Source organism: Schistocerca cancellata, chromosome 6 (genome assembly GCF_023864275.1).
Source record: "Schistocerca cancellata isolate TAMUIC-IGC-003103 chromosome 6, iqSchCanc2.1, whole genome shotgun sequence".
Lineage (NCBI taxonomy): Eukaryota > Metazoa > Arthropoda > Insecta > Orthoptera > Acrididae > Schistocerca > Schistocerca cancellata.
Window position 1 is genome coordinate 168,334,598 of NC_064631.1, and position 72,089 is coordinate 168,406,686.

Consider the following 72,089-nt stretch of genomic DNA (forward strand, 5'->3'; position numbering starts at 1 on the left):
AGGGATCTGACATTCCACGCTCCGATCCGTAGAACGCCAGTTTTCTTTCTCCTGATAACGACATCCTCTTGAGTAGTCCCCGCCCGGAGATCCGAATGGGGGACTGTTTTACCTCCGGAATATTTTACCCAAGAGGACGCCATCATCATTTAATCATACAGTAAAGCTGCATGCCCTCGGGAAAAATTACGGCCGTAGTTTCCCCTTGCTTTCAGCCGTTCGCAGTACCAGCCCAGCAAGGCCGTTTTGGTTATTGTTACAAGGCCAGATCAGTCAATCATCCAGACTGTTGCCCTAGCAACTACTGAAAAGGCTGCTGCCCCTCTTCAGGAACCACACGTTTGCCTGGCCTCTCAACAGATACCCCTCCGTTGTGGTTGTACCTACGGTACGGCTATCTGTATCGCTGAGGCACGCAAGCCTCCCCACCAACGGCAAGGTCCATGGTTCATGGGGGGGGGGGGGGGGGAGAGCAATAGTGCCAACCGCAATTTATGGGTGCCCGCTGAAATGTTTCGCATGATATCATGCAACCCCACATAACGTACCTGACATGCATATCCTTGCTCATGACATTCTCAGTCGCACACTGCAAGGGCAATGAGGACGCCGCTGCATATTTTTCGATAGGAAGCGTTTAATCATCAACGATATAGACCAGACTAGGCTTCTTCTGATGTTTATCTCTTCTCTCATGAACCTCTGACTATGAAGACAACATTTCGGCACAGATAACGAACTGCAGACCAGCACAGAGAAGTGGCTGAAAGCACATGCAGCTGCGTTCTGTGGCGAGGGTTTTGGACTGTTGGTACAACACTACGACTTAAGTCCAATATTGAGGGGAAACAATGTACAGAAGTAGCAGGAAGATGTAGCTAGTTGTCGCAATTAAAACCTATTTAATTTTCACTGTTATTTCCATTTCGCGGCCAATCGGAGCTTACTTTTCAAATAGCGCTCTTATTTAATCATTGACATGCCTGGTTAAAAGAAACATCTTTTCACACAAGCAAATGTTTCACCTATAATGTACAAAGAATCATCAGCCTATACATTTCTAGAGAGTCTCACGCCAAAAACCAAATAACCCACCGAGCAGTTCTAGGCGCTACAGTACGGAACCGCGCGACCGCTGCGGTCGCAGGTTTGAATCCTGCCTCGGGCATGGATGTGTGTGATATCCTTAGGTTAGTTAGGTTAAAGTTCTAACTTCTAGGCGACTGATGACCTTAGGAGTTAAGTCCCATAGTGCTCAGAGCCATTTGAACCAACCTTGTAATTCCAACTGTACGTCTCAAAATATAAGAGTGTCAAAACATACAAGGAATAATATAACTGCCTCATTACACAAAACCAAAAGCGGAATAAACAATTTGGAGAAGTTATTACTCAACTTTAAGTGGAAATGACCATAATTCAGCGGCTGGTGTTGCCAAGACAATAAGACAATATTTTCAAATGGGAAGAGCCCGTAAAATCAAACTGTAGACACTAGGTAACTTTTACATGAAACAACTTACAGATAATGTGTACAAAAATTTTGCTGCCTATCTTTGTCGCTAGCTGTTTAAGATTGTGGAGCAGTTATAAAATCGGGAAAATTAACCATTAATTAAACTGTATCATTTGTATTTGTCTACAGACCATTAGTATTTGTCTACAGACCTTCGAAAATTTAATTTACAGTGTCATTTTATATTAATTTGTTTATTTAAGGTAAAAACTCTTGAATGAGGTTTGCGGTAACGGTGGACTTTTGTGACAACTGAACTACATAGATTATAAAAACGAGGGGGTCCTTCCACCTTTAACAATATCTACTGAAATACTAATCTCAAGGTGTTTATTCCTGGAATAGCTTTACAGCCCTCATTAGCCATTACCGCTGGAATGGTGTAATTTTCATTATTAATTGTTTTTCTTGTTCATCTCTTTTCTCTCCCGTGGTGACTGTTGAGTGGGTTTCTTTCGTGAATGATAATATGTGGAAAGGAATTGTTTCCCTTTGTAAATATTCAGTGTGAATTCATTAATCCTTTCAAAGACATTACCAAATAGTCTAGTTTACTTCGGGTATTTTATAATGGTCGTGCTATATTTTGCTCGTTTCTTCTGTTAGGGTTGCGTAATTAGAACTGATGTTATTTTTGCTTTAATTTTTATGTACCTGCAACTGCATTTGCCTTTAACATCACTACCTTTGCCAATTAATGTCTCTTTCGTCTACGTCTTGTAGGGGTAGTTTTATTAAAGGATCAGATTTGAAAGTTAATTAACGTTCACCACTGTCAGTAATTATTAGGTCAAATCTGCTTGTGGCACATACAGTTGTTAATGGAATAAAAGAACTTCGATTACAGGCTACAGGAAAGCAACTAAACTTTAGTAAAATCCTGATGCTTTCGCTAAATGTTTTGTATTGGACCACAGTTACTTAATTTCAGTTACCCTTAGCAAAACGTGATTACTAAATAACACACAGATTTCCATAAATACGTTTAAAATAAGAAAACCATAATATTGCTGTATCGTACTCATTTACCCTCCACTTAGCTATCACTCTGGCAGAAATGGAACATTGACAGGTGGACTATGACAAGAGTGCTAAACTGCACGTCATTACCAGGTGGCCGGCCGGTGTGGCCGAGCGGTTCTAGGCGCTTCAGTCTGGAACCGCGCGTCCGCTATGGCCGCAAGTTCGAATCCTGCTTCGGGCACGGATGTGTGTGATGTCCTTAGGTTAGTTATGTTTAAGTAGTTCTTAGTTATAGGGGACTGATGACCTCAGATGTTAAGTCCCACAGTGCTCAGAGCTATTTGAACGATTACCAGGCGATTTCCGATGTACCGGTGGTACAGGCTTTCCACGATGTCCCTGCTTCGCCTTGGAATAGCCTCTGTGAATAGTGGCCATCGAGTATTGTTGCAGCTGCCAGGTTAGACCGGCACAGGCACCTACCAGATGGCAGGCCTAACACATGAACACAAAGTTTTGTGCGACATATCGGCAAACAAGTAGTGTCTTCATCTGGCACAACAGCTGAGCCTCTTACGAAGCCTCCCATCAAACTACAGTATATATTCTGATCGTGACAGTAAAGGGTTCCACACCAGGTCAGTTCTCCCCAAGCGTTGTGCACATTTTGTTAAGTTTGCCAAATCTGGGCATCTAAGTACACGTTATTCGCCTGTATAGGTACTCCATTTCACTCACCTCATTATCCGGTAAAATATCTTGTAACTGATCTTTCGTAACGTTCTTCTTTACCACGCTAAAGGACACCTGACTCGCGAAGCAAGTTCCTTTCTAAAAATGTCACATGATTACCTTCAGATAAGTTTAGTTTCTCAGATATCAGAAAGTTCGACTGAATTGTTCATTTATCAGCTCTCCTCAAGTAATGCCTTTATAGCGCAAATCTCTCCATATCTGTCGCAAGCCTGCAACACGGCTCGTGTAAGCTGTGTCTCGTCACGTCAGACAATAGGGTTTCGAAGACCTGCCGTGGCGACACTTCTCTCACGGTCAGGTCCCAGGCTCCAGGCAGCTGGAGGCTTCTCCTCGCACTCTCATTGGTCTGAACAATTGTCATTTTCTACGTAAACGATCGTGTTGCATAATCAGTGGCATAAATGGATGGATTGTGACAGCTGGGTTGCGTGCCCTGCGTACCGTTTGGTGGGGGCAAATTTTTTTGGCGCTAGGAAATGTATGAGTGTGAGTAGAGAGAAAAATGAGTGATGGTTAAATAGAAAGAGGAAGAAAAAGAAGAAGACAAAAAACGGACATGTACGAGTAGAACAAGCGCTTTGAGGGTTCCGTAAAAACTTAATTAAGAATTGAGATAGTAATAACTGTTTCGTGTGGCTCAATGGCTAGGTACAAGTCCTTCTATTGGACGCTACTTTGGAGACTTAAGTTTCCCTAACTTACCGCAATTAGCCAACCAGAGAACGGGAACTTATAATCCAACGTGGAATCCGAACCACGTGATGTTTCTGGCGACACCTCATCGTTGAGACGTGAACTATAGGTTCAGACGAAAACTGAAAAGCCCGTTGTCCAACCGAGATTCGATCCCGCAACCTCTCAGTTTTCAGGCATTAATTTAACCGCTAGACCATCAGGCCTGCTATAAATAGGAGTAGTTCCTCTCTAAGTTTTCAACAGTGAGTTTGTGAATATCAAAACGAGTGACCTTAATTGGCATATCTTTCGAGTGCATTGATTTGGATACTCAAATTATTTACACCGCAAAGGTAGCACAGTCCTTAATATTGGACATAAATTTGAACCTAATAATTTCAGCCGTTCTCGAAACAACGGTGCCTTACCAGTTGGACAGATAGACAGACAGAACGACGGATAACATAGAGATCCTAAAAGGGTTCCATTTTCACCGAATATGGTGCGGAACCAGATATATGGGAAGGGGCCGCATGTGTATGAAAGAGAACCATGGCAGTAACGAGATTGATCTGTACTTAGTAACATTTCCGTAAGACCTGCCTACTTGAAAAATGCCGAGACATGCGGGAATATTTCACTTCGATTACATCAGGCAGAAAAAGAAAGGCTCTGAGCACTATGGGACTTAACATCTGAGGTCATCAGTCTCCTAGAACTTAGAACTACTTAAACGTAACTAACCTAAGGATATCACATACATCCATGCCCGAGGCAGGATTCGAAGATATCCAGGGCAGAATAGACTCTGACATAAATTACTAATGATAAAGAGTATGATGAAACATAACAGACTACTCAGGAAGTACAGTATCAGTATCAGTGCACAAGTACGAAAGAATGAAGAAGTACTCTAGGGATATAGCTAGTGCGACAATGAATATCTCTAAAAAGGGCAATGGCAGAAATTGAAGGGGAAAACGTAGCTACCAGGAATATAAATGCGAAGAAATTATGATCAATAGAAGATCAGCTGATCGACGAAAGAATGAAGTATGAAAATGTTCTGGGAAATTCAGGAATACAGAAATACAAGACACGTAGAAATTAAATTAACAGGAAGTGCATGAGAGCTAAGGCGAAATGGCTGCATGAAAAATGTGAAGAAATCAAAACCGTAATGATTGTAGGAAGGTCTGACTCATCATAGAGAAAAGTCAAAACAACCTTCGGTGAAATTGAAATCAAGGGTGTTAGAATTAAGAGCTCAATGTAATTTTCAATGTTAAAAGCAGATGAGAGAGTCTATAGGTGGAAAGAGTGTACTGAGGACCTCAATAAGAGGGAGGAGTCAACTGACAATGTGACGGAAGATGGAACAGGAGTCGATAGGGAAGAAATAGGAGATCCAGTATTAGAATGAATCATTTATAAGGGCTCTGGAAGACTTAACTTCCAATAATACAGAAGAGATTGATATTATTCCGTCATACTCTCTAATATCATTGGCGAAGTGGCAAGAAAACGATTTGTCATGTTGGTGTGTAGTATGTACGAGATTAGCGATATACGCTCAGACTTTCAGAGAAACATCATCCACACAATTTGCAAGACTACAAGAGCAGAAAAATGCAATATTTATCGTGTAGTCACCTTAACAGCTCATACACCGAGGTTCTTGACGAGAGTAGTACGCAGAAGGATGGAAACGAAAATGAGGATCTGTTAGATGATGATTAGTGTGGCTTTAGGAAAGGTATAGGCACCAGGGAGGCAGTTCTAACTGATAATGAAAGCAAGGCTGGAAAAAAAAAATCAAAACACGTTCATTAGATCTGTCGACCCGGAAAAGACGTTTCACAATTTCAGGTGGTGCAAGATCTTCGACATCCTTAGAAGAAGAGGGGTAAGCTACAGGGAAAGAGGGGTGGTATACAAAATGTACGAGAACCAACAGGGAACAATTTTAGTGGAAAACAAAGAAAACGTGCAAGATTTAAAAGTAGTGTGCTGTGCAATATGTCTAAAAACCAATGACGGAAATAAATGAATGGTTCAAGAGTGATTTAAATTCAAGGTGTAAAGATATCAGTGTTAAGATTCGCTGATGACGTTGCTGTCCTCACTGAAAGTGAAATAGAATTACAGGATCTGTTGAATGGAATGAACAGTGTAATGAGTACAGAAAAAGGACAGAGAGTAAAGCGAAAAAAGACGAAAGTAATGAGAATTAGCAGGAATGAAAACATCGAGAAACGTAACATCTGAATCGATGTCCGAATTTTGCTAACAACATTTTCCCTTTATATACTATACATATATTTAAGTACCCTCAATATTAAAATTTGTAGAATAAATCTGTTTTTAGATATTACATACATATTTATGTGCTATATATATTGAAATTAAGTAGTCTATTTTTATCTCAATGTTTATTAGAGTATTGTGAAAAAATATGATTAAATCGAACACTTTGGGTAAGGCTTCACCGTCTCTGTTATTGACATTAAATGAAACAACAACTTTACTGTTACCAGTAGTAAAGCTGTTTCATTTAATGGTAAAATCGGTCCAGATCTTTTGTAGTATATGTCCGTCTAAATGTTTAATATAGTATCATATACAAATTTGAAGTAAATCGGTCAAGAACTTTTCAAGTTTTTTGGTAATTGCATTAAACTATGACTTGTTCTTGCGCAGTAGTGCATATTTGATAGATATAAATTTTTACACTACGTACTAAAAAGTATGAAACCTAAGTCTGTCTCAACGTTTATTGGAGTAATGTGTCAAAAGTTGAAGTAAACTGGTCAAATGAAAATTTCGAGGTTTTTGCTGTTGTGTAATATACTAATTTATATGTTAAATACATCAAAAAATTATGCCTTTCTTGAGTACAAATGTTTGTTGGAGTATCGTGTAATAATAAAAAGTAATTCAGAAGAATTTTTACCGAGAATGTTTCTCCTTATGTAGTGTATATTTACTGAATATACCATATATATTAAAGAATATGTAGCATACTTCTGTACATTTATTAGATTATCGTGTACAAATTTGTAATAAAGAAGAACTTTCCGAGAATTCTGTTGTGAATCTTTCTCATTCATATAATGTATACATACTCACATGCCACGGATACATTAAAACATTTGTAACGTATCTGTGTCTGAGCTTTTATAGAGAACTGTGTAAAAATTTGAAATAAGTTGGACGAAATTTTTCTAGATTGCTTTCATTAAATATATATAGACCACAATTCCGTAATTTAACAACACATTACACCAAGAAATGAGGGTAAACTCCTCGACACGCTTAAACAAACAATAATCTAAAAGTAATAGTGACTGTTCTGTGTTTCAATTCTCCTCAGATTTTGAGGGATCTGTGCTTTGATCAGTAAAAAACGAAACCCTTATAGAATCATTGTCCGTCTGTCTGTCCATCTGTTCAAAACCTTATTTCTCTGAAGTTGTTAGACGTATCAAATTTACGTCACATTTGAAGGTCTACGCTCCCTTGGCGGTATAGTACACATTAGCTTCTAAATTAGTGCACTCAAGAGATTGAGAAATTTATGTCACTTATTTTGATACTTGTAAACTCAGTCATCAAAATGTACAGGGTATATTTCCCATTGAACTAGATCATGGAATTTGGCAAGAAGTAAGGTTTCATCCTACAGCCAATCCGAAAACAGTTTGTGATTATATCACACAAAAATGGTCATTTTTTATCCTACCTAAAACTTCAAATCAAAACATTCTCGAAAGTCTTTGAATCGCCGGAACTGGTGTCTTACCAGCATCAGTGATGTTAACAGACAAATCGTCATGATCCTTGATTTGATGAACTGTCAACATACATAATTAAGTTTGCACGGAACTCCCAGTGAGTAAATCCTATCCACAACTGGCCCATTTATTTTCACAGACTTTATTTACTACAGACTTCATTTTGTAAAATCATTCCTTTGCGACTTAATACATGTGTTTCACAGTAGTGTCTAAAAATTTACCAGGCTCAAATTTCCCTCCTTAAGTGTGGTATTTAATTTACAAAAGATTTTAGTTCAGAACTGCCAAGGTACGCTGATGAAATAATCGTTTATTAACTCCTAGTTGATATCATCTAATCTTCAGGTATATGACTTCCTTTCAAATACGTACTTAGCTGTGAGGCACCTCCAAAAATATATATTTATGTATTTTGTTTGCTTCAATTGATCTGAGATGCATGGCTGTTCCATGGAAAGCCTAGTTGAATGTTGTCCGCCAGCTGTTTGGGAATGAGCAAGAGCTGAATCACATAGTTTAGTCTGCTTGTAGTTAGGATATTTACAATTGTTATCGTTTTAGTAGTGACAGTTATCTGACAGAATGTATTTGCAAAACTTCTCTTATATCGTTTACTTTCTTCTTCTTTATAAGTTACTAGTCTTTACATTTTCAATAATAGCGTTATGGTGTAACGCGAGTGAGTTACGTAAAATATCAACTTTGCAACGGTCCATGTTGCAGAGTTTTATTTTACATAGTCTCCCATACCTAGCAGAATCACCGGGTTTATATTCATCGTCGCCCGTTGTCGTGGGAGAACATCTAGAAATATGCAGTGCCCGTATGAGGTCTTCAGGAGACAAGATATTTTCAAAAATACCGCCTGCGAATGTCATTCCTGTCATCCTGGTAAGGGCTTGGACAAAGTCATCAAAGATATGTTACTCGAGAGGATGTGTTTCCAGAGAACTTTGTACGCCGCGGCACCGCAGCCAAGTCTCTGTTGAATTTCCCTGTCCCTCCCGCGGATAACGAAACGACCGCCCGGTCCTCCTCTCGCTTGTTACCCTAACAGCCCCCTTCTGCCTCCTTCCGGCCCTTTGTCCTGCTTTCTGTAGAGTTTTCTTCTGCCGTCAGCTGAGCCGTAATTTCCGAACTGCGTAGGCAGTTTTCAATAAAGGCAAGTTTGTAGCTGCTTTATTACTATTAATTACGCCCGTACTCCATACTTCGTTTGTGCGTGTCCTTTCACGTTGACGTAGATGAAATGGATCCGCATCTCACGGGAGATCCAAGTTTCCAGCCCATTCAGTTGGTAGTTTCATGGTGGTTAGTTTCAGACATACATACATTTACGTCATAGTTTAAATGTGTGTGTAATTATTCAGTAACAAACTATTTAGACAACGAAGAATTCGAGTGGATTCGTGAAAATACAGACGTAACGTACAGAGTTATTTTGATCACGACATCTTGAAGGCTTAAATAGATTCTAAAAATATGTACGAAGATAGTAACTGTTCTCGAAAGAACAGATAATATTGATGACCGTACAGCTTCTCTAGAATAAATGATAATTAATTGAAATCCTCAGCTGCTGACAGGTATTGTTGATATAACTCGATGGGAACTGCTGTAATGTGTGCCCCGACCGGGACTCGAACCCGGGATCTCCTGCTTACATGGCAGACGCTCTATCCGTCTGAGCCATTCATCTGTGTTCTCGGTGGCTCAGATGGATAGACCGTCTGCCATGTAAGCAGGAGATCCAGGGTTCGAGGACACAGATGAATAGCGCTGTTCGTCTGTGTCCTCGGTGGTTCAGTTGAATAGAACGTCTGCCATGTAAGCAGGAGATCCCGGGTTCGAGTCCCGGTCAGGGCACACATTTTCAGCTGTTCCCATCGAGGTATATCAACAACACCTGTCGGCAGCTGAGGGTTTCAGTTAATTATCATTTACTCTAGAGAAGCTGTACGGTCATCAATATTACCTGTTCTTTCGAGAACAGTTACTATCTTCGTATATATATAGTTAAAGGCTACCCAACCATTGACCTTCGTCTGTGCGAATGCGCACATGTTGCCCGAACACTTACGGGAATCGTCATCTTAGTGTGCGCGAGTAATGAGTGAATGGGCAAATATCTATTAGGTACATTACGTATGTAGATTGTGGACAGTTGGGAATGTGGGTCTCACGGGAAGCGACGTCGGTGGCTCAGATGGATAGAGCGTCTGCCATCTAAGCAGGAGATTCCGGGTTCGAGTCCCTGGCGGGGTACACATTTTCAGCTGTCCCCATCAAGGTATATCAACAACATCTGTCGGCAGCTGAGGATTTCAATTAATTATGATACATTCTAAAAACAGCAACCGAGGCTCCATGCAAGACAAAGGAATTATCCGAACTGGGCGGATATCGGTAGATATGATGTGCAAGTACAGACAAACAAATGACTACAATTACAGAGAAATTTGTTCAAGAGACAGAGCTTCACAAACTGAGCAAATTTTTTCTTAGATGTCCCCTAGAGGCATAGCAAATTCTGTCCAACTGGTGCGTTAGACCGTCAAAATGACGAGCTGGCTGGAGGGCCCGGCAAATAATTCTCAATACGCTCCCAATTTGGGAGGGATCCAGCGACCTTACAGGCCAAGGTAGGGTTTTGCAAGCACCAAGACAAGCAGCTGAAACAATTTCCGTATACGGCTGGGCATTATCTTGCTGAAATGTAAACCCAGAATGGCTTGCCATGTAGGGCAACTAAGCGGTGCGTACCGCATTTCTGCTGAGGTGACGCGGATGACAATCAAAGGGTTCCTGATATGAAAAAAAAGGCACCCCAGCTGTGACTTCTGGTTGTTGGGCTATATGGTGGCTGACAATCAGGTTAGTGAGCCACTGCTGTCTCTGGTGTCTCCAGACACGTCTTAGCTGGTATCGGGGCTCTTTTCGAAGAGTTAAGACAGTTCTACATAGGACAATGGGAGTACAGGCGAAAGAAGTGCTTAGAGGCACCATGAGAACGGTGGAATACCAACTAGACAATCGCCTGCTATACGGCCCGACAGCCATGTGTCATAGCCGCGGGTGCTGTTTCTTTTCATAGCAGGACCCCTGTAGTTGCCATCCGCATTACTCTTACAGCATAACAATACGTCTACAGTTTCCGTCTCATTGCCCTTCATGGCAAACCATCGAGGCCTTACACTTCAGCAACATAATGCCTACCCGCCCGCGAGTGTTTCTGCAGGTAGTCTTCAAGCTTGCCAAACCATACCTTGGCCAGCAAGGCCGTCGGATCTTTCGCATATTCATAACGTTCGAAGCATTGTGGGTAAGGCCCTCCAACCAGTTCGTGATTTTGACAATCTGACTCGCGAATTGAACAGAATTTGTCACGATATCCTTCAGGAAGACATCCAACAACTTTAACAGTCACTGTTAAGCCGCATAACTACTCGCACAAGAAAGAGAGGTGAACTAACGAGTTATTCACCTGCTCAATTTGTGAAGCACTTTCTCTTAAATAAATCATAAATTTTTCTGAAATTGTAATCATATGTTTGTGCGTACATATAGCTCACATCCGTCGATTTCCAACCCATTCGGATAGTTCCTTCGTGGTGCGTCCATTTTGTTTTCTTAGTGTCCGTAAATAATCTTATCGGCACCGTGGCCTAACATTAACTCTGCACAATATTATGATCACTTGAGTTACATTCTATGAATCGTATCGGAGTACTGACTGACATTTTTTCCTTTGAGTACAGAAAGTCGAAATCACACATAATCTGCCTTCAGTAGAGAATCTTAGCCCACAACTAAACATTCTGGAGATCCTCTTCTAACTAACGATGCAGGAGCTAACCACCTTCAGTAAAGTTACACGATAAACAGGTACTGCGAAAGGGAACGGAAAAGTTTTTTGCCCTTCTCCACGCCAACCAATAGTTATATAGGTACTGTCACTTTCCTGGGTCATCACTAATTTGACACCGAATTATTTTGGCCCGGCACGACATCACATTCAGTACCAACCACTTCATCTCAGAGTAGCACTTAATTTCAACGTCATACACTATTTGGAGAATTTATTACAATCTCTACCTTCCCCAACAATCCTACCCGTTGCAGCTACCGCTATTACAGTGGAAGTTATCCTCTGATATCTTAAAACTTGTCCTACCACCCAGTCCAATTTTCTTGTCAACGTTTTCCACATGGTTCATTACTCGACGTTTCTTTGCAGAACCGCCTCATTTCTTATCACTCTACAGAATTTGCCACATCCTTCTGTAGCACCACATCTCATACGCTTGGAATGTATTCTTCTCCGGTTCCATCACAGTCCATGATAAAAAGCCATATAAATTCAGATGTACAATCTCAGAAATTTCTTCCTCAAATTATGATACCTGTTTGTTTTGTAGACTTCTTTTATGCAGGAAAGCGTATCTGCCTGCTCTAGTTTGGTGCTTATGACCTCCTTGCTTCGTCTTTCATACGTCACTTCAAATAACTTACGGGTTTGTTGACGGGTGACGTCGTCGACCACCGCTGATGGTTATAGTGAGAGGCAGATCAAACGTGCGTTACGTTATCAGCCTTCCGTGCAACGGGTGAGTGGCGATAGCAACGAAGTGGCACCTATGTCTACGGCCTTTTTGCCTTATTCAGGAAGCATTTCCAACAGGATTGGCCGTATTTTGCGGAAATATGGTGTGAAATGTGTTTTTCGACCATCTTCTAAGATTAAGGCCCTGTTGGCTTCCGTAAAAGATTATCTTGGTTCGCGTAGGGCTGGTGTCTACCGTATTCCTTGCAGTTGTGGCATGTCATATATTGGTCAGACAATCAGGACTGTGGAAGACCGGTGTATTGAACAAAAGCGTCACACACGCTTACAAAAGCCGAGCAAATCCGCTATTGCAGAACATTGCCTTGACACCGGTCATCCTATGGAATACAACAACACGGAGATTCTGCACTTGCATGTCCAGCTATTGCGATAGTGTTATTAAGGAAGCTGTTGAAATCAAACTATCAAGCAACCTTATAAACAGAGATTGTGGATTTTGTTTAAATGTTGCTTGGAATCCGGTCTGTCTCTCATCAAAAAACAGAGGGACAGAATTAGTGCTACCTCAACTTTTGACTAATAGTCACTATCGATATTTCTGATGTTGGTTATCTTTGTTTGTGTTGACACTTGTTCTGTGTGTGGCATCTTCCTTGTTTCTCCTCTGTGAACCGAGGTATTACATTTCCTTGCACTGTTCTTCCTCCTTGCATTTGTGCCTTGAGAATGGTAGGATGTACACCTATCGAAATATCGGCGGTGGTCGACGACGTCACCCGGCAGCAAACCCGTAAGCTACTTGAACATTCAATTCACCGGGAAAAGTTAAGGTCTCACATCTGTCACTTCGTTTAGTTCCTTGTCGACTATTTTGATATCAAGTCACTAACCTCATTCCTGCCGCTCCTCATTACTGACCTCTTCCTTCAGTTACTCCCAGTATGTTCTGGGCTCAGTGCGCTGTTCATTCCAATCAACATGTCCTGTAATTCTTCCTCGCTTTTACTGAGGAAAGAAATATGAGTGAATCCTATTGTTGATATCCTTCCATCATGAATACGAAACCTAGTGAGTGTATCTTTCATTTTCATCACTGTTTCTTCGATGTATGGATTTAACAGCACACATGAGGCTGCATGTCTGCCTTACATTCTTTTTAATTCGATTCTTGGTCTTTCATTCATTCTGTTCCTTCATGTTTCGTATAAATATTCTCTAGTACCCATTTTTCCCTATACAATCACATCAGTTTTTATTTAGGCATCCCTGCCTGTTCCAATTTCAAGTAGAGTGCAGCTTATCGTTCTATCTGTTCTAAGGACATGGAACATTTCTTTTCCTTCATGTGTATGTGTACGCGGCTGGGAAAAAATTAGTACACCCTTTTAGAAGTTTCCAATTCACTCAAGATTTATTTTTGCAACAGCGCATATGGGGTACATGAAAAAATGTTGAATTGTATGTGAAATCTTATGGTACTCAACTGCTAAGGTCATCAGTCCCTAAGCTTACGCACTACTTAACCTACAGTATCCTAAGGACAAATACACACACCCATGCCCGAGGAAGGACTTGAAACTCCGCCGGGACCAGCCGCACAGTCCATGACTGCAGCGCCCTAGACCGCTTGGCTAATCCCGCGCGGCAGTACATGAAATGATTGCATTTACAGATCAATAGCACAGGTGGTTATGAGATGTAGCCCCAGAGCCAGCAATGCAGACGCTCTCTCTGGCATCGAGTTGATCGTACAGATGGTGAAGACAGGCCTGGAATAAGTTACGCCACGCCTCCTCGGCCTATTCACGCAGTCATGTAAAAGTTGTTCGTTGACTATTCGTACGAGTCACTTCTCGTCCCGTCAGATCCCACAAGTGCTCGATTGGAGACAAAGCTGGAGATCATGCTGGCCAGGGAAGTTGTTGCACCTCTTGCATAGCAAGTCGAGTTTTATAGGTAGTGTGTGGGCGAGCATTATCGTTGGAAGAACACATCACCATCCTGTTGCAAGAATCGAAACAGAACACTTCTAACTAGCAGAGCAGTCGTTAGCGTCCCCTTCTGAAACACGAAAGGTGAACGAGTGTTGTAGCTTATCGCACCCCATACTATAACGCCAGTAGTGGAACCAGTGTGTCGTGGAAGAGTGTGCTCACTAGGTCTACATAGTACGCACAAACGACCATTACCTGCCTGCAGGCAGAATCTGCTTTCATCGTAGAACTTAGGTTCCATACTTTTTAGTACGCAGTAAAAAAAATTATATCTATCAAAGATGTACTACTGCGCAAGAACAAGTCATAGTTTAACGCTATTACCAAAAATCTTGAAAGGTTCTTGACCGACTTACTTCAAATTTGAATATGATACTATATTAAACGTTTAGACAGACATATACTACAAAAGATCTGGAACGATTTTATCATTAAATGAAACAGCTTTACTACTGGTAACAGTAAAGTTGTTGTTTCATTTAATGTCAATAACAGAGACGATGAAGCCTTACCCAAAGTGTTCGATTTAATCATATTTTTTCACAATACTCTAATAAACATTGAGATAAAAATAGACTACTTAATTTCAATATATATAGCACATAAATATGTATGTAATATCTAAAAACAGACTTATTCTACAAATTTTAATATTGAGGGTACTTAAATATATGTATAGTATATAAAGGGAAAATGTTGTTAGCAAAATTCGGACATCGATTCAGATGTTACGTTTCTCGCTGTTGTCATTCCTGCTACTTCTCATTACTTTCGTCTTTCTTCGCTTTACTCTCTGTCCATTTTCTGTACTCATTACACTGTTCATTACATTCAACAGATCCTGTAAATCAATTTCACTTTCAGTGAGGACAGCAACGTCATCAGCGAATCTTAACACTGATATCTTTACACCTCGAATTTAAATCACTCTTCAACCATTCATTTATTTCCGTCATTAGTTTTTAGACATATTGCACAGCACACTACTTTTAAATCTTGCACGTTGTTCTTCGTTTTCCACTCTTATTGCTCCCTGTTGGTTCTCGTACATTATGTATACCACCGCTCTTTCCCTGTAGCTTACCCCTCTTCTTCTAAGGATGTCGAAGATCTTGCACCACCTGAAATTGTGAAACGTTGCTTTCATCGTAGAAGGTCACGCACGACGCGTTACTCCAGGCTATGATCTGATGGTACGAGGCGAGCCGTTCGTGCACGTCGATGATGTGGCGTCATGGAAGACAGGCTACAGGTATGCGTGCCCATAACCCCACCGCTACTAATCGATTCGAAACAGTTTGCTTTGGCACGTCTGCGCTCACCAACAGCTGTCGTAGCTGTGCGATCTGCCACTGCTGCCCTTGCGATACGACGATCCTGTCGGACGTCTGTTCTGCGTGAATGTCCAGAACTTCGTCTACAAGTGTGGGAATGTTCACTTGATCACTGATACCAGCATCACTGTACAACTGACGAAGCACGTACAACGTACGTGGCTGTTCTCCGAAAGGACCATCCCGCCACTCGGAAGACCACAATTTGACCTCTTACAAAGTCGATCACTAGGCTCTAGGAAGAACTCCGTGCCGTAGTTTCTTGCTGGCTTCACACGTTTGCACCGTACTGAGCCTTCTTGCTGTGAGCATTCCCTATTAAGGGGGAGACATAGATGGTTCTCTGAGCTATGACACTATGTTGTCGGATGTCGCTGAAATCATTATTAGTACGTCTAATACCCCCGGTGACACAAGACATCGGATAAAAATAGATGTCGTCTTTCCCGGTGTGCTAATTTTTTTTCCGGATATGTATATTAATTTCGGCAATCGTTCACTTTATATCCTTTGAATGTTTTCATACCATTTCTTTCTCTATTGTCCGCATCTCGTGGTCATGCGGTAGCTTTCTCGCTTCCCACGCCCGGGTTCCCCGGTTCGATTCCCGGCGGGGTGAGGGATTTTCTCTGCCTCGTGATGACTGGGTGTTGTGTGCTGTCCTTAGGTTAGTTAGGTTTAAGTAGTTCTAAGTTCTAGGGGACTGATGACCATAGATGTTAAGTCCCACAGTGCTCAGAGCCACTTGAACCATTTTTTGAACCTTTCTCTATTTCTCTACTTTTGAAGTATCTTTGTGATACTCAGATCATTTCAATATCACCAGAGTATGCGTTTTTATTCATCTTGCTGTCTTACTAATCTCATCTCTGCTTCGATCTTCCTCCAGTGACTGGCGCTTAAAGCTCAAGCACTCTCTAATCCATATATTATAACTGGTTCTGCCACCACATTATGAAATTTTAGCATTCCTTGTTAGCCAATTTTTCGGGGAAATTATAGCACCTGGTCAGGTATCGATCTGTGGCCGCAAGGACCCAAAACAGAACGGGTATACTTACAGGCGTACTCCACTTCGCGGCGTTGTTTCGAACGAGAAACATCATGTAATAAAGCACAGTGAAGTGGGAGCATTTTAAGATACCAATGACCACAATATCATCACCTGTATGACTAACATCCTGTATACAACTTTATTATGATGTTTTCAGTGATGCACTTCTGCCATGGCATTACAGCGTTGTTACTGTATACATCAAGGAAGTGGGTGATAGAGGACACTCTTGTCGCAACCCTTCAGAGAAGGTTCACAAAAACTTTCTCGATGTAGTTGTAGTACATACAACGTTCTTCGGAAAACGGCAGAGACTGATTATTTTGTTGACGGATACGCGATATCAGAGCAATAACTACTGTAGCAGTTTTAACTAGCAACAGATGTGCATTCGACCAGTCAGTTGTGAGCAGGCGACTTATGTAGTGGACGTGCGACCGTAGTGCGTAAACGTTACTGTGTCAAATCGCAAGATGGCAACATATTTACATATTACTGCTATGTTCTGTACAGTTATAATTTTGTAGAATCGATGCACATACAGCTTTTTGTTCTTTTGTATCAGATGTTACTACTGATTGGTTAAAACCCAAAAACCGGTTTTGCAAATGAAAGATTTCAAGAGTGGCTCATTTTGTACAGAAGATGTCTTTCAATAAATAAGTAAATGTTGTAGAGCACCATTCATTCAAAATTTTTACACTTTTAAATCAAGTGCTCAAACCTTCTCCAGATCGCATGGGCGGTTCGTTTCTGGAGAAACTCATCACAACTTATGAGACTTGGTCTTATCAGAACGAACTTACCACGAAACAACGATGTGCTGAAAACTCTTTGACGACAAAAGCCACATTTAAACCAACGTGGAGCACGAGTTGAACAACATCGCAAAGAAAAAAAGGCTGTAAAAATGTTTTGTGTCCGGTACTCTTGACGTAATACATCTGAAGCAGGAAAACCCTTATCTTATCGTATATTTTACTATTAATGTAGCCTCGAAACTTTTCAGGTTGACGGGGTACATTGAATTACACGTATCGGATGCTGACGACAGCTTACACCTATTTTCCTGAGAATGTCGAACATCTTGCACCATTTTACACTATTGAACACTTTTTCTTTGTCAGAAAATATGATGAAGATGTCTTCATATTTTTTTTCCTTAAGTCTTGTTTCCACAATCAAATGCTTTGTCGCAATTGCCTCTTTGACCCTTTTACCTTTCGTAATGCCAAACCAGTCGTCGTCTAACAAGTCCTCAATTTTCTTCTCCATTCTGACGCATATTATTCTCATCACTGATCTTGATACTCGAATATAGTAATTTACAAAGTTTTCACACTTATCTTTCCTTGTTGTCCTTCAAATTACGTACTATGGAGATATATCTAAACTATGTAGATATATCTAAAGTCTCACAGATCGTACAGATCAATCGGCATAATTGTTTGGTTGCCACTTCCCCTACTGATTTTTGAAATTCCAAAGAAATATCATCTGTCATAAACAATTTACTCACTTTTTTTCCATCTGCCTCCTATTCATTTGATTGCCCGTTTTACTATCAGTCAACGGAGATCTCCTATCCCTCGTAAAGACTTTCCATATACTCTTTCCACCTATCTAGTTTTTCGTCTGCGTTTACGAGAAGAATTAATTTTGCTTTCTTAATATTGCCGCTTTTATTTTTAGCTTCACTTAAGGTTGTTTTGAATTTTCGTATACTGAATCTTTCCTTCGGGACCCTTCGTTTTTCGATTTCTTCACATTCTCCCTGGAGCTGTTTCGCCTGCACTTGCTATTTATAACAATATTCTCAAGGGACGAATATTACTTTACTTGTTTCTTTTCCTGAACATTTTTGTACTTCTTCCTTTTCACCACTAACTAAATACGCAGAACTCGTCTGGGGTTTCGTGCCAGAGTTGGACGTGGGTCAGCACTACCGAGTCCAGAATTGGCTCTGAAGTTGGCGCCGCACCTTCCTCTAGCCTACCAAACATAGTTACTTCATCCGTTGGCAGTGGGAACGCTACAGTATGTTGTCACGAACCTTCTTTGTTAAAACTGAAGACTTACAGAACAGGTGCTTCCGGGCTCTAGGACGTAACCACCACCACCACCAACGTGCCAATAACATCGTAAGTTGCATCTTGTAGTACAAGGCAGAAGAAGAAAGCAAAGAGAAACACAATGACAGTGATAAAGTCAAGTGGACGACGATCCTATGAATGGAGGACAAATCAATACGGTTACCATCCATAAAACACCGGGACTCGGAAAGTCAGCGATGATCACTTCACTGGCTACATGCTACGCTTCCGTACGCATCGAAAAGTGGACACGTTAGACTTACAACACGCAGCTGCTCCTAATGAAAGTGATGCGACGTGGCACGAGACTTTGAACCTACAACACGCAACTGCTCCAAACAGAAGTGACGTAAGAAGCGCCTCACGTTGTGCATGCGCAAAACCTATTCTCGCCTTCACTTCTTGAACAGTTAAATATTTCGGACTACGAAAAATATACATGTCATTGGAGTTTATTTCACACGCGGCAGTTCAAGTTGTCCTTCCTAACCACACACTCGGAATCGCCACACAAGTGCCAAATATTAGTTTCATTCTTCATTTTCTAATCGAACGGAAGTATAAATACTATCGAGTATTTCAGAACATACTTTTAGTATAATCACAATGAAGTCCCAGAATGTTTAACGATGTTGTTGTTGTTGTGGTCTTCAGTCGTGAGACTGGTTTGATGCAGCTCTCCATGCTACTCTATCCTGTGTAAGTTTCTTGATCTCCCAGTACTTACTGCAACCTACATCCTTCTGAATCTGCTTAGTGTATTCATCTCTTGGTCTCCCTCTACGATTTTTTTCCCTCCACGCTGCCCTCCAATACTAAATTTGTAATCCCCTGATGCCTCAGAATATGTCCTACCAACCGCTCCCTTCTTCAAGCCAAGTTGTGCCACAAACACCTCTTCTCCCCAATTCTATTCAATTCCTCCTCATTAGTTATGTGATCTACTCATCTAATCTTCAGCATTCTTCTGTAGCACCACATTTCCAAAGCTTCTATTCTCTTCTTGTCCAAACTATTTATCGTCCATGTTTCACATCCATACATGTTTACACTGCATACAAATTCTTTCAGAAACGACTTCCTGACACTTAAATCTATACTCGATGTTAACTAATTTCTCTTCTTGAGAAACGCTTTCCTTGCCATTGCTAGTCTACATTTTATATCCTCTCTACTTCGACCATCATCAGTTATTTTGCTCCACAAATAGCAAAACTCCTTTACTACTTTAAGTGTCTCATTTCCTAATCTAATTCCCTCAGCATCACCCGACTTAATTCGACTACATTCCATTATCCTCGATTTGCTTTTGTTGATGTTCATCCTGTATCCTCCTTTCAAGACACTGTCCATTCCGTTCAACTGCTCTTCCAAGTCCTTTGCTGTCTCTGACAGAATTACAATGTCATCGGCGAACCTCAACGTTTTTATTTCTTCTCCATGGTTTTTAATGCCTACACCAAATTTTTCCTTTGCTTCCTTTACTGCTTGCTCAATATACAGCTTGAATAACATCTGGGAGAGGCTACAACCTTGTCTCACTCCCTTCCCAACCACTGCTTCCCTTTCGTGCCCCTCGACTCTTATAACTGCCATCTGGTTTCTGTACAAATTGTAAATAGCATTTCGCTCCCTGTATTTTCCCCCTGCACCTCTAGAATTTGAAAGAGAGTATTCCAGTCAACATTGTCAAAAGCTTTCTCTAAGGCTACAAATGATAGAAACGTAGGTTTTCCTTTCCTTAATCTTTCTTCTAAGATAAGTCGTAAGGTCAGTATTGCCTCACGTGTTCCAACATTTCTACGGAATCCAAATGATCTTCCCCGAGGTCGGGCTCTACCAGTTTTTCCATTCGTCTGTAAGGAATTCGCGTTTGTATTTTGCAGCTGTGACTTATTAAACTGATACTTCGATAATTTTTACATCTGTCAACACCTGCTTTCTTTGGGATTGGAATTACTAGATTCTTCTAGAAGTCTGAGGGTATTTCGCCTGTCTCATACATCTTGCTCACCAAATGGTAGAGTTTTGTCAGGACTGGCTCTCCCAAGGCCGTCAGTAGTTCTAATGGAATGTTGTCTACTCCCGGGGCCTTGTTTCGACTCAGGTCTTTCAGTGCTCTGTCAAACTCTTCACGCAGTATCGTATCTCCCATTTCATCTTCATCCACCTCCTCTTCCATTTCTATAATATTGTCCTCAAGTACATCGCCCTTGTATAGACCCTCTATATACTCCTTCCACCTTTCTGCTTTTCCTTCTTCGCTGGGTTTCCATCTGAGCTCTTGATATTCATACAAGTGGCTCTCTTTTCCCCAAAGGTCTCTTTAATTTTCCCGTAGGCAGTATCTATCTTGCCCCTAGTGAGATAAGCCTCTATATCCTTACATTTGTCCTCTAGCCATCCCCGCTTAGTAATTTAGCATTTCCAGTCGATCTCATTTTTGAGACGTTTGTATTCCTTTTTGCCTGTTTCATTTACTGCATTTTTATATTTTCTCCTTTCATCAATTAAATTCAATATTTCTTCTGTTACCCAAGGATTTCTACTAGCCCTCGTCTTTCTACCCACTAGATCCTCTGCTGCCTTCACTACTTCATCCCTCAGAGCTACCCATTCTTCTTCTACTGTATTTCTTTCCCCCATACCTGTCAAATGTTCCCTTATGCTCTCCCTGTAACTCTGTACAACCTCTGGTTTAGTCAGTTTATCCAGGTCCCATCTCCTTAAATTCCCACCTTTTTGCTGTTTCTTTAAAAGGGCAAGGCCTACTTCCTTCTTCATCCTTCCCTAATCCGATGGGACCGATGACCTCGCTGTTTGCTCCCCTTTTCCGAATCAACCAAGCAGCCAAGCAATAGCTCAGGAACGTGAAAAGTTGTCTACTGTCAGAAAAGAATATCTAATGTTCCTTTCTGCTATTACCGTTCCACAAAGTGGTGCGATATGGTGACTAAATATAACATGCTTTCTTAACTGTCTTAAAATACTATAAAAACGTATTTCACTTACTGTTCAACGATACTCTACTCCGTTTTGACGCCGTTAACTCTTCGCTCCGGGAAGAAGGCTCCTTTAGCTCTATGTACCTCGATAGAAGATAGTACAGGATTGGTTTACGATATACTAGCGTCCGTGTTGTTAAAAAAGGTATAAATTCATGTTAGAATAGAGTTAGTGATATGTTTTGTCCATGCCAAAAGGATGCAAGTGTCAATCTTGTAGAGACACCACAACTGCTATTGCTGAGAGATAGATTTCTACACAAGACTTTACGGCCGTGTCACGTCACTTCTATTTGGATCAGATGCGTGTTGCAGGTTTAACGTCTTCACGATGCAACCGATATAACATTTATTTGACCGTATTGAGTTGTTCGTTATTATAAACTCCAGGATGCAGTTTCAGGATAAGGGTGTATTGAATATTTATCACAAACACGTCCCCCTTATAACTAAGTGTCAGTTAATGAGGCATCAACGATATAAGCCTTCAACAAACACTAAGACAGAAGACCGATATCATACGACTACGTGCTGGGTAATGTTGCAGATTAAAGTTCAAGTATGTAGGGTCGTGATTTAGCGCCCGTTGGATGCTTTTATATATATTTTTTTTCATCGGATCGTGAAACAGAAGCGAGTTACGGACATCATGAAAAACCTAAATCTAGATGAACGGAAGCGGGTATGAACCGTCGTTCTCTCGAAACCGAGTCCAGTGTGCTAACCACTCCGTCACCTCGCTCGATGAACTTTTGCTGTAAATTACTTTGCATTCCTTCCAGATTGAGTTATACGTCTACTATACCCAATTTACTGTCTTTCATTACTATTAATGTATCGTAATGATTGTATGTGATTTTATCTATTGTGAGCAAAACATTCTTCATTTACTGTATATTCATAGCTACACAGCATTCATACAATGCAGTCGTGTGTCTTTGACAAAAGTTTCAGCAAATAAAATACGTGAACGAGCGGAAACTTTCCTGTCATCAGGTATTTTCACGTCCAACGCAGTAACCACGTAATATTTTTCGAAATGTTACAAGTTGGGGGCGGGGGGCTTCTTTGGATAAACGGCGAAGGTAAACCCTAGAAAATTTTGCTTATAACTTCCGTAAATATTCATGTGAAAACTTTCTTACCTCGTCTCTTCAAAATCTATCTCGATGTACCCATCGAATTTCTTCTCCGTACGCTACGGCTCGTAACATGCAATGTCGAAGTTGCTTTCGGGGATATTACTATGAACCCAGTGCGTGATATACCACGTCAATTATTAATTAAAAACAAAATAAATTTTCACAATCAACCCCATCTGATGGCCAGTCTAAAATTATTAGTCACATTAACAATTGTAGAGTCTAATTATAACCTTTCGAGCACCGTGACAGTCACGAAAGACTACACGGTATTATAGTAATGGATGTCGATGGAGTGGGGTTTCGGATGGATGTTGTGGAGATGTGGAGCTCAGTATAATAATTATTTATTTAGAATCAACATTTTCAATTACGAGAACCTAAATAACTTACAACAAAACAAATATAAATTTCTGTAGCTCTAAATAAATTACGTAAGACTAAAATAAGCAAGTTGAACTATACTCTGACAACAATAGAATGAAGTCAAATATAGAACAAAATCAGTCAGGCCATATAATGTTCATTTTAAAATTCCATGAACTCTAACAGACCCAGATTGAAAACAGAAAACGTACGATGCAGGAGAGTAAGTTGCTGTTGTTTTTGGGGTGTACAGGCGCTCAACGGCGATGTTGTCAGTGCCCGGCAAGGAATATTTAATTTATTTAGGATCAGTAACATAGTTTTTAACTACACCTTTTTGTACTACTCCAACGATTGGCGTTGAAAAAGTAATGCACCACATTCTTTTTGCTCGGTCATTTTGGGTTGAAAAAATTCCGACTTCGATGTGGACATCGTGGAACATTCCCACTTCAGCCTCTATAGTTTCGTGAAGTAGCGATAGATCGGCGGCCTTCGAAATGGCGTCTGTAACGGCTGTGCGTTCCAAGCAGAGACCTGTCATAGAGGTTTCTTTGGCGGAAAACCAGAGCTTCGCAGATATTCATAGGCGCTTGCAAAATGGCTGTAGAAACCTTGCAGAGAAAATCACGATTAGTCGTCGCCCTAGGCGTCAGTCATCATCGCAAAAAATTCGCTCCGACATTTCCTGTCTTCCGCTTGCTGGCTCGCCACAGACAGCTGTGACTCCTGCAATTTTAAGACTTGCGAACTCTCTAATTCGAAGTGATCGTCGGATCACAATCAAACACTTTTGTGCACAGCTGGGCGTTTCTGTCTCCAGCGCTGACACACTCTTCCCAAAGATGTGTGTTCACGGGGCTCCTTTCCGCTTTCCGCCTGACAGAATAACGTAAACAGCAGTAGAGAGCTATCCTTGCGGAATTTCCTGTGAGGCTGACCGTGACAATTCTTTGTCGAATATTGTTTCAGGCGATTAAATATGGGTCCATCACTTCCAACCGAAAACGTAACGGCAATCCATGGAGTGATGCCACATCACTTCTCCACCGAAGAAATACACTCATGCTCATATATTAACGGTAATACTGATACACGGTGAACACTCTGGTGGGCGGTTTGTGGTTTCAGATCATCTCGGGGTATGACCATGCGGTGCTTTTGACCCGCGGTCGTCGCGCGGTGGCGCTGACAGCAGTGGTGTGTTGGTTCATGTCAGAGTACGGTGCAGCGAGTAAGTGTGCAGACGTTTTCAGATATGCTAGTGGTGACTGTGTCTTGAAAATGGCTCAAACAACACGTATTGATGACGTTATGAGGGGTAGAATACTAGGGCGACTGGAGGCTGGTCAAACACAGCAGGTCGTAGCACGGGCCCTGCGTGTGCCACAAAGGGTGGTCTCAATATAGTGGAAACGATTCCAGCTGACAGTAAACGTGTCCGGGCGCTACAGTACGGGACGCCCAAATTGTACACCACCACCAGAAGACCGATGTCTCACCATGTGCCCGCAGACGGCCACGGAGTATTGCAGGTAGCCTTGCTCGGGACCTTACCGCAGCTACTGGAATAGTTGTCTCCAGACACAAAGTGTACAGGCGACTGAACAGACATGGTTTATTCTCCCGGAGACCTTCAAGGTGCATTCCGCTGACTCCTGGCTACAGGAGAGCCCGTAAAGTTTGGTATCAAGGCCACAGTACATGGTTATTGGACAGTGGTCCCAGGTTATGTTCACGGTCGAGTCCAGGTATAGTCTGAATAGTGATTCCCGCCGGGTTTTCATCTGGCGTAATCCAGGAACCAGATACTAACCCCTTAATGTCTTTGAAAGGGAGCTGAATGGAGGTCGTGGTTTGATGGTGTGGGGTGGGATTATGATTGGTGCTCGTAGACCCCTGCATGTCTTTGACAGAGGAACTCTAACAGATCTTTAACATAATGCAGCGCGTCAGCAACCGTGAACTGTACAGAAAATAAACAATTTTTTTTCTGCCTTCAGTTGCAAGGTAATTTTTACTCTTTTACCTAGGTTTCGATTCCAGTAATGGAATCTTCTTCAGAACAAAAATAAAAAAAATTGTTTATTTTCTGTATTTATTGTCTGAACTGTAGTAGGTCAGGTGCATCGGGACGTGCTTTCGTACCAGTATGTCCGCCTTTTCAGGGATGCAGTGGGTCCCAACTTCCTCCTGAAGGATGATTACGCACGGCCCCACCGAGCCGCCATCGGGGAGGAGTACCTTGAAACAGAAGCTACCAGGCAAATGGAGTGGCCTGCCTGTTCTCCAGACCTAAACCCCATCGAGCACGTCTGGGATGCTCTCGGTCGACCTATCGCTGCAGGTCTTCAAACCCCTACTGCACTTCAGGAGCTCCGAAAGGCACTGGTGCAAGAATGGGCGGCTATACCCCAGCTGCTGCTCGACCACCTGACTCAGAGTATACCAACCCGTTGTGCGGCCTGTGTACATGTGCATGGTGATCATATCCCATATTTATGTCACGTTACATGCGCAGGAAACAGTGGCGTTTTGTAGCACATGTGTTTCGAGACGGTTTTCTCAACTTGTCGCCAATACCGTGAACTTACAGATCTGTGTCGAGTGTGTTTCCTATGTGCCTATGCTATTAGCGCCAGTTTTGTGTAGTGCCACTTTGTGTGGCACCGTATTCTGCCATTATCCTTGATTTGTGGACATGAGTGTAGTTGAAAGTCGCACCCTAAGCCAGTAAAGTCATGGAGACAGTCTCCGGGAGTTTTGTTTGATATGCTCCGTCATGGTGCAACGATCAACTCTGAAGTGTATTTTGCTACTCTGAGGAAATCTAGAAAACCACTTCATTGTGATCGTCGCTGCAGAAATGCAAGCGAAATTCTCCTTCTCCTTGGAAAGGTCTCACACTAGGTTGCACACACGAGAGAAGCTCACAAAGCTTCATTGGACTGTTCTTACTCATCCGAAGCCTGGATCTACCACATTCCGATTTCCACCTGTTTTGGTCCAACGATGGATGCACTGTGCGGTTAGCAGTACGTGAATGATGGGAAGGTTATTGATTCATCAAGACACTGGCTACAACACTGACCAGCAGCGAGATACGATGCAGGCATACCGGTGCTAACAGTAACGTGACGTAAAGCCGTCACAATGGACAGAGATTATGTTGCAAAACAGGGTGATTTAGCCTAAAGAGTGGGAACAGTATGGTGTATTTGAAGCCTGAATATAACCAACCTGCTTTCAGAAGAAAGATGAGTTGCACTACTTATTGAATGCTACTCGTAACAACATCTGATAACTAGGACGCACTATCAACAACTCTACCAAGTTTTCCACGCTTATGTCTGAATAACTTCTTATACAATTCTTATATGACAGTTCATGATACAGATGACAATTCATTCCCATAAGACAATATCAAAGAGAAATCTTCATGCCCAGGAGTAAACTATTAGTTCAATCACAGCAATTCAATACACAATCAGCTCTTAAAACTGCTGAATAAACAACAGATTCACGCTTGTAGTGACCACAATCGATTCGATTTCATTTCTTGTACTGACACAATTATGCCTGCTTTTTATAACAACACACCCTACCGAATGCCCTGTATACCATAAGACAAACAAGCCATCTCTGCACATTTGCAGCTTTCCGTTCAGAAGTTGTTTTCCAAGTGGCTACCCTCAAAGCACTTTTGCACATATCACAGTACCGATCCTCCCATTCAGTCACAAATCCATCATCAGGCTATCACCATCATTTGCGAAATCATCTTGATAGCGCTCATTATGACCAAGAGAAGCTGTTCCTTCGCATCCTTCCATAACCTATAGCGAATCATGAGCGTTCCCGTTTCTTTGTGGTTGTCAAGAAAGAAAGCATGCAGTAAGTAATATGACTTCGTGATTTTTCTTTCCTCCCGATTGGCTAGCAGAGCCAGTACGCCAGCTCTCCTGTAAAAATGTCACACGCCGCTCCTAGAGGCAGAGGAGAAACAGAGCTTCTAAATAGAGTCGTGCAGCATTCTTCGGAATGCCATCAGTGACCTATGCCACTGTTAAACTTGACAGTATCAGCACTTTCACGCTCTGTTATTAATTAATTACGTCCCTTTTGATAATGTTTGTGTGTGAAGATTAATTAACTTACGAGCAGTGTTAGACCTTGTTTTCGGGCCTTCTTCCATTATGGACAAATGTCAATGTGGTGATACCGCGTTTATTTGTGACAACTTTTACGTGTCGTGCCTTGCATTTGTCGTTCAGTTGTGTTTCATTTGGCGGAACTTAAGCTAAGTGATGTTCTTGATTGGAGAGACAACTAAACAGTAGAATAAACTTGTAAGTTTTAATGACCGCCAGTCCCACGCGTGTCCCTTGCAGTTTTGGTTTCCGTTTATTACTTTTTGTTCTGTCGCCTTCAGCCAGTTCTTTTCGAGGTCTTTCTAGCATGTGTGCCAGACTGGTTTTCTCCAGTAACGTAACTTTTATACTTTTATTACGCTCACGTCCCTCCTCGAGCGTGGTGTTCAAACCCACGTGGCGACCACGTTTTGCTCATCGGTTTACGGACTTTTACACTAGATAGAGCTCGATCTCTATCTTACGACGAATACCGACATTGGCAGACTGCAATTTCAGTGTATTCTACAAAAGTTCACCTACCTCCCCTCTGGGAGATGTCCTCCTCTCTGTGAAACATTTTTGCCGTATCAACTTTAACGGTATTATCCCAGTTACTAAGGACAGAACAATAACAGAATTAGTAGCGGACGGAGCGTCATTGGGATGCTTAACTCAGTCTTATGGAGCAGGAATGTAATGAACAGAACTAAAAAATTAATATACAAATCCATATTGGAGAGTGTGGTTCTGTATGGAACGGAGACCTGGACAATTAACATGACGCACATTAAAAAGTTACAAGCTCTAGAGATGGACTTTTGGAGAAGATCGGCAAGAATCTCCAGGAAAGAAAAGATAAAGAACACCGAAGTAATAAGGAGAATGGAAATAAAAGAAAGAATGTATGACGTAATGGATAGGAAGAAATGACAGTGGTACGGGCATGTACGACGAATGGAGAAAACCAGAACACCAAAATTGATACTGGAGTGGGAACCAGAGGGGAGGAGAAGAAGAGTACGACCTGTGACCACCTGGCTCCAAAATGTACAGCGCACAATGAGGAGAATGGGCGCAGAGGAAGAGGACACGCAAGATCGAAACACCTGGAGGAATATTTTGAGAATATAGTTTAAGAACGTTGATTGTTTGTATTGTAATTTCCAAGTAAATTATTATGTTGGAGATAAGCCTCTGTAATGAGTAAAAGCTCAAAATAATAATAAATAAACTAAGAACAGAAGAATGTGTGAGTGGCGGTTCCTTTCTAACTTCTGGCTACGTAACCAATTTTTAACGGTCAAGCTCGACTCGTGCAATTCTTTCTTCTGGTGTAATTGATTATTTTATCCTGTGTCATACTGAGGGACACTATTGCTTGAGTTTCATTTGATCTTGTTTCATCCTCATTCTATTTGTGGAACCGTAAATAGTCTGATTATTACATGTAATGTTGAAGTCATTGTCCGTGTGTTGAATGAAGTTTCGTGTAATAAACGATTGGTTCTATGGAATTTAGTTGGCCATTTGAATGCTTCCCTCACAAAGACAAAGCAAATGCTGGATCTGCATGAGGGTGACTGTTGGAGAGATAAGTTATGAGATTTAACTAGTGTTGTTCAACCCTCCATGGTCGTGCCGGATCAACGGCGTTTCCATCGCTTCTTCTTTTTATTCAGTAAAGATCAAATTCCAGGGCTTAAATTTTCTCATTCCCTTAAGATTCAGCACGGTCCTCGCACGGCGCGATGGGCGACTTCGCTGTATAAAGTTAGCAGCACAATAAAAAGAATTTCTCTTATCAAAATATATTAATTCTGTTATTTCGTCAGTCTGGGCGAAACTAAAGTACACTCACTGAGATGAAACGTAGATGTAAGACTCCCAGGGAAGACGGCAGTCGCCGGCCGCGGTGGCCGTGTGGTTCTAGGCGCTTCAGTCCGGAACCGCGCGACTGCTACGGTCGCAGGTTCGAATCCTGCCTCGGGCATGGATGTCTGTGACGTCCTTAGGTTAGTTAGGTTTAAGTAGTTCTAAGTTCTAGGGGACTGATGACCACAAATGTTACGTCCCATAGTGCTCAGAGCCATTTGAACCATTTTTGAAGACGGCAGTCATATTCTGTGTTTGCCTAAACCTAACTCAGATATGATTTCCCAGTCAGTGATGGAAGAGTAGCCATAGACAGGAATCATGTTATGCCAACTAGGACTGATGTTTACGTCTTGCCGAGCACAAATACTGGAATTGTTCTGTTTACAATACGCAGCAGGCGTCTGTGATGTCACTATTCTGCCACAAGGTCCTTTAATCAAAACCCGTTAACCTATTTTAGCTGGACGAACGACAGCTGGTGAACCTCTCTTCTGCAAAGGGAAGCCGCACCAATGGTTTCGTGGTGTTCCAGAAGCCATTTCACTATGTGCAGGGTCGCACGTTCAAAAGGAATTATGGTAAGGATAAACTAAAATTTTTAAAATTCTTATCATCTGCCTTTCAACTCCAGTTAATGTGGAAGCCCTGCTCGAAGCTACATTGCCCTGGAGGCGCTGTCCCCTGATGCATGATGAACAAAGGTTAAGACGAGGAACTGTACCAGCAAATCAGTCAAAACTAAAAAACAGATGTGAGATAAACGCAGCTACTCCTGCTCAACGACCAAGAATTCACACCATGGTCCTAGCACCAGCAGATAGAGGAAGAGTAGCAACCAAAACAATCCCACAGTCAACAGTGCGAGGCTAAAGGGGATGGAAAATGCTTCCTCACCACCTGTTGCGCCAGCTGCGCAAGGAAGTGGTAGAACAGGTAGGCTACCCACCTACTGCCCAAGCGAACTGTAATGCAAACCAAGGAGTAGGAAATGTTTGATCAAAACCGAGTGCAAGGGTATAAAGTCAAAGCGGATGAGTTATAGTGAGACAAATGAACATCGTGCATTATTCTATTTTCTCCCGTAGTCTACTGACAACAACAGTACCAGAGGACCGTACGTGCACACAATGACATTGTTGAAGAACATTTAAGAATGAGATCACAGCCTGTTATGTAGGGCACGTAGCGTCTTAAGAACTGCATGCATCCCATATTTAACCGCAAGCAGAGATCAACAGAATACATCAGATTTAATCCCACACCTACGTTCAATGTGCTGCAGACAATTTCATACTTACTACACATCTCAGTTCGAGAGTCCTCGTTACTTAGCTCTCTACATGCCTGGAGAGGTATTAATATTACGACTGCAGGTTATTTTTCAGCTTGAGCTCCAAAACAAAGAAACCAAGGTAAATTCCGTATTGCCGAAGAACACACGACACATGAAAAATGGTTCAAATGGCTCTGAGCACTAGGGGACTTAACATCGGAAGTCATCAGTCCCCTAGAACTTAGAACTACTTAAACCTAACTAACCTAAGGACATCACACACATCCATGCCAGAGGCAGGATTCGAACATGTGAGCGTAGCAGTCTCGCAGTTCCGGACTGAAGCGCCTAGAGCCGCACGGCCACCACGGCCGGCCACGACACATCTATAGAACTAAGGCGAAGACGGCAAATAATCCCATAAATGCAAATGCACATCAATCCCGAATTCTTACGAGAAGCTACATCTACGTCAACATCTACGTGATTACTCTGCTATTCCCCATAAAGTGCCTGGAAGAGGGTTCAATGAAGCACCTTCAAGCTGTCTCTCTACCGTTCCACTCTCGAACGGTGCGCGGGAAATTGGGAACTTAAATTTTCCTGTGCGAGGCCTTTTCTCTTATATTATCGTGATGATCATTTCTCCCTGTGTAGGTGGCTGCCAACAGAATGTTTTCACAATCGGAGGAGGAAACTGGTGATTGAAATTACATGAGAAGATCGCGTCGCAGCGAAAAACGCCTTTCTTCTAATGATTGCTACTCCAATTCACGTACCATGTCTGTGGCACTATGTCCCCTATTTCGCTATAATACAAAACGAGCTGCCCTTCTTTGAGCTTTTTCGACGTCATCCGTCAGTCCCACGTGATGCGGGTCCCACACTGCACAGCAATACTTCAGGATAGGGTGGACGACCGTGGTGTAAGCAGTCTCTTTAGTGGACCTGTTGCATCTTCTAAGTGTTCTACCAATGAATCGCAGTCTTTTGTTTGCTGAAACCACAATATTATCTTTGAGATAGTTCCAATTTAGGTTATTTGTTATTGTAATCCCTATGTATTCAGTTTGAATTTACAGCATTCAGATTTCTATGACATCGCGTAATCGAAATTTAGTCGATTTCTTTTAGTAATCGTGTGAATAACTTCACACTTTTCTTTATTCAGGGTCAACTGCCACTTTTCGCACCATAGAGATATCTAAATCATTTTGCAATTCGTTTCACTCATCTGATGACTTTACAAGACAGGAAATGACAGTATCATCCGTAAACAGTCTAAGACGGCTACCCAGATTATCTCCTATGACTTTAATATAGATCGAGAACAATAGAGGGCCTATAACACTTGCTTGGGGAACGCCGATTATTACTTCTGTTCTGTTCGACGACTTTCCGTCTATTACTACGAACTGTGACCTTTCTGACAGGAAATCACGAATACAGTTGCACAACTGAAGCACGCAGTTTGGTTAGAAGTCCCTTGTGAGAATAAGCGAGCTGCCGCGAGTAATGAGGCTAATACGCAGGGACACTACATAATTAGTGTGTAGTATAAGCTGAGAACTTGGGTCTTCCAGTACGCAGGATTCGAATTCCACTCCAGCATAAATTTTCAGCTTTCCCTATTGATATAAATCACTGCCCACTGCCAGTTAATGTCTTTTATTCCTTCATGTCTTAATTCACATTGGCTGCAGGATCAAAAAGGTTTCTGTTTTCGGACATGTCCGAAAGAAAAGACACAACATATATATAATTAAGAGGAAGGCTGCAGGTTAACCCTCTAGTGCAGATGAACACCAAGCTCGAACTCATACAGGAATCTGCTGGATCCGCAAGTAAAAAGGCTGATGAGCAGAGGTACTATATAATTAGTATGTGGCATAACCTCAGAATTTGGGTCTGCCAGGAGGCTTGCAAGAGTAGTCCATCCAGCTGTGGTAACCATTGTGTCCGGATGACTGAGTTCCAGTCCCAGTCTGGAGTAAATTTTCAACATACCTCAATGATATAAATCAAAACTCACTGGCAGCTAATGTCTTTAATACTTTCGCGTCTTGACTCATAGTGGCCGCGGGATAAAAGTAGTATTTGTGCTTTCAGACATGTCTGAAGCAACAGACACCACATATATTTTTAAGGTGAAGATGGGCAATAATCCCTTCAGTGCAGATCCATGCAAAACTCGAATTATTATGGGAATCAGCGATATGCCGTGAGAAATGAGGCAAATGAGCTGGGATACTACATCAGTAGTGTGTGGTATAAATTGAGATTTTGGGTCTGGATTGCTAGGGTGGTCCGTGCAGCTGTGGTGCCCACTGTGACCAGATGTGTGTCAGCCTAATAAGCAAGAGACTCAGGTGCACATCCTGGTGTGGCACAAATTTTCCACTTGCCCCACTGATATAAAGCTAGGCCACTGGTAGTTAATGTCTTCAATTGCTTTGTGTCTCTAACGTCTTTGCTATAGGCGCTCTAAAACATCCTGCTGGACTATCGCTGAAGGAAAGACCTGTCAGCGTGATTAGAGAAGCTTATGACGTTGTTTCTTCCGCAAAATTAACTAATAATACAACTACTGATGCTACTGCCGAATTACTGAGTAAAACATCTGTGTGACAGTTGTAAAATGTTAGAATCTCCAGGCAGACAAGTGTTTTGCTGCCGTACTTCGAAGGCGAGGTCTTCCCCCTCCCTTCCACTCTCTTTCCTTGAGTATCTCGTGTGTTACCGCATATCTTCTGCCTGCGTTCCCGTCTTTTGCCCTCTCTCCCCTGCAAGATAACACAATTTGGAGCCGACGCTTGCCTCTCCTTCCGTGTCTCTCCCCTCTCCACCACTCCCAGCCGTGGTGCCACTGTGACGTCAGATCCCTGAGTACGACGAATAGGTTTTCGTAAAGTTGTATTCGCGCTGGAGTTTGCTGCTAGTATGACAGGTAGAGTGGTCGTCGTGGACTGGTGTGCTAGCCGCTAAACACTGAATGATCTACGCACCCATCATTAGTAAGCACACACGTGATAAACTGACAATTTCCAATTGCGTGCACTGAATTACGAACTGCCATACAAAACCAGTGCGTTGCGAGTTGTTTTGGAGTTACAGCCACTATATCGTCTAACCTTTCCTTTCGTTTTTCCTCTCTACCGAGCCATCTGTATTCTTCCACATTCATAACTTGCATGTGAATGCCACGCTACGCGTCATGCTACATGCGGCAATCTTCTTAAGTACCAAATGCGTACAGCGAGACAATGTGACGCGTGTATTTTACAAGCACGTTGCAAGACGCCTTTATTCAAAACCTGCCCTCTTCCCCCTTCCCCCTCCCTCCAAACGAGCTGTGTATACATGCGTATGGATAGATACACCACTAACAGTTTATAGCCGTTAATGGTAATGCTCAGTCAAAGCAAATGCTTTACGCACCATTTCTGTTTTGACAAAAAACGCCAAGCCCAACTTTCGCTCAAGCTCCGTGTGGACCACTATTGTGAACATGACATTGTGCTGCCCACTGGCCGCTTATTTGGTGTCTAAAGGATGCCGCGTTCTCGGAATGTTACACAACAATTCAAGCAAATAACATTAGTAGTTTTGTTTACATAAAGCAGCTTGACAATACTTAACTTCGCAGTTACATCGATGTCGATAGTGACATGCAAACAGTAATAGTCTGGAGAATGAGATTTTCACTCTGCAGCGGAGTGTGCGCTGATGTGAAACTTCCTGGCAGATTAAAACTGTGTGCCGGACCGAGACTCGAACTCGGGACCTTTGCCTTTCGCGGGCAAATGCTCTACCAACTGAGCTACCCAAGCACGACTCCCGCCCCGTCCTCTCAGCTTTACTTCCGCCAGTATCTCGTCTCCTACCTTCCACACAAGAGCGTCTGTAAAGTTTGGAAGATAGGAGACGAGGCACTGGCGGAAGTAAATCTGTGAGGACGGGGCGGGAGTCGTGCTTGGGTAGCTCAGTTGGTAGAGCACCTGCCCGCGAAAGGCAAAGTTCCCGAGTTCGAGTCCAGGTCCGGCACACAGTTTTAATCTGCCAGGAAATTTCAGTAATAGTCTTCTTTATAGTCCGAGTCCAGACAACTAAGTAGCAAGTTCCGCAAATACTTTCCACTAATGTCAGTACACTAAGCCGGTCTGAGCGGCAGAGGCTGACAGGAGCGGCGCTTATATTCACTTGTTGCAGGGGGCGATCCTGGTGCGGCTCGGCCCTTGTCAGCAAGCCACTGGCTGACGTTTCCTCACCGCCTTCTCTGGTTTTCCGTTCTTCGTCTTCCTTCCTTCGCTTGTGGTTACGCCAGAAGACATAGTAAACACACTCTCACCTTAGATTCTCTTACCCTGTGCCTTTAATACACCGGTAGCTTATGACGGCTGATGTTTATTCTGTTCGTGCTACATTTAGCCACGTAGCCGCAGGACACTTCCACATACAACGAGTATTACTTACATAATAAATAACCGTGACTTCTATAACAGCAATAGCGTTACACCCGATCTGATACGGAAGTAACTTTTCAAAAGTCAGTCCCAATATGGCTAGTATTCCCGGTTCACACAATTTCCAGGTAAAAAAAACAACTAAGGTAAGTTTAATCCGGCATGGAATCACAACGCCGCTGAATGTCTACAACCTGTCTCCGAGACCATCACCATCTTCAAGCGTCACCATTAGCCGAAGGAAACGACGATTTTAAGAGAAGCTAGGATATAGCTGTTGCGAAAATTGTGTACAAGAGTACGTGGTTTGGGGATGGGGAGATAAACTTCTGACACCAATGTTAATGTATAAAATGACAAGGAAGGGGAAAGAAGGTTGCTAAATATGCCTCGTGATGACAGGGTGCAGGAAGCCGAGCGGTCAGGACTGGGGAGTGGGCATCCAGGGCTGCTGTTAATTAAGTGCAATAAAGAGGATATATTTCAATATACGGCGCGTCTAGGGTCAAAATTCAGCAGGTTTAGGCCAGTCTAGGGGCAACGAAAGGGGAAGCGGTTCATATTAACTTACGTTGGTGGCCAGTCGTGAAATGCAGAGCCAGAGGCTCTGCCTCCCAAAAAGATGTCTGTTCTGCTCGAGAGGGAAGCAACTGTGTTCTGCACCGCAGAACAACCCAGCATCCACACACCTGATCGGTATCCCGCGCACGCTGTTTGCTAAAATCAATGGCGTGAATTCGCTAGCAGTTTCAGTAGAGGGCTCAGGGCGTCTCTTGTCAGCAGCTTTAACTGGACAGAACCGCCTCGCTTTTGGCAGACAAACGACTTGTGCTGCGTAGACACGGCGTGAATTACTCTGGGAGGAAACTTGTAAAGATTGCAGTAGGCCTTTGAAATATATATTTTTTAAGCTAATTCCCTAAAATATTCCTTTAGTGGCTGCCATAGAATTTAGAAAAGAACTGCTACTCTTTAATCTTTTGGAGTCCCCCATGTCTACATGAACCTGATTAGGAAAACCCTGATTACCTTTACACAATATTACTTATTTCATCAAATTTGATGAGGCAATTCCCCGGATCGGCTATCTACGTATACACAGATTTGCAACACGTAATGTGTAAATGGAAACAGTCTCTCAGATATCGTGAAGTGTTTCAATAGTAGCGAGTGAAATTATAATGGTTCGGACACTTGCTGCAGTATAGGTGTTGGGGTCATTAACTCACATCTCGATGGATATGGCTTCTCCTATATACCTGGAATAGGCATAAAAAGAAAATTATAAAAATTCTCTCGCTTCGACAAAGGATCGCGATAAGCGTAATCGGAGTGGTAGGTTACTAAGCTTGGGAATGGTGTTTTAGACACAAGGTAAGCACGCAGTTTCATCTCCACTTCACGATATCTGAGAGACTGTTTCCATTTACACATTACGTGTTGCAAATCTGTGTATACGTAGATAGCCGATCCGGGGAATTGCCTCATCAAATTTCAGTGACACAAATCAGTAAACTAGGGATTCGCTCTAGAAATTTTCACACATTCATCGTAGTCGCGCTACCCCTCCGTCCCCGTCCGGCGACAGGAAGCTAGAAATATGACTTGCGTTCCCTGTACTGGAAACCTCGCCCTCTGCATCCTCGCTCAGAAGCGGGACTCACTGCTTCCAAACAGCAACGAGAATTTTTCATTCCTTCACTACATTACATAATAAAATTCACCTCGTCAATCCGTACACTGTTATAAAGTAATAAACTAACAGTTCACCTCACGCTAGTGACTTAGTTGAGAATTCTTTTATCAATGTGATTTTTGCTATATTACACCACTATTAATAAACCAAATTCACGAACCTGACTTTCCATGGAGTTCAATCACTTATAAACAAACCTGCAGAACGGACACATTACATTTGACTCCGAAATTATATAACCACCTTCACACCAGCGAGCAGTAATGTTTCTGCCGTCCTCACCAATATTAAAAACCGTTCAGCCAGAAGTGAAATGCGCTTATCGACAACAAATACCTTTGCCACACAAAGAATAATTTGCCCTAATAAAATATGGAGGGATAAAAACACGATACTACTGTTTCGCCTACTCGCTGCCTATGCCCCAATGTCATTACTTTGCCGCTGTCAAACCTACTGTCATCACTGACCGCCATACTTTACTGCAGAGACTTAATCAGACAGTAGAGAGGAGTCGCGTAAAGTCCTTAAGTCAGAATGAGGCTCGCATCCTACAGCTGACGTCACAGAAACTTATGAATGATTTTTGTGTTCACATATATCTTCTTGTTGAATTGAATTGAATTCATATGCTGCAATGAATTTTGCTGCCATCTTAAAACTATTTGTCCCCTTCCCTGCTACCAATAACAGTAATTTGTGTTTTAAGTCTTTTTAAAATACATATTGTCCATACCTAGATGTTTCATCGATATTCCTGCATCTTCGCGCCCAAGAATTCTGATTTAGTTACCTAGTCTGCCAGATTGCAAATTTACACATATCAAAAAAAGTTTTGCGTCACTTCGGATCCGAGAGTTCCGGAACCTGTACAGAAAATTGGGATAAGATCAACATAAACATCATTTCCGCCTTTTTGTTGTTCATGAAAACGACACATTTCATGTTGTACCACCAAACAGCGAGACCTTTAGAGGTGGTGGTGTAGATCACTGTGCACACTAGTACCTCTAATCCCCAGTAGCACGTCCTCTTGCATAGATTCATGGCGGTATTCGTCGTGGTATACTGTCCACAAGTTCATCAAGGCAGTGGTGGCCCAGATTGTCACACTCCTCAACGGAGATTCGGCGTAGATCCCTCAGAGTGATTGGTGGGTCACGTCTTCCATCAACAGCCCTTTTCAATATACCTCACTCATGTTCCATAGGGTTCATGTCTGGAGAACATTCTGGCCACTCTAGTCGAGTGATGTCATTATCCTGAAGGAAGTCATTCAAAAGATGTGCATGTTGGGGAGGGGGGGGGGGGCGCAAATTCTCGTCCATGAAGACGAATGCCTAACCAATATGCTACCGATATGGTTGCACTAACGGTCGGAGGATGGCATTCACTTATCGTACAGCCGTTACGGCGTCTTCCATGACAACCAGCGGCGTACCTCAGCCCCAGATAATGCCATCTTAAAACAGCAGGGAACCTCCACCTTGCTGCACTTGCTGGACAGTGTGTCTAAGGTGTTCAGCCTGACCGGGTTGTCTCCAAAAACGTCTCCGACGATTGTCTGGTTGAAGGCATATGTGACACTCATCGGTGAAGAGAACGTGATGCCAATCCAGAGCGGTCCATTCGGCATGTTGTTGGCCCCATCTGTACCCCACTACATGGTGCCGTGGCTGCAAAATGGACCTCGCCATGAACGCCGAGAATGAAGCTGCGCATGATGCAATCAGTTTGAGTCGCAACACGACGTCCTGTGGCTGCACGAAAAGTATTATTCAACATGGTGGCGTTGTTGTCAGGGTCCGTCCGAGCCATAGTCCGTAGCTAGTGGTCATCCACTGCAGTAGTAGTCCTTGGGCGGCCTGAGCGAGGCATGTCATCGACAGTTCCTGTCTCTCTGTATCTCCTCCATGTCCGAACAACATCGCTTTGGTTCACTACGAGACGCCTGGACACTTCCCTTGTTGAGAGCCCTTCCTGGCACAAAGTAACAATGCGGACGCGATCGAACCTTGGTACTGACCGTCTAGGCAGAGTTGAACTACAGACAACACGAGCCGTGTACCCCCTTCCTGGTGGAATGACTGGAAGTGATCGGCTATCGGACCACCTCCGTCTAATAGGTGCTACTCATGCATGGTTGTTTACATATTTGGACGGTTTTAGTGACATCTCTGAACATTCAAAGGGATTCTCTCTGTGATACAATACCCACAGTCATCGTCTATCTTCAGGAGTTCTGGGAACCTGGGTGATGCAAAACTTTTTTTGATGTGTGTATATCCTCCTCATTAGGCATTTCCTGTGGGCAAAGAAATCCTCAAAAACTACTAATATCGCAACTGCCGTAATTTTCATCATCTAATTTCGGACTGAGCAAACAAGCCTCCGCAGTTTGCAATGTGAAGGGTGCTCTGGAAGTCGCCGATTGGAGATGAAACTGCGTGCTTACCTTGTGTCTAAAACACCCTTCCCAAGCTTAGTAACCAACCACACTGATTACGCTTATCGCGATCCTTTGTCGAAGCGAGAGAATTTTTATATTTTTCTTTTTATGCCTATTCCAGGTATATAGGAGAAGCCATATCCATCGAGATGTGAGTTAATTACCCCAACACCTATATTGCAGCAAGTGTCCGCACCATTATAATTTCACTCGCTACTATTGAAACACTTCACGATATCTGAGAGACTGTTTCCATTTACACATTACGTGTTGCAAATCTGTGTATACGTAGCTAGCCGATCCGGGGAGTTAAATATTTCGTGTAAGCTTTGTTCCTCATTCCTGTCCGGGTAAGTCTTTCCCAAAAACTAGGAACTCCATGTTGTTGCTCAATGCCGAATCCTGACCAGTTGAAAGTTAACGAACGACGGTATGTACAGGCTGAGGAATAAAAATTTGTACTAAGGCCAGGGATTTTATTCGTTACTTCAATCTGCATATATACATCATAGGTGTTTGAGACTCGAAAAGATTTCTGGAAGCATATAGATTCATTTAACTAACGAAAGTATGTTGACTGTCGTTACGCCCGCTAAACCTGCCAAATAAGGTGGCTGTCAGTTTCACTTCAAAATTGTAATTTAATAACATATTTAAACTTAAACGGCACATAGCCGAACCTTTGCAACTACGTGTTAAAAATACAATTCTTTCACGGTTGAAGGCCTCCAAACCATAAATCTTAAAAATCAACAAGATAAATTTGAAGTGACTGAAAACACGTAGTTAAAATGGCAAATTATATATATATATATATATATATATATATAAAAGAAGTGACTGAAAACACGCAGTTAAATTGGCAAATTATATATATCACAGCTAGGCTGTGTCTCAAGGCAAAAGTGGATAGAACAAACATATACAAGGCGCAATATAAAAGGCTGAAGGCAACAATAAAATTTCTAAATTTTAAAATATATTACCATAACCTTTTAAGGCAGAAGGCCTCACTGTTTTCGCTTAAGGGGAAATTTTGAGAATAAGACTTTAAGCGGCTGAAGGCTCACAGTTGATTTTCCAAAAATTCAAAATACCTTAACCTTTAAGTTTTAAGTAGCCGAAAGCACACTAAATGAAAAAGCAACACAACGACAATAATTAAATTTAAGAATAGGGTTTTAAGCGGCTGAAGGCCCACAATTTATTTTACAAAAATTCAAAATACCTTAAACTTTTAAGTTTAAAGTGGCTGACAGCGCACTAAATGAAGAGATAGCACAAGAACAGTAACTTTCAGCAAAATATCCACTTCCCAGAATTCAAACTTACTTATACGGGTTGAAGGCCCTTGATTTACATAAAACACAATTAAAATTTTTTTCTTTTAAAGCATTGGCTATAATAGATTACCGACAGACCATTAAACACCCATGAAAATGGCAGTATTGACAACGGCACTCAGTGATCTCCAGGGAGGGGTGGGGGGCTGCCCTCGAAACATTAACGATCACTTAGATGAGACAGGTGGTGGACCAGACTACACTTGATCCGTCCGTAACCCAACCAAGAGACAGTCACGGATCGGCCGACCAAACGACTTGCTAGCCAACAATCAGTACATGAACTCAAGGACCAAATTGTTACAGACGTGATTATCCACAATGAAATATGTATTAAGTTATCAAAACTACACACCGTGTTGGACAGCGACAACAGATGAGTAAAGGATACTGCCTCAAATTACGTTAGTGGCCGGGACAGGTAACCGGAACACTAACGGCCACAAAGGAGAAAATTCCGCCGGTACACTTGAATTTGAAATAAGGTAATATAATTAACGACACCAGAAAAGAACACTGCCTGAATTTACATCCGTTGCCAGGGCAGATAACCAGAACACTAACGGCCACGAGGCAGAAAATTCCGCTCTTCACTTGAACTGTAGTGAATGAATATAGTTAATTCCACCGCATGGCGACTCGATTTCACCACTACAAACACTCGCTGTTGCTCACAGGAAAAGCTCCCCAATAGCGAACCACCGAAACGAATGACACAAAATGAACGGACGAGCCTTGTGTACTTAAGACTTTGACGTCTTGGGTAGGTGAGCCATGAAGCTCGTAGCGATCGGACAGCTCCACACACGCTCCGACACTCCGTAGAGAAAGGACGACGGTTCAATCCCGCTTCCGGCCATCCTGATTTAGGTTTTCCGTGATTTCCCTAAATCTCTCCAGGCAAATGACGGGATGGTTCCTATGAAAGGGCACGGCCGACTTCCTTCCCCATCCTTCCCTAATCCGATGAGACCGATGACCACGCTGTCTGGTCTCCTTCCCCAAACCAACCAACCAATCAACTCCGCAGAGACCGTCAGCGGACACAGGCGGACGCGCCGCACATAGATATCCTTCCTGGTCCGCACCAATCGACCGACTGCCCGCACACACCCTGGCCGGAAACTATATATACAAGACCAAAGATGGTACACGGTGGAAATATCGATAGACATCGCTGTTGCCACACGTAGAAGAAGGAAGAACCACGGCATAACCGCAACAACGGCGGGAACCAAACCCAGATAGACCGCCAAGTTCAAGGAAACGCATAGTTCGAAGTGAGCACGGCTCAACTGTCTTCTACCATCATCTCTGTCATCAAACCGGCCTGCCAAGCAATACCTATAAACGTTACCTTGCCATCGTGGTTACATAAAGAAATTTAGGTTGGTCGTAGAAAGAACTTTAGAACCATTCACTCAGTATTAGATGCCGCTAGTGTTTTTCCTTGCATTTTTTCCGTGACTAATTACATCCACGTGAGTAAGTAACACTGATAGCCGTGGTGACTTAACACGAACCAGTGATATTCAAAATACGCAGTACAGTTACCTATTACCGCCCAACATGTCAGTCTGAATTTTACCAACTTTATCCTTTTGTGTGACTTTGACAAGTAGCCACTTTTTAGCCGTACGGGTACGCTTTTAACAGTTGCATCTATGCTAAGAATTACTTTATGTACTGACGAACGTTTGAGATCAGAATATTTAGTAGCAGAAACCGCCAAACACTTTGCACTCGAGTGGTGTCAGTACCTGGCCAGCCTTCGCGGGTAGGAGTCAGATACTCGTATATTCAGTGTCATAACCCTAGATGACTGTCACTCTACCAAATTCTTGCATCGCTCCTGCGAAACGCAACTCGCCCTTTTTCCACGTGATATCTTGCGAACGATGGATGAAATCAGACGAATGCCATATTCCTTGACTTCCGGAAAGCGTTTGACTCGGTGCCCCACTGCAGACTCCTAACTAAGGTACGAGCATATGGGATTGCTTCCCAAGTATGTGAGTGGCTCGAAGACTTCTTAAGTAATAGAACGCAGTACGTTGTCCTCAATGGTGAGTGTTCATCGGAGGTGAGGGTATCATCTGGAGTGCCCCATGGAAGTGTGGTAGGTCCGCTGTTGTTTTCTATCTACATAAATGATCTTTTGGATAGGGTGGATAGCTATGTGCGGCTGTTTGCTGATGATGCTGTGGTGTACGGGAAGGTGTCGTCGTTGAGTGACTGTAGGAGGATATAAGATGACTTGGACAGGATTTGTGATTGGTGTAAAGAATGACAGCTAGCTCTAAATATAGATAAATGTAAATTAATACAGATGAATAGGAAAAAGAATCCTGTGATGTTTGAATACTCCATTAGAAGTGTAGCACTTGATACAGTCACGTCGATTAAATGTTTAGGCGTAACACTGCAGAGCGATATGAAGTGGGACAAGCATGTAATGGAAGTTGTGGGAAAGGCGGATAGTCGTCTTCGGTTCATTGGTAGAAGTTTGGGAAGATGTGGTTCATCAGTAAAGGAGACCGCTTCTAAAACACTAATACAACCTATTCTTGAGTACTGCTCGAGCGTTTGGGATCCCTATCAGGTCGGATTGAGGGAGGACATAGAAGCTGCTAGATTTGTTACTGGGAGGTTTGATCATCACGCGAGTGTCACGGAAATGCTTCAGGAACTCGGGGGGAGTCTCTGGAGGAAAAGAGGCGTTCTTTCGTGAATCACTACTGAGGGAATTTAGAGAACCAGCATTTGATGCTGAATGCAGTACAATCTTACTGCCGCAATCTTACATTTCGCGGAAAGACCACAAAGATAAGATAAGAGAGATTAGGGCTCGTACAGAGGCATATAGGCAGTCATTTTTCTCTCGTTCTGTCTGGGAGTGGAACAGGGAGAGAAGATGCTAGTTGTGGTACGAGGATTGCTCAGTATGTATGTATATGTAGATGAACACCTAATTTACCTATTTAAAGAGAACTCAGGTTAGGAGCTCAGCCATGTAGAAAATTTTGTACACTCTATTTTACATCTACATCTACATTCATACTCCGCAAGCCACCTGACGGTGTGTGGCGGAGGGTACCTTGAGTACCTCTATCGGTTCTCCCTTCTATTCCAGTCTCGTATTGTTCGTGGAAAGTAGGATTGTCGGTATGCTTCTGTGTGGGCTCTAATCTCTCTGATTTTATCCTCATGGTCTCTTCGCGAGATATACGTAGGAGGGCGCAATATCCTGCTTGACTCTTCAAATGGTTCAAATGGCTCTGAGCACTATGGGACTCAACGGCTGTGGCCATAAGTCCCCTAGAACTTAGAACTACTTAAACCTAACTAACCTAAGAACATCACCCACATCCATGCCTGAGGCAGGATTCGAACCTGCGACCGTAGCGGTCGTGCGGTTCCAGACTGTAGCGCCTTTAACCGATCGGCCACTCCGGCCAGCGCTTGACTCTTCGGTGAAGGTATGTTCTCGAAACTTTGAAAAAAGCCCGTACCGAGCTACTGAGCGTCTCTCTCCTGCAGAGTCTTCCACTGGAGTTTATCTATCATCTCCGTAACGCTTTCGCGATTACTAATTGATCCTGTAACGAAGCGCGCTGCTCTCCGTTGGATCTTCTCTATCTCGACTATCAACCCTATCTGTTTCGGATCAGTGGGTGAACAAGCGTACTGTAACCTAATTCCTTTGTTTTCGGATTGCATTTCCTTTTTTTTTTTTTTGTCATCAGGCTACTGACTGGTTTGATGCGGCCCGCCACGAATTCCTTTCCTGTGCTAACGTCTTCATCTCAGAGTAGCACTTGCAACCTACGTCCTCAATTATTTGCTTGACGTATTCCAATCTCTGTCTTCCTCTACAGTTTTTGCCCTCTATAGCTCCCTCTAGTACCATGGAAGTCATTCCCACATGTCCTAGCGGATGTCCTATCATCCTCTCCCTTCTGCTGTTTTCCACATGTTCCTTTCCTTTCCGATTCTGCGTAGAACCTCCTCATTCCTTACCTTATCAGTCCACCTAATTTTCAACATTCGTCTATAGCACCACATCTCAAATGCTTCGATTCTCTTCTGTTCCGGTTTTCCCACAGTCCATGTTTCACTACCATACAATGCTGTACTGCAGACGTACATCCTCAGAAATTTCTTCCTCAAATTAAGGCCGGTATTTGATATTAGTAGACTTCTCTTGGCCAGAAATGCCTTTTTTGCCATAGCGAGTCTGCTTTTGATGTCCTCCTTGCTCCGTCCGTCATTGGTTATTTTACTGCCTAGGTAGCAGAATTCCTTAACTTCATTGACTTCGTGACCATCAATCCTGATGTTAAGTTTCTCGCTGTTCTCATTTCTACTACTTCTCATTACCTTCGTCTTTCTCCGATTTACTCTCAAACCATACTGTGTACTCATTAGACTGTTCATTCCGTTCAGGAGATCATTTAATTCATCTTCACTTTCACTCAGGATAGCAATGTCATCAGCGAATCGTGTCATTGATATCCTTTCACCTTGTATTTTAATTCCACTCCTGAACCTTTCTTTTATTTCCATCATTGCTTCCTCGGTGTACAGATTGAAGAGTAGGGGCGAAAGGCTACAGCCTTGTCTTACACCCTTCTTACTTAGAGCACTTCGTTCTTGATCGTCCACTCTTATTATTCCCTGTTGGTTGTTGTACATATTGTATATGACCCGTCTCTCCCTACAGCTTACCCCTACTTTTTTTCAGAATCTCGAACAGCTTTCACCATTTTATATTGTCGAACGCTTTTTCCACGTCGACAAATCCTATGAAAGTGTCTTGATTTTTCTTTAGCCTTGCTTCCATTATTAGCCGTAACGTCTGAATTGCCTCTCTCGTCCCTTTACTTGTCCTAAAGCCAAACTGATCGTCACCTAGCGCATTCTCAATTTTCTTTTCCATTCTTCTGTATATTATTCTTGTAAGCAGCTTCGATGCATGAGCTGTTAAGCTGCTTGTGCGATAATTCTCCCACTTGTCAGCTCTTGCCGTCTTCGGAATTGTGTGGATGATGCTTTTCCGAAAGTCAGATGGTATATCGCCAGACTCATATATTCTACACACCAACGTGAATATTCGTTTTGTTGCCACTTCCCCCAATGATTTTAGAAATTCTGATGGAATGTTATCTATCCCTTCTGCCTTATTTGACCGTAAGTCCTCCAAAGCTCTTTTAAATTCCGATTCTAATACTGGATCCCCTATCTCTTCTAAATCGACTCCTGTTTCTTCTTGTATCACGTCAGGCAAGTCTTCAACTCTCATAGAGACTTTCAATGTATTCTTTCCACCTATCTGCTCTCTCCTCTGCATTTAACAGAGGAATTCCCGTTGCACTCTTAATGTTACCACCGTTGCTTTTAATGTCACCAAAGGTTGTTTTGACTTTCCTGTATGCTGAGTCTGTCCTTCCGACAATCATATCTTTTTCGAAGTCTTCACATTATTCCTGCAGCCATTTCGTCTTAGCTTCCCTGCACTTCATATTTATTTCATTCCTCAGCGACTTGTATTTCTGTATTCCTGATTTTCCCGAAATATGTTTGTACATCCTCCTTTTTATCAATCAACTGAAGTATTTCTTCTGTTACCCATGGTTTCTTCGCAGCTACCATCTTTGTACCTATGTTTTCCTTCCCAACTTCTGTGATGGCCCTTTTTAGAGATGTCCATTCCTCTTCAACTGTACTGCCTACTGCGCTATTCCTTATTGCTGTATCTATAACGTTAGAGAACTTCAAACGTATCTCGTCATTCCTTAGTACTTCCGTATCCCACTTCTTTGCGTATTGATTCTTCCTGACTAATGTCTTGAACTTCAGCCTACTCTTCATCCCTACTATATTGTGATCTGAGTCTATATCTGGTCCGGGGTACGCCTTACAATCCAGTATCTGATTTCGGAATCTCTGTCTGACCATGATGTAATCTAATTGAAATCTATTAGATTTTCGTCCCCCTTTACATACTGCATTACCCTTTCAGTATCCTCATACACTTTCTCTATCTGTTCATCTTCAGCTTGAGACGTCGACATGTATACCTGAACTGTCTGCTGTCGATTCTGATTAGAACAACCCAGTCACTGAAATGTTCACAGTAACACACCCTCTGCCCTACCTTCCTATTCAGAACGAATCCTACACCTGTTATACCATTTTCTGCTGCTGTTGATATTACCCGGTACTCATCTGAGCAGAAATCCTTGTCTTCCTTCCACTTCACTTCACTGACCCCTACTATATCTAGATTGAGCCTTTGCATTTCCCTTCTCCGATTTTCCAGTTTCCCTACCACGTTCAAGCTTCTGACATTCCACGCCCCGACTCGTAGAACGTTATCCTTTCGTTGATTATTCAATCTTCTTGTCATTGTAACATCCCCCTTGGCAGTCCCCTCCCGGAGATCCGAATGGGGACTATTCCGGAATCTTTTGCCAATGGGGAGATCATCATGACAATTCTTCACTTACAGGCCACTTGTCCTGTGGATACACGTTACGTGTCTTTAATGCAGAGGTTTCCATTGCCTTCTGCATCCTCATGTCGTTGATCATTGCTGATTCTTCCGCCTTTCCCACCCCTAGGACAAGAGAGTGCCCTGAACCTCTATCCGCTCCTCCGCCCTCTTCGACAAGGCCGTTGGCAGAAGGAGGCTGATTTCTTATGCCGGAAGTCTTCGGCCGCCAATGCTGATTATTTATCAAGATTTAGGCAGTGGCCGGGATCGAACCCGGGACCGAAAACGTTCTGATTATTAATCAAAGACACTACTCCTAGACCACGGGTCTATACCGCTTTCGCGATTACTAATTGATCCTGTAACGAAGCGCGCTGCTCTCCGTTGGATCCTCTCTATCTCTTCTATCAACCCTATTTGGTATGAATCCCACACTGCTGAGCAGTATTCAAGCAGTGGTAGAACCAGCTTACTGTAACCTACTTCCTTTGTTTTCGGATTGCATTTCCTTAGAATTCTTCCAATGAATCTCAGTCTGGCATCTGCTTTACCGACGATCAACTTTAGATGATCATTCCATTTTAAATCACTCCTAATGCGTACTCCCAGATAATTTATGGAATTAACTGCTTCCAGTTGCTGCCCTGCTGTTTTGTAGCTAAATGATAAAGGATCTATCTTTCTGTGTATTCGCAGCACATTACACTTGTCTACATTGAAATTCAATTGCCATTACCTGCACCATGCATCAATTCGCTGCAGATCCTCTTGCATTTCAGTACAATTTTACTGCGTCAGTATTATGTACCCCTTTAACCTCCTCGTTGGTTTTGTAAGCACTCTGTGAGGTCCTGTACTAGAACCCTCACTGTGGGAGTGTGCCGGCTGATATGCTCCTACCGTTGTCACCAGCGGTACTACCGCTGCAGTGCTGAGGCCATACCATCACGGCTGACCTGTTGTACCCCCCAAACAGTGACCCGCCACGCCGCCCTGCAGCAACCGAGAGCAACGAAGCTCAATGTTACGGCCTGCCGAACTTCCACCGTGCAGCAGCAGTTACCAATTCCCAATTTACTGTAAACTTTGGATTATAGAATGCCCTTGCAAAGTAACTCATAGAAGGTAAAGAGTAGAGCCCTTCCCTTCTTTTAGTCCTTAAGACCCTGTATCGTTCCCTGGCAACACTCACACTATTAATAAACTAAAATTTAATTGTACTATATACGCCGCTATGAAGCAATTTGTATATACTGTAATTATTTAACAAATAATATTATTTAATTTTGTGTAAAGGACATTCGTTAATATTGTAATATTTTCTGTAGTAATATTCTCGATGTATTTATGTTTGTAATATTTCTATACTCATAATGTAATTACGAAATATGTCAATATCTTCGATTAAAAAAAATGTAAAATTCAGCCACAGAGGAAAAATAATGTTGTAAGATTAAAAAGAGAAATTAACAAGCAGCAATAGTGTAAATAGCGATACATAATGTGCATTCTTTGTCTTCTTCCTCGAGAGCTGAGAGAGAGAGGAACCTGTGACGTAGCATTTTATGAATGGGTAGACTTCATTTGTCTGTATCTAGATTTAGTCGCCATTAGAGGAGAAATTACAAACTAATGTAAGTTGCATTATTGTTTTGGTCTAAACACATTATAATTTATCAAAAGTGTGTATTACTAATGTAAAATAGCTTGCCCATGTAATCTATAATATTTCTTTAAAGAATTTTCAGCACTTTTAGCAATTATCGCTGGTGTTGCTGGGCTGTGCCGCGACCGAACGATTTGCAGCGGCGGCTCATTTCAAAAATTGTTCGAATAAGAAAAATTTAACCAAACCCGTAAATCGGGAGCAGATAGAAATTAGCAGTGAATTAATAAAATGTTTTTCTTTTACAGCGATCCTGAGACTGACGCAATTTATTACTAGTTTCACATTTGTACATTCATAGGCGGATAGTTAACGTTGAAATTTAACAAATTATTGGTTCTTTCAAATAACTTAAATGTATAGTGAAGTGTGTTTTATCAATGATAATTAAACGTTGGCTTGGCAATATTTAACCATTTTCTGCTAATAGAGACAGTCTTGTGTTCCATAGCTAACGCCGGGAAGGAATTCAGTAAATATTTTTAAAAAACCCACTGCATTTAGAAAATGTGTGCCAAGGCCGAATTATGTAAAAGATTTAATTCTCAACTAAATGTTCTTAATCAGTTAATATGAATGTATCAGCATGAGAGGGTTGAATAAGTTCACGTAATTTTAAATGTGCTTAAATCTGTCTAAATGAATTTTTATTACCACACGTAAATAAGAGGTTCTACAACAAAGTTCGTGCTGAAAGAAAGAAAGAGAAAATAACAAAAAAAAAAAAACAATATAAAAAGTAACTAATTTATTTCATTTAATTTAATTTCATTAAAACCCATATGCCCAACACTACCCTGTCTGAGTGAGCAACTGCACACTTCACTAATTAGTTTTCAATTCTAATTTCTACTGCTGCAGAAGGGAAAGAAGTGTGCAGCGCCGCTAGTTTAAAAGAAATTATGGCAGAGACAAAACCAAGTTTTTTAAATTTTTATTACCTGCCTTTCAATTCCAATTAATCAGAAGTCCTGCTCGGAGCTTGCTTGGCCGGGCTAACCACCAAGGTAGAGCCACGAGCTGTTCACCTGAATACCACTCAAATATCCATTGGTAAAAATTCTGAGTGTATAGCACCGTTACTTCCACGCTCCGCTCAGAAGGAACCAGTAGCGTTCGATCACCGAAGACATGTACCCACGAAGGCGACGCTCTCTTCTCTGCTGGCTTCCCAAAAGAACATATTCGCCTACCCTTGTCTGTCAGATGGCTTCATATCACCCCCCCCCCCCCCAGTTTCAACACCTCTGAACTAGCGGCGTCCACCTGGTGACGCTGTATACTGAATCTGAATAAATTTTCAGTATGCTTTAATCTGACATTTTGCTTCAAAACGAAGGGCGCCTCAACCGCGCCTTTCCGCTCCTAACCGTTCTGAGCAACCCTTTGTGTGCATGAAATGCTACCAACATGGCCAATTCCTTAATCACAGTATTTAACGTAGCTGTATAATCCTGCACGGCCGAGAGAGCAATGCGTGAATCTTCTCACGTGGCAGTTGCGTGGTACCTTTGAGCGCCTGCTTGGCGCTGAGTCCATCGATTCCATATTCGCATGACAGTCACTTTATGCAGAAATATGATAGCATCAATATCACAAATCGCTAAGTTTTGATAGGCCACGAATCAATCGCTGTCGAATTCCGAAAGTTATTGCAAGATTTTTCACCTTCTGAAAAGAGACAGAACATGGTCTTTTCACAAACAACGAAGATTCTATTTTAGTTTCTGAAACAGAAAATGACTGCATAATCTTTTCCTGTATAATGTAGATGACGTTATTCCTACTTACTGCATGTCGCTGCCCTGCAATGCTAATCATTAGCACATCCAAGCATGTATTATACTTCAAAGGCGTCTACCGTTAGACACCGTTCACGCCATGCATTCAAGCTGCCGTAGTTAAGCACCTATCTGTCTCAAAAGGCGTTAGTCACTTATCCGTCTGTTAGAGGAGGTAGTCTTCAGGTGAGAACTGGAAGGCATGTCTTAAACAAGGCCCGTAAACTCTGAAGCAAGTCATCCGATAGGAATGGTACTTATGAAATCTCAGATAAAAATACAAAGTAGTGACAGCGTTTCACACTTAATGCCAGTCTATCTACCTCGGCAAATACGGGCTGGTTCCCCTTATTCCGCCCTAGTTACACTGAGTCGGCGATTGCTGTGCAAACACTGTCTCCACCTATGCATACACCATAATTTACGACGCAAACATTGGGGTTACACTCGAGTGGAATGAGACGTTCCTTGGGGAGTGGGGCTCCGCTGGGGGCCGAACTGCGCAACAACGATGGGTTCGGTGTGGGGCGGCGGTGGGTTGGGTGGACTGTTGTGGCCGTTTGTGGGGTTGTGAACCACTGAGGGCTGGGGCGGGACGAAGCCTCTCTGTCCTTTCTAGGTCCCCGGTTTAATACATACATACCTACATAATGCCAGTTCTACTTTCATTTTACGTGGGATTATTATTCATTTTTTTCGTGTTTTGGCAGTCTGTGGTAGTAAGCAAACGAAATAGTCCGACACAGTTTGGTGCATTTACTTCCAACCGGGAAAAGCCATTATTTTGTTATTGTTTAGTCGTTATTATTGTCGTCACAGTTACTGCCGTTCCGACATTTGCTTTTGACATGTTGGTCTGCTGGTGTGACCGACCAGTTCTAGGCACTTCAGTCGGGAACCACGCGACCGCTACGGTCGCAGGTTCGAATCCTGCCTCGAGATGTCCTTAGGTTGGTTAAGTTAAAGTAGTTCTACGTTCTAGGGGACTGATGACCTCAGCAGTTAAGTCCCATAGTGCTCAGACCCATTTGAACCATTTTTTTGACATGTTGTTTGCTCGGAACTCTCCCACACGGTAACATAAGAATAAAGTTCTGTCTCCATTTATTAAAACTCCACTTAACACGCTCCTTTGACCGATACTAAGGATCGATGCAGCTGGTATGCAGCACGCGCGACAGGTTGTCTGCAGTAGGAAAGACAGGACCAAAGGGGGATTGAACATCATTCGTGTTGTGAACTTTCTCTTTCTTTTAATTGACCACACAGAGTCAGATTTATTAAACACCTATTGGAAAGACACCGCAAACAGCACTGATTACTAATAAACACAATACTTCACGAAATTAAAACTGTACCATATTGATTGATACGAAACAGATTAAATACAATGTTAAAGACTGTAGCAGTACAATAAAAGAGCGAAAAATTCTTTCTGGAAGGAAACTTTAATATTTAAAGTCCAAGGTAAAAGTATACGCCGCAGATAAGGATCACATAAGAAAATTAGTATACCGCCGGATAATAAGGACACGCAAGGCCAAGGAATAACCAGACAAAATTGATGTTAAATGTTGCGTTCTGAATGACACAAATAGTTAGCGAGAACCTTCGTGAAGTTAACACATCTTAAATCTCCTAGTATTTGGGCAGTTCAAAATACGACAGTGAATACTAGGAGTAACATCAATAACCATTCAGCTGGCCGAGCCGCACTTGCGTTAACACATCTAAGTAAATAAATATAGCAATTACTGAACTGGCAAATTAGCTGTTTAGCTCTTTAACAATTTACATGACAAAGGAAATAAAAAAAAAATCAGGGAGAGATGCAGGAGGCGCGCAATGGTTAAGATAAAAATAAATACGTCGAGGTGCTATACAACCCTGTCTTGGCAAGGCATAGTGGGATCAGAAAGTTTAAGTGGTGCAGGACCATCTGAACCCGGCTTTGCCATCCAGAGGGGTGAGGACTTGGCTCCGCTTCCAGACGTCACACCTCCTGTTTCAGCCAGGCAGATTTCTCCCAAGTTCACCAAAGTCGCACCAAAAGAAACACAAATTATAGACTAATTAACAGAGAAAATCAGAATTTACTGCAAGAATTGGGCCAGGCATCTGCTACTGACCAAACGCCACCACGCGACAGTCAAAATTGCAGCTACAATAAAAACAAGTAAATAATTTTTCAATTAGTTAACGAAGTGAAACCAATGAATCTCGTAAGACGACCAAAATCTAAATACAGTGCCGAGGAGAAAGCTCGACTGCCAACCACAAATTGTACGGAACTCGCGCCACGTGGGCGAGGGGTAAACAAGTAACCACCACGTGGAGCGGGGTACTAAACCCCAAGCTAACTCCTTCAGTTGGCTGACGAACCGCTGCATAATAATGTTACAGCTACATGTAAGACAAACGCAAAATAAAGTCATCAGAGACACACTTAATAATTAAGGTTAAGAGGCCCCAGCATTAAAAACAAGTAAAAGAAACAAAATGGTGGTACTAATACCCGATAAGACATTATACGAAATTGTGCTCTCCAGTAGTTGCATATGCAGTGCTCGGCAGATGAAATGAAACCAGTTGAATGCTCGCCGCCGCAAATCCGACGCCTTACAGCAAATAACACTCGTATTGGTGCATTAAATACAGACACAAATTCTGTTGTTTTATAGGAGTGCACAAATAACTTTTCTGCCTAAAGACGCAGGCGGGATCAGTAACCAGAAGTCCATATGGAACCGGACGTGAACCTCGAACAACCAGAAAACTACCAAACTAAACAGTCACAGTAATGATACAGGAAGTGGCAATTACAACTATGGTTACTGCCATTCGTTGGCTCACACGCATCCGATAAACCATATCGGAAGCTCAAAACAGATATGTCCGTACAACGATTCGGGAAGAACAGCGTGGAGCAGACACACAACGTCGACAGAGTGGCGGTCCGCCGCCTGTCTACGGGTCCTTCCCTCGCTAGGCGCCCCATATGTCCAGATGTTTATAGCTGGCTACAACCGAGGTAAAAATGGTTCAGAATCCAGGAACCCGCCCCATTGTCTCTTCCTGATATCGCTGCTATACTCAGAACGGCCGCCTCAGCCCGAGCGAACTGTTTCACCTTCCCGGTCTCCCTGCCACTGCCCTCACGCCACCGATCTCTGCGCGAACCAGGCCCACCTAATGGAAATCTGTTCTACTACCGACCGTGGCGCGACATATCGTTCGGCCAACGATTTAACAGACAAAGTGTAAGAATGTCAATAACCAGATAATTTTTTTTAGATTAAATTGGAAGTTCACTGAATGTTTGATAACACAATCCTTCTATTACTGGAACGCCTAAGATATTTTCTACGATATGATATAGTCAGCTCACTTGACCGTATACTCGGTATTCTCTAAGTCCATGTTCTCACTGGGAGACGTTGGTCTGAACAGCCAGCAGCTTGAAGTTCTGGTAAAATTTCAGAGTCCGTTCTGTCTCGCCAGACGAGTCTGATAGCAACGAACGATATCAACAGTTCCCGTGAGCACGTCGTCGAACTTAACGCTGTCCGCTGGAGACGGAGGCGCCATGCGGTCGGAAATAGTGCTGGGTCCTTGGCAGAAGACAGCAGTCGGCGACGAAGTGCTTGGATCGGTGCCGGCGTGGTCCTAGATGGCCCCATAGCAGAGGTATACTTGCACACGAGTGGCTTGCTGGACTTTACAATGTTTGAGTCGCAGCGGCTGTACATGCTGCAGCCTGCCTGGCAGAGGTGTGTTGCGGGGTGGCGTCGGTGTCTGATGACTTCTGCGACACGCCAGCTTTTCGTGGAATGTCAGCAAGTAGATTTTAGATAAGTTTTTCGACTTGTTCATGAATAAACTTTGCGTCTGGAAAAGAATGCCTAAGAGCTCAGTGGCTAAGGAATGGAGGCAATCACATGACTGGATAAAGAGTGATTCTCAAGATAAGTTCAATGTGTTATACACTAACTGCATGAGCGACTAATACTGTGAACCTATATTAATTACAGCAATTCAAAGAAAACTAACGTATGATTCCAAATATTTTTCGCAAAAAATTGAAACCCTATGTCCAAAATGCAAGTGGTTAACTCACTAAACAGTCAAAAGATATTGCATCATATACGCTTTCTGTTCACGTCATCTCAGCGTTTATCAAACTGTAATTATCGGCAATGGGTCCAAACCAGGGGGGTGAGAAACAGAGGTTTCTATTTGAAGCATTTTTTAATTTTTTTGTTTATTGGCTTTAGGTATATTCTATTACAGCCATCTTCATACTGTAAATTATATGATTCTCAGATTGTTTTAACAATGCAGAGTATTTATTAATGTAAGTCATACACTGCTACGCAGTTACGTAGGCTTAACAAACGACCCACTGCGACATAAAACATATTTTACATCCACAGTATAATAAAACAAGTAAACAAGACGAAAATAAAACACAAGATATACAAAGGTAGTACGTTATAAAAACCCTACTGGCAACACAATAAACAAGGAAAAAACGGCGTTAGTACACGTTTGAGATGTTCTCAAAATCTCAGAATATGTCGTTGAATACTTGTATAGGTCTATAAGTACCATCTAGCTAGAACATAAAAACAGTATGCAAAAATAAGATTTGGTTATTACCGCCATACATGCAGACACACTAGTATTCAGTAACGTACACGTAGAAGGATAATAATGACTTCATTTATAGACTGAGAGTTCCACATCCTGCTCAGTAGCGCATTGGTCTTCTGCTGGCGTCCTAATTACCAAAAGCATTAGATTAGCAGCTCAGGGAGCTATATCTGAATGTTGGCTCTGTTAACAAACTCTTACAGTATTTTATACGTTGCTATACCGTTGGCTGCAAACAAGATTTGGAGGCTGCTAGGAAACTAGTACCTAAGAACCCGAACATTAATTGTAAGGACGCTGGTGTGTTATGTGTTCCGAGGGCATTCTGAAACTTCTTTGTGTCTGCCCACTGAAATAACTGAGTATGTGATACTCCTTTGTGTTTACTTAAACTGCTGAGTGAAACTGAACCTGCTGTCTCTCTACTTATTCTTGTAATTTCAACACTGACCTGCAGAATTTTTCCTGACAAAGGCAACTTAAACTTAACCTATTCATTTATTACCCACAATATACAGCTCCAAAGCATTCTGACTGCTCTGCAATGACAACATAACTTCAAATAATTAACTCAACAGAATGGCCCTGAATTGGAAGATATCATAACAATAACCCCTTACTTTTCGATAACTCACTTACCTCACAGAAAATCTTCATAACTCGAACTACAGAAATTACAGCAAGCAGCAACTACAGCCAACTAAATAAAAGGCTTCTAACTCCTATAGGCTGTGACTACTACGAGCCATATGGTTAGGAAAAGAAAGATTTTGGTTGAAGAGCAAACAATGGGGTGGAGAACTGTAGGGCCCCCCTAGACAGGTCAGGCGTGCACTACACACCGGAAGCAGCTACTAGGGTAGCAGAGTACGTGTGGCGTGCACACGGGGGTTTTTTAGGTTAGAGGGACCCCCCCTTGGGCGAAACGATAAAATACCTGACGGCTTACCAGAGAGGACATTATCATCGTTGATAAAGAACGTCCGTCCTCAGAGACCAAAAACAGGAAAAGTTAACGTAATATTGGTAAACTGCAGGAGTATCCAGGGCAAGGTTCCTGAATTAGTATCTCTTATTGAAGGAAATAGTGCGCATATAGTATTAGGAACGGAAAGTTGGTTAAAACCGGAAGTGAACAGTAACGAAATCCTAGACACAGAATGGAATATATACCGCAAGGATAGGATAAACGCCAATGGTGGAGGAGTATTTATAGCAGTAAAGAATTCAATAATATCCAGTGAAGTTATTAGCGAATGCGAATGTGAAATAATCTGGGTTAAGCTAAGTATCAAAGGTGGGTCAGATATGATAGTCGGATGCTTCTATAGACCAGCTGCATCAGCAACCGTAGTAGTTGAGCGCCTCAGAGAGAACCTGCAGAACGTCGTGAAGAAGTTTCGTGATCATACTATTGTAATAGGGGGAGACTTCAATCTACCAGGTATAGAATGGGATAGTCACACAATCAGAACTGGAGCCAGGGACAGAGACTCTTGTGACATTATCCTGACTGCCTTGTCCGAGAATTACTTCGAGCAGATAGTTAGAGAACCAACTCGTGAAGCTAACGTTTTAGACCTCATAGCAACAAATAGACCGGAACTTTCCGACTCCGTGAATGTAGAAGAGGGTATCAGTGGTTGCATCAATGACTACAAGTGTAATAAGAAATGCCAAGAAAGGAAGGAAAATATATTTGCTTAACAAGAGTGATAGGGCACAAATCGCAGAATATCTGAGTGACCACCATCAAACGTTCATTTCTGAGGAAGAGGATGTGGAACAAAAATGGAAAAAATTCAGAAACATCGTCCAGTACGCCTTAGATAAGTTCGTACCGACTAAGGTCCAAAGCGAGGGGAAAGATCCACCGTGGTATAACAATCATGTACGAAAGGTACTACGGAAACAAAGAAAGCTTCATCATAGGTTTAAGAGTAGTCGAATCATAGCTGATAAGGAAAAGCTGAACGAAGCGAAAAAGAGCGTAAAGAGAGCAATGAGATAAGCATTCAACGAATTCGAACATAAAACATTGGCAAACAATCTAAACAAGAACCCTAAAAAGTTTTGGTCATATGTAAAATCGGTAAGCGGATCTAAATCCCCTATTCAGTCACTCGTTGACCACGATGGCACCGAAACAGAGGACGACCGAAGAAAGGCAGAAATACTGAATTCAGTGTTCCGAAACTGTTTCACTGCGGAAAATCGTAACACGGTCCCTGACTTCAGCCGTCGCACGGACGCCAAAATGGAAAATATTGAAATAAACGATATCGGAATTGAAAAACAACTGCTATCACTTAGTAGCGGAAAAGCATCCGGACCAGACGAGATACCCTTAAGATTCTACAGTGATTATGCTAAAGAACTTGCCCCCTTTCTATCAGCAATTTATCGTAGATCGCTGGGAGAACGTAAAGTACCTAGCGACTGGAAGAAAGCGCAGGTCGTTCCCATTTTCAAGAAGGGTCATAAATCAGATGCGAATAATTATAGGCCTATTTCGCTTACGTCAATCTGTTGTAGAATAATGGAACATGTTTTGTGTTCTCGTATTATGACGTTCTTAGATAATACAAATCTCCTTCATCATAACCAACATGGATTCCGCAAACAGAGATCATGTGAAACTCAGCTCGCCCTATTTGCCCAAGAAATTCACAGTGCCGTAGACACTGGCGAGCAGATTGATGCCGTATTCCTGGACTTCAGGAAGGCATTTGATACGGTTCCGCACTTACGTTTAGTGAAAAAAATACGAGCTTACGGAATATCGGACCAGGTTTGTGATTGGATTCAGGATTTCCTAGAAGAAAGAACACAACATGTCATTCTTAACGGTTCAAAATCTGCAGATGTAGAGGTAATTTCGGGAGTACCGCAAGGAAGCGTGATAGGACCTTTATTGTTTACAATATACATAAATGACTTAGTTGACAACATCGGTAGCTCCGTGAGGCTATTTGCAGATGACACGGTTGTCTACAAGAAAGTAGCAACATCAGAAGACTCGTACGTACTCCAGGATGACCTGCAGAGGATTAATGCATGGTGCGACAGCTGGCAGCTTTCCCTAAACGTAGATAAATGTAATATAATGCGCATACATAGGGGCAGAAATCCATTCCAGTACGATTATGCCATAGGTGGTAAATCATTGGAAGCGGTAACGACCGTAAAATACTTAGGAGTTACTATCCGGAGCGATCTGAAGTGGAATGATCACATAAAACAAATAGTGGGAAAAGCAGGCGCCAGGTTGAGATTCATAGGAAGAATTCTAAGAAAATGTGACTCATCGACGAAAGAAGTAGCTTACAAAACGCTTGTTCGTCCGATTCTTGAGTATTGCTCATCAGTATGGGACCCTTACCAGGTTGGATTAATAGAAGAGAGAGACATGATCCAGCGAAAAGCAGCGCGATTCGTCATGGGGACATTTAGTCAGCGCGAGAGCGTTACGGAGATGCTGAACAAGCTCCAGTGGCGGACACTTCAAGAAAGGCGTTACGCAATACGGAGAGGTTTATTATCGAAATTACGAGAGAGCACATTCCGGGAAGAGATGGGCAACATATTACTACCGCCCACATATATCTCGCGTAATGATCACAACGAAAAGATCCGAGAAATTAGAGCAAATACGGAGACTTACAAGCAGTCGTTCTTCCCACGCACAATTCGTGAATGGAACAGGGAAGGGGGGATCAGATAGTGGTACAATAAGTACCCTCCGCCACACACCGTAAGGTGGCTCGCGGAGTATAGATGTAGATGTAGATGTAGCATATTTTACCTTATTCATGTGACATCGAGTTCCAGAAATTATATAGTCATCAGTAATTCCACTACCCAAACATTATTAACTACATCCATCATCCTTTTACAATGCATGTCCTACCAACACTGAGTCTCCACGAAGGACTCGTCCAAGCCGTCCGCTCGCTAGCTGTTAACTGCTAGTCCGTCCAAGCACAGAGTCTCTTAGTGAGGGCGCAGAGTGCTGTCAGCGATATTAATTACAGTCTATAGCGCTGCTAACATGCAAACATATAAACAGGCTACTTACAATTGTAGGAACATATGGTTTGGATCTTCTTCCTCTCCTCAAACACATAGTGAGGTGGTGCTTAGGTTGAGTCAATAGAGGTCTTTGTTAAACTTCTTCTGATTAAGTTATAGTCGTGCAATTACTGTCATGAAACTCGTCGATATACCATGGTACTCTTGGAATCGTGGGATCAAGTAGTGCGTAGTAACAGCCTTTGATTTTCTATGCCCTCGACCATTCCTCTCGCCAATCCCATGACAATCGCTTTCTGGTCATGGGTATCATATCAGTGAGATGAAGTTTATCATGTTCTATAGCTCCATTCAGAGATACTTGTTGAGTCAAATTTCAATAAATTTACAGGAAAACCAGTTGTTATAGAGAACAATGCATAGTCCATGCCGTGGAGAAACAGTAGTCATTCATTTATATAAACACAAATTTGTAATGAATCATCAGTTATTAAGTTTTTAAAATCAACAAAAAGCTCATATTTAATGCCATAAATATGAACAATTCGTATTTAAGTAAGTAAATAAATATATTTCGAAAACACTTCACTTTTAGAAAAGTATATTTTGTTCACCTGTCCTTGAAATAAGTTACGTTGTTTGCGACCAAAATACAGTGGTGGAAAAGAATAGTACACCTGGAAAAACTATGTCTGATGACGGAATATGCCACCTTTGAGATAATAGATGTACCGATAATGGTTTAAAGTCGTCGGACAACACTTAGCGTGATACAGCTACCAAAGCGCCATCTGTGCATACCGTTTAATAGAGAATGCTTACATCGTTAATGCTCAGTGGGGTCCAAATGTTTGAACCAACGAAGTAACTATGCCACGGGGATGCACTCATGCTTTCTACATCCAAATGAGCGAGTCTGAAAGGGATCAGATTGTGGCATTCCGAATGGCGGGATGGTCCTTTCGGAGAAATGGCACACAAGATGAATGTGCTGCGTCACTTGTGCAACGATGCTTCTATCAGCGATCACATCAACGTTCTCACAGCCGTATGTGAGGTTCTTGACGTTAACGCATCTCAGACGCCTGCCAGGATCGTCGCATTGAAAGGGCAGCAGTGACAAATCGTGCAGCTACCACAGCGGTTGTGAGCCCAGACATATCAACACGCGATGCTGCCAACAGCTTATTAGGAGCAGGACTAATGGTATGCGTAACTCTAGCCATCATGCATCCACATGCATGGCTTTACTGATGCTGTCGAGGATCACTTTGTAGATGGAATGGCGCAGTGATCTTCAGCGATGAGAGCAGATTCTGCCTGCACGCAAGTGATGGTCGTTTGCACGTACGCCGTAGACAGCGGAGGCGCTGTCTCGTAGAATGAATTCGTCCAACACACACTGTCCCGACACCAGGCCTTATGGTCTGGGGTGGGATAAGCTACAACTCTGACTCGGCTTTGGTATTTTTGGAGAGGACGCTAACCAGCGCTCTGTGTGTACAGAATGTTTCTAGATCCTTTCCTTTGCCATTCTATCAACAGGAGGGTGATGAGAATAATGCTCGCCCACACACTGCCCTTGAAACTCACCGTGCTGCGGAAGCCATTCAGCAAATTCCCTGGCCAGCACGATCTCCAGACTTGCCTCAAATGGAGCACGTGTGGGGAAATGTTGGGACGAGAAGTGTCTAGTGCGACTTGTGACCCAACAACTCTAACAGAACTTCATGAACAATTGCAGTAGGTGTGGCATAAGGTATCCCAAAACAGTATTCGTCATATGTACGATCGTAGGGTTGCCAGAGTCATTGCCTGCATTGCCACCCATCAGGGCTACACCATGTGCTAATGTGGGAGTTTCAGGATGGGTCAGGACCAATTCTTCATCAGTGAATGTGATTATGTACTCCATTTAAACTGTTGCAACAGTAAATCTTGAATGAATTAAAAACCTCTAAGATGGCATACTACACTACTGGCCATTAAAATTGCTACACCACGAAGATGACGTGCTACAGACGCGAAATTTAACCGACAGGAAGAAGATGAGGTCATATGCTAATAATTAGCATTTCAGAGCTTTCATAAAAGGTTGGCGCCGGTGGCGACACCTACAACGTGCTGACATGAGGAAAGTTTCCAACCGATTTGTCATACACAAGCAGCTGTTGACCGTCATTGCCTGGTGAAACGTTGTTGTTATGCCTCGTGTAAGGAGGAGAAATGCGTACCATCACGTTTCCGACTTTGATAAAGATCAGATTGTAGCCTATCGCGTTAGCGGTTTATCGTATCGCGACATAGCTGGTCGCGTTGGTCGACATCCAGTGACTGTTAGCGGAGTATGGAATCGGTGGGTCAGGAGGGTAATACGGAACGCCATGCTGGATCCCAACGGCCTCGTTTCACTAGCAGTCGAGATTACAGGCAACTTATCAGCATGGCTGTAACGGATCGTGCAGTCGCGTCTCGATCCCTGAGTCTACAGCTGGGGACGTTTGCAAGACAACAACCATCTGCACGAAGAGTTCGACGACGTTTTGCAGCAGCATGGACTATAAGCTCGGAGACCATGACTGTGGTTACCCCTGACGCTGCATCACAGACGGGAGCGCCTGCGATGGTGTACTCAACGACGAACCTGGGTGCACGAATGGCTAAACGTCATATTTTCGGATGAATCCAGTTTCTGTTTACAGCATCATGATGGTCGCATCGGTTTTTGGCCACATCACGGTGATCGCACAATGGAAGCGTGTATTCGTCATTGCCATACTGGCGTATCATCCGGTGTGATGGTACGGCGTGCCATTGGTTACACGTCTCGGTCACCTCTTGTTCGCATTGACGGCACTTTGAACAGTGGACGTTACATTTCAGATATGTTACGACGCGTGGCTCTACCCTTCATTCGATCCCTGCGAAACCCTACATTTCAGCAGGATAATGCACGTCAGCATGTTGCAGGTCCTGTACTGGCCTTTCTGGATACAGAAAATGTTCGACTGCTGCCCTGGCCAGCACATTCTCCAGATCTGTCGCCAATTGAAAACGTCTGGTCAATGGTGACCGAGCAACTGGCTCGTCACAATACGCCAGTCAACTACTCTTGACGAACTGTGGTATCGTGTTGAAGCTGCATGGGCAGCTGTACCCGTACACGCCATCCAAGCTCTGTCTAACTCAATGCCCAAGCGTATCAAGACCTAATTTCTCAGGTTCTATGCACCCAAATTGCGTGAAAATTTAATCACATGTCAGTTCAAGTATAATATATTTGTCCAATGAATACCCGTTTATCATCTGCATTTCTTCTTGGTGTAGCAATTTTAATGGCCAGTAGTGTAATTTCTTTTCCAGTAGTGTCGTTCGCAGCGGTGGTTGTGGTTCGTGTATTACTGTAAAGGCTGAAAAGTGAATAAATGAAGTGAATGAAAACACGGAGACTGAGTGGAAATATTTATATATCTGGCGCAGTTGTCAGAAAGTTGTGGCAGTCGAAGGTTTCACATTAAGTGAAATCCCTCGATTTCGAGTCTGTTGTTTCACTCGACTGAAAAACATTCGACTGGCCAATCGGCTGTGAGAGCCGGTCGGATGTCGCATCAGTACAGGAGAGTCAGTGGCACGTAGCCGGTGCTGGAGCCGCAGCAGCGGCAGCGGCAGCGGCAGCGTGCGGGGACCTGCGCCCACGCGGCGGGCGGCGGCAGGCCGGCTACTTGTTGATGTGGCTGCGTGGAGGGGGGGTTGCGTCCGCAGCCTCCGCGGCGCGGTGCCGGGCGTCGCGCCTCAGTCGCGCGCGCACCTCCTGCCGGCAGCGACGCGGCCCACGCCAGCGGCCACAGCAGCGCACAGTAGCGCCGACCGCCGCCCGACAACACGCCCTCCTCGCTCACGCGGACGCTGACGCTACGCGCCCGCCGGCCAGCCACGCAGCTGCCAGGTACGTGCTCCGCTCTCTCTCCCCTCTAGCAGATCGCTGCTCTTGGCTGATTCGCAGGTGCAGGGGCGTGTAATATGCATTGTCTTCTTACTGCAGTCGAATTTCGGCAGATTACATGTCGTATTGCTCTACCCTTACGACGTGAACTCCGTTCCCGTAGATAACATAATACCATTATAATATATTCCCAACGTTGCTTGACACTGTATCACTAACTTCGAAAGAGAATCGGCAGCGTACATCGAATTCAAATACGAATAATTCTGTTATCAACCTTTTCAATCGACTTGCGAGTGACACACCTGTAAATGAAGCATTTTCGTGTAATAATAAAGAAAAACAAAAATATTTTTCTTAGGTAATAGCTCAGTCTCATTGGCTTTTGAGCATGAATTCATAGCTGTATGCCTATTTGTATTACATACCGTTTCATTGCTATGTAACATCATCAAAAGTAAAGCTGTCATCACCTGAAGATTGGACTGGACACCACAGTGGTTTCCTAGAGCTGGTCCTCCTGGAGACTATATGCCATTGCCTTATCTCCGAACTGCCTGACCCAGCCAGTTACACGAGGGCCTAAAATTTAACTTGGGCACCGACCTACGGTGCATTTCGAGGTTTTTCCAGATATCCAAACACTACCAGAAGTCCCGAGACAAGTCAACGAAAAATCGTAGAACTGACCAAGGATGACTACGTTATAAACTAGATAGTTAGCAAACAACAAGTAACTGGAATGAAAAGTAATTTTTCTGCACGTATAAAAATGAAAATTCTCCTCCATTACATAGGAATTATGTGTCCATTGACTAGCATTTCCATTTCCCTCCACTCTTATAGCATCGAACATAGTTTTTTGTCTGGTTCATTACTTATTGTACATTCCTGTGAAGTGACCATCATTGCCTTTGAGCATGAATTCATAGCTATATTCCTATTTGTATTACATACCGTTTCATTATTAAGTAACTTCGTTAAAAGTAAAGCTGTCATCACCCTGAAGATTGTATTGTATTACTGTTCCCCCGCCCTGTTATCTTCTTTTCATCACATTTACGTCTTTACAAAAGCAGCCTCCTTGATCTTCACTCACCTCACATAATTTTTTTGGAACAATTCCCTGCGATTGTTCAAAACGTTAATGTTGAGGCTCATCAAGCAGCTCAATTTCTCGGACTTTTCCAGCGTGTTGGCTACAACAAGAATATACCGTTAGTCCTTTCTTGTTACCTCAGAGCTTAGCAACAATTTCTTTGAATGATATGGAAGACTCCTTCTCCCTCACAGTCGTTTTTAGTTCAAAGTTGGAATGTCACGAATAATCTCTTCCATTAAATTTTTTTTGTTTTTTCATTGATGGCACGAGTCGTCTGCAACCTTCTTCCAGTTTCGCTTCTGAAAGATGCGGAAACTTCCCGCAGAGATATTTGGAACTTTCACAATTCTTGAGTAAGGATTTACAAAACTGTTTCATTAGGTCCTAATTAATGTGCAAATTTGGTAATAGAGCTTTTTTTTGGATAACGAAGTTTCCGTGCAAGACAAAGAAGAAAGACGAGCTTGTCATAGCAGTCACTACATATATTGCCACCAAAATTTCAATTTCATATTATTATTAACTAAAAAAGAACGTAACACCCATTATTAAAACTGAAATTTATGTGAAAATTGAGATTTCTTTCAAATAGCCAGTATGAACTGTATAAAACGATGAGAAATATGAGGTTTCCGGTATCATATTTGGTCTCGGCACGCTAAAACCTCATGAATTACCTTTTCTACCAAAAACTTTTTTCATCGCTGGTAGGAGCTACCTGAAACCTTTTGTAGGAACATGTTGATTCTTTTCTATTTTAATGTTACCACCAGAGTTCTGACTGTGAGCAGAATAGCATATTGAAATTTACCACTTATTTCGTGAACTGTCGCACCTCGACCGCTTACACTACTTTCCCACAACGTCTTCCGGGTGCCTAACGGTTCACAAGAGTTTTTAAATGACCAACTGAAAATATATATTCGATTATCATTAATAAATTGCAGCTGTTATAGCTATTAATAAATTGCATTGCTGTTAATGAATGGGGTCCGTAATCTGTATCAACCAAGCTCTCACGCTGTTACAGTAACATCTCTGCCTCTGTTTCCAATGTAACTGCTGATTTTAGTGCTTCGTATTTCCATTCTGCCTCGGCAGTTTACATAACACCAGTCAGATTCCAATGACTACGTTGTTAAAATTAGGGCGATAGCTCATGTGACCCAAAATCACCAACTATTACAAACTTCCCATGTACCAAAGTAAGCAAAGCAAAAATTTGCAAGTGAAATAGAGTACATCTACACATAACTATTACACATGAATTCTACTAAAATGACAGCTGTGTGTACGTTCTACTGATTACAGCTTCTCCTATTTCCATCGAAATTTATTTCAAAATTAACGTGAATCTCTTGGATGCATGTTCGATTTCGTGTTTGAACTTTTTTTATTCTTTGTAGGTGAACTGGAACACACTTAGTTACTCATTTAACATCTCCTATGAGTGGTCCCTCCACAACTCCTACAACTTGTTTTCGTGTGTGAGTTTGAAGATCTTGTGTGCTCAGTTTCTAAAAACTTTCCTTGTAAGTAGGAACTATTTAATTGGTGCGCTATGTTTGTGTTTATAATCCTGTTTCTCATTGACAAATGTAGGACTGTCCTTAAAATGTTATTTCTGCCACCTGGATTGTACTTTTGTCACTTTTATTAAATACCCTTACCTCGATGCGTATTGTTAAATCTTACTGTTACGTTTTATAGAATTTCGTTGTTATGTCTTCTCTAGTATGATGATCCTCTGCACACTCAAAATTTTCCAAATTACAGCGACATTTTCACATCTTGTACCTATCTAACTTCCTACAAGCAAGAACTTTGTATCGGTTATTTTCAACGAGATTAGTTTTGTGGATTAACTGGCATCCTATTGCTGTCCAGTCTATGAAGCAATATAAAACGGAAAGGGGAGAGCAAAACCGATATCAGTTGCTCTAAAATAATTGCACTCACATCTACCTTTCAGGATTGATGAAAATGAATTTCGCTTCGTAAAGCGGTATATCTCCATTTGAAGAAACAATACGAGACATACACACACACTAACACAGAAAGCGACAAAAAAAGATACACCACCGTTTTGAAGCAATCCTCTTGTATTCTGACATCGTTCTCGTTTAGCATTGGGCGATGTACTGCGTATCAGATCGACCGTATCCTTACAATGGAATGACTTACATATCAGTTTTGGCTTTATCGAGATTCTTCTAATATTGATCACAAACAGCGAAAAATATAAATTTAATTGCGTCAGAATTTGTTATTTTGTGCTTCGGGTGTAATGGATAACCTCCCAGCAAGCGACGAATAGGACTGTTAGATCGTATTAACATGCTGTGGAGCTCACCGTAACAGTAACATAGTCACACAGAAGGGCTGGCTAAGTTTATTACTTCCATGACGGTCGAGTTCACAATTATAATGCTTGTGCTAGTGGTACACCCAGTCAAATAACAATTATGAAATCTGTCTGATGGAATGTAAACGTTTTACCAGGTTGTCTCCATATCCCATATTACCAGTTGTCTCTATATTCCATACACGAGTCTATTCTTCCACCCAAATGCCATTTCATATTTTTATAGCATATGGCTGTCCGCCATCGGTAGCTGCGTGAACAGCGCGACAAAATGTCAATCCTAAGTGGCCGGGCTCGATTCCAATTTGGGTCGGAGATTTTCTCCGCTCACGGACTGGGTGTCCTGTTGTTCTAATCATCATCATTTCATGCCAATAGACGCGCAAGTCGCCGAAGTGGCGTCAAATAGAAGGACTTGCACCCGGCGAACGGTCTGCCCGACGGGAGGCCCTAGTCACACGACATAACACATGGCTCACGTGTTTGCGGCTTGTTTTCTCCTATTTTAAAATGGTCTGTATTTCAGATCATTACATTAGTGTGTCCACACAAATCATTGTCAGTTGTTAACATCAGAGATACTGAAAAAAAACTTACTTTCCCTGTAAAAACCGATTTCTAATATCCTTCTTAGCTCTGACACTTTCTATACACTCGAGATTCAGGTTGTAGAATTTAGTCATTTCTAGTTAACTATCTGTTTCAGTTTCCGTGTTTAACAAGGCGCTGCTCTCCATTCTACTCGTCACGTGTCGTAACTTGCTTATCCTGAAACATAACACTGTGCTTTCTGCTCATTGCCGGACAAACTTTTCTTTTATGTCTGTTTTCCTCCTCGTTCTGCTTACTTGCCTTTCCGCACATTAAAGGAAATCAGCGATAACCTATCATCACGATTTCACCCTTCTAAACAAGAAATTCGCTATCCAAGTTCCACTAGCCTAATTCGCGTGTTGTTCTTATTCTGTAGCTGTCTGTACTTTGTCCAATTTTATTTTCTCCTTTTATGGATCTCTGTTGACTAAACTACACAAACTACTTTGTTAACTGTTTCTGAAGTACCGAACATGGAATGTAGCTATTATACCCTCGTTGTTCTGAAATTGTTGACTATTTTTTATCTTATATATCCATAAGTTTTCTATAAGCATTTTCTCCATTTGTTGAGGAAATATTGCAAATAGACATATGTTTTCACCGCAAATATCCAAAAGCTGACTTATTCAGACTATTTACAATATCTCCGACACCATGTGAGAATTAAATCAGTACTTTCGTAAAAATATATCAGTTTGGACTTTCTCAAAATTACTAGAGCGGATATGGTATTTTCCGAACGCCATTCATAGACAGTTTCATTACAAAATGTTTTCCACATCGCTCTTTTCGCTTTGGCAATTTAAGAGGACGAGCATCGTGATTATTCTGTCAGTAAGTCTGTAAGTTGCCGAAATAAAGCGAGCTCTGAGGGAGAGCAGTTATCCGATATAAATACTTGTTACTCTCACTTGTTGTTCGTAAGAGTGACGGCGTAGTGTTGCGTTTTAAATGCGTTTCAGTATCCTCTCTTTAACATCCTGAAATACTGTCGATGGTAGGCAGCCTGCAACAGTCATCATCTTCAAGAGAACTCTGAGCGAACCACAATGTCTTTTATACAAGTATGCCAATATGTTCCTGTTCCACCAAAACCTCTGCAACCAATACGTGCCACCAATTGGCCACATATGGACTGCTTGCGTTCCTCAATGTCACAGATACTCGTACCGTAGGTGCAGCCTCACCGAAGGCGTATCTGTGATGAAGTCAGCTAAAATATGAGTCTTGATGAGGAGCATCTGCATTTTCAGTCGTTGCAGAGGCCACAGTCTCGGTGATTAACTCATTTCTCCTTTACTCTTACTGCACACAGCTTTCCGGTGTTGATACTGCAAACCACTAAGAACATGGAGCTCTACTATAAGGTTCAATAAACAGTGTTTTTGAAAAAGAGAAATTTATTAACATTGCATATAATTTCAGATGTTAACTATTATTTGCTGAAGGTATCTATCTGGAGCGTAGCTTTTAGAGGAAGTGAAACGTGGGTGATAAACAATTTGCAAAAGAAGGGAACTGAAACTTTTGACAAGTGCTGCTATGGAATGGTGAAGACTGCATAGTAGGATCTGGCACATGACAAGGAGGGGAATTAAAAAAAAATATGGCTAAACTTCGCTAACATAAGACATCGGTTGATAAGGCAATTCCTCGGGGATCAAGGAATTGTTAGTTTGAAAATTTTGGAAATTTGTGGTAAAGTTCCAATAGGACCAAACTGCTGAGGTCATCGGTCCCTAGGCTTACGCACTACTTAATATAACTTAAACTAACTTATGCTAAGGACAACACACACACCCATGCCCGAGGGAAGACTCGAACCTCCAACGGAGGGAGCCGCCCGAGCCGTAGCAAGGCGCCCATGACCTCGCGGCCGACAGTTTGATACTGTTGGTAAACATTATCGAGAGCGACCAACGCTCGAAAACAGCAAACAGGTTCGAACGGATGTAGGTTGCAGGAACTATGTACATATGAAGAGACTTGCACAGGGTATACTAGAACATATGCTGCATCAAACAAGTCGTCGGCCTGAAGACCACAGCAGCATCACACGAATAATCTCACAATACTTTAGTTTATGAAGATGAATTTCCACACATATCACCATGTTATTGATCCTGCAAATGAAATACGGGGTGGACAAAATGAAACTGGACCTGAAAATATATCATGCACCTTAAGACAGGAAGCTCAGCTGACATTATGGGCCTTGGGTGTGGGTGACGCAAGTTGAAGTCCTGTGGTCCACGCCTATCACTAGCGCTTCTCCATTCGCCCGCCCCCCCCCCCCTCTCCCCACCCACGAACACACACACACCACTCCCTTCGCCAGCAGTTATGCTCACACATGCAAATAGTAAGTAGTACCTCTGAGTGGTGCTGACATATGGTGTAAAACTTGTCCTCCCTACCCCACAATTGCGCAGGGAATGTATTTCATAATAGCTGGGAGATATAAGCGTATAGACTCACATTTGCTGGTAAGGGGTCACATACTGGCAGGAGCTGCCCACTGCAGCTTTGAGGCCCTGAAGCATCGATCCATGAGAATTTCATTTTTATTTATTTGCTTTTGGCTTTTGGCAACAAAGGCCATACATCCAACAGTAGTTACAAAAGTTTCATACTAGCTTAATTGCAATTTCCACAGTAGAACAATAAAAAGAGTTTGACGTAGAATTATGAATTCTTCGAGTAAAATGATGACATTAAAAGACGACCACCAAACCAGCTGTTAAAGCAATGCCAAGTTAACATCGGTGAAATTTTCACAATAGAACAATAATAAGAGTGTAAAGCGCAAAGATAAGCTCTTTATACAAATTAAAAAAAAACACTAAATTACGACCCAGTATTTGAAAATGGCTCTAAGCACTATGGGACTTAACATCTGAAGTCATCAGTCCCCTAGAACTTAGAACTACTTAAACCTAACTATCCTAAGGACATCATACACATCCATGTCCGAGACAGGATTCGAACCTGCGACCGTAGCAGCAGCGTGGTTCTGGACTGAAGCGCCTAGAACTTCTCGGCAACAACGGCTGGCTCATTATTCGAATCGGGCCTATTCCAGACGATAATGATATTCACGGCAACTTATAATTGAAAGCTGGACAACGGCGGCGTTATCAAGATAAGTTCTCATTGCGGAGCAAAAACAAACAGCTGCCAAAGTTTTCGAACCGACCTGTTTCGATGGGAGGACGAGATCCACATGACGTAAGGCAAGGGGCAGTCCCTCGCAACCATTGTTTCGCACAAGACCGCCTATTCGGTCGAGCACTTGGTAGACGCCAATATTAAGTGATTCAGATCCAACACCACCGTTGTTTCCGGCTCACTGTGTCCAGAAGCGATGATTTTCAACCTTTACAGGTGGCCGGGGCAACAACCGTGTCCCAGCCTCATTAATCACGTCTACTAAAGTTCAACGAGGTGAACATCAGACGAGAATTCGGTTGTATGTCTGCCAGGTGTCCACCATTATAGCTGGGATAGGTGCCATTCACAACTCTCGTCGTGATAAGTAGCGTTCTTGACCTTCGAGTTCAAATTCGGATACTAGTGTTGATTGGAAGTGTTCTCCACAATCGTGAGACGACAACTCCGGACGTCGGTTCCAATACTCAATTTGTTCCTCAGGATACGCCCGGTAATATCTCGGGTGTGTATCAAACGTTACATCCTGTGTAGCCCATGCTGATTCAAACTGCTTCATAAGTCAGTACTCAATTACTAAGCACAGACTTCAGAGAACGAGTTACAGAGAGTATATGTTGCACATGTCCTGCAGACAAAATTCTGCTGCAGCTTAGAGAAAATGTGCGTCATAGTGAGAGACTGAAATGGTGCTGCAACTGGAAACGTACATCATCATTAAAGAGGCAGTACTATTCTTGTGGGGAAATGTCTAAATTGAACACAGAACCACCGTACAATGATGGCCTTATATAGACCCAATGACGAGTCAGGCTTTAGTGAAATAGCGGCAACAATTTTACCAACGAAGCACTGATGTGGGTGATGTTGGTAGGGAAGTCCAGAATTTGAACTATCTTTTCGATAACTTGAAAGAACTTCATGGGTGGAGAAGGGGACGAGATTTTCCAAGGATGAGACCGTTCACACAGCGCTTCTACAATGGCGCCATGTCCAAAGAGCGGGTTTCTCTCGCCGAGGTACTAGACGATTTGTAGAACATCTTTTAAGTTCTTGCTTACGTTAACTGAATCTTCCGTCGGTTCTTGGTAGAACAACATTGAAATAAATGAAAAGCACCAGTTTGCTTTTGTTCTACAGTATTACTTTTATTGTGTTAACCGGTTTTCTGTTTACAAGGTCGTCCTCAGATATTTACTGAATTCTTTGATGACAATTCTCAGTAAATCTCGGAAGACGGCCTTGTAAGCAATAAAAGCAATACTTTAGAACAAAATAAAACTGGTGCTTTTCATTTCTTTCTTAAATTTTGTGGAATTAATTGATTATTGAACCTGAAGAAAGTTCCTCCAAGAAGACAGATACTTACGTATTTATACATTACTGGCCATTAAAATTGCTACACCACGAAGATGACGTGCTACAGACGCGAAATTTAACCGACAGGAATTTGATATGCAAATGATTACCTTTTCATAGCATTCACACAACGTTGGCACCGGTGGCGACACCTAAAACGTGCTGACATGAGGAAAGTTTAAAACCGATTTCTCATACACAAACAGCAGTTGACCGGCGTTGCCTGGTGAAACGTTGTTGTGATGCCTCGTGTAAGGAGGAGAAATGTGTACCATCACGTTTCCGACTTTGATAAAAATCAGATTGTAGCCTATCGCGTTAGCGTTTTATCGTATCGCGACATAGCTGGTCGCGTTGGTCGACATCCAGTGACTGTTACCGGAATATGGAATCGGTGGGTCAGGAGGGTAATACGGAACGCCATGCTGGATCC

At 42.4% G+C, this 72,089-nt stretch overlaps 2 non-coding genes across 2 annotated transcripts; one reads left to right on the plus strand and one right to left on the minus strand.

The window, feature by feature from the left end:
* Nucleotides 1-9,498: 9,498 nt before the first annotated feature.
* Nucleotides 9,499-9,573, plus strand: Trnat-ugu (transfer RNA threonine (anticodon UGU)). The gene has a single exon. It is a non-coding gene; the product is annotated as a tRNA-Thr (tRNA).
* A 24,726-nt stretch (nucleotides 9,574-34,299) lies between these two features.
* Nucleotides 34,300-34,374, minus strand: Trnas-cga (transfer RNA serine (anticodon CGA)). Its single transcript has one exon. It is a non-coding gene; the product is annotated as a tRNA-Ser (tRNA).
* Nucleotides 34,375-72,089: the final 37,715 nt, after the last annotated feature.